The sequence below is a fragment of the Chenopodium album genome, chromosome 1 (assembly GCF_948465745.1).
Source record: "Chenopodium album chromosome 1, dcCheAlbu1.1, whole genome shotgun sequence".
NCBI classification, from domain to species: domain Eukaryota; kingdom Viridiplantae; phylum Streptophyta; class Magnoliopsida; order Caryophyllales; family Amaranthaceae; genus Chenopodium; species Chenopodium album.
Genome location: NC_137834.1, coordinates 11,633,801 through 11,705,889, shown reverse-complemented (window position 1 = coordinate 11,705,889; position 72,089 = coordinate 11,633,801). Strand labels below are relative to the sequence as shown.

The 72,089-nt window shown below is 34.3% G+C and overlaps 2 protein-coding genes and 1 pseudogene across 3 annotated transcripts; 2 read left to right on the top strand and 1 right to left on the bottom strand.

Moving 5' to 3' along the window:
- The first annotated feature begins 16,973 nt into the window (after positions 1 to 16,973).
- LOC145642047 (glycosyltransferase family 92 protein At1g27200 pseudogene) lies at positions 16,974 to 19,596 on the top strand (annotated as a pseudogene).
- A 230-nt stretch (positions 19,597 to 19,826) lies between these two features.
- LOC145563010 (protein COFACTOR ASSEMBLY OF COMPLEX C SUBUNIT B CCB4, chloroplastic-like) lies at positions 19,827 to 41,460 on the bottom strand. Of its 2 annotated transcripts, XM_081623447.1 has the most exons (9): positions 41,267 to 41,459; positions 41,009 to 41,178; positions 39,854 to 39,953; positions 39,652 to 39,725; positions 39,121 to 39,302; positions 38,931 to 39,001; positions 32,997 to 33,080; positions 20,721 to 20,882; positions 19,828 to 20,183 (listed from the first exon to the last, which is right to left on the bottom strand). In XM_081623447.1, the coding sequence occupies exons 1-8, from the start codon at positions 41,387 to 41,389 to the stop codon at positions 20,790 to 20,792; spliced, it is 897 nt and encodes a 298-aa protein (XP_081479573.1). In that variant the 5' UTR covers positions 41,390 to 41,459; the 3' UTR covers positions 19,828 to 20,183; positions 20,721 to 20,789. The 2 variants fall into 2 exon arrangements, with proteins under 2 accessions (XP_081479639.1, XP_081479573.1); XM_081623513.1 differs by lacking the exons at positions 39,652 to 39,725; positions 39,854 to 39,953 and having other exon boundaries at positions 19,827 to 20,183; positions 41,267 to 41,460.
- Positions 41,461 to 49,851: 8,391 nt separating this feature from the next.
- Positions 49,852 to 57,160, top strand: LOC145628330 (uncharacterized). The gene is made up of 6 exons (XM_081680614.1): positions 49,852 to 50,012; positions 50,130 to 50,716; positions 51,785 to 52,004; positions 52,230 to 52,481; positions 56,896 to 57,001; positions 57,155 to 57,160. The coding sequence occupies exons 1-6, from the start codon at positions 49,852 to 49,854 to the stop codon at positions 57,158 to 57,160; spliced, it is 1,332 nt and encodes a 443-aa protein (XP_081536740.1).
- Positions 57,161 to 72,089: the final 14,929 nt, after the last annotated feature.

Below are 72,089 nucleotides of genomic sequence, written 5' to 3'. Positions count from 1 at the left end.
TGTGCACCAGATCTATTTAAGATTTGTAATGTACGTATACACCTAATTCCCAAATTTTCCTGTTCATAATACAATTACGTTTTTTCAATAAATTTGGGCTTACAAATCTAATGTTGGGACTTAATCTTAACCCATTTTAATATGTCAATTTTTCTTGAGAACTTCCAAGTTCCAACTAATTGATGACGAGATGGCCCAGATGGGGTGTTAAAATCAGCCCTTTACGTTTGAAAAAAATGGATCATAGAAATCTACTTTTTGGGCTGGCCTTTTGTACTGTAAAAGATACTGGACTTAGTGGGCCGATACTTTCATTGAACTTTAACCCATTTAGAGCCGTTAAAGGCATTTCACTAGTTATTCAACTTCTTTCTCCTTTTTTTTTTTCCCCTTAAAAAATTAATTATTTAACTTCTGTTATTACATCAAAAATAGTAAGCACAATGAGATAGTAATACTAATACCCCATCTTCTCCCTCCCATCTGCCCTGAATCCTCTCCTTTCTTTCCCGTCTTTGGTGCATAATACACTCTCCGATTTAGCACACGGTTTTAACAATCGTCGCATACACTGTTTTAACATTTGGCGCGTACAACTCTCTACGATTCAGCGCAAAAGCAATGTAATCATCTTTTTAAGATATGCCATCATGTAAGTTTTCACTGAATGCATATCAGTTTCACCACAACACTGTTTTTATACAGCCTCCAAATCCAAAGGACTTTAAACAACGTAGCACAATGTAACAACATATGGGCCCATTGCACCATCCTCTCAAGCGACTAAGCGAGGACACTCAGTAGGGCCCACTTCCAAATGGGCTAATGCTATCCAATAGAATGGACCTAAACTCAGGACTACCAGTTAGGCCCGTCTTCAATTGGGCCATTTTGCCATATAGGGCCTACTCCATTTAGGCCTTGTTTGGCTGACTAACAAGTTCATGGAAAATTCAATTTTTAAGAAAATGAATATATGCATAATTGTTTGATTGACAATAATGTAGAAATTGGGATTTTGGAATTGGTATTTCTTAAGAAGTTCTACTTCCCACAAAATGGAGGAATTAACTTACCTAGTCCCCCCTAAGTAAGTGGAATTTCCCATGGGAAGTAGAAATTCCTACATCTGACCAAATAATTTTTGGAAATTCTTAGCAATTACAATTTCATAAGAATTGAGATTATTTCATGGAATTTCTGCCTCCTTCATTCAACCAAACAAGGCCTTAGTTAGCAACTCCCAACAAGCCAAATTTCTAATTCGTATTACGGAATAAATGGTTGATTTGCCTAACAATTCCAACATGTACAATTAAAAATCTAATCATGTGCGATTTTGTTGGATACTTTATCACATACAATTTAAAAATATCTTAGAAGTTATTAATGGTCAGAATTGTATATTAAAAAGTATGAAAATGGCAAAGGTACTCGTATGCCTAATTACAACTTTACAAGTGTGAAAATGACAAAGGTACAATTACAATTATGCCATCATTCTCTTAAATAAACAGAAGGATGATTTTAAAATATACAATGAATACAATGTATGTTGAAGCTTAACTGAAAACAAAGATAAATTAATATTAACTTCTAACCTACTAAAATTATTAAGATGATGTAAATGCAATTTGTATTATTACTCATCATAAGAGACACATTGAGAGAACTTATAATTACAAGACCTTATTTTAATTGTAAATTGAATTTGACTATTTTTTTTACGGAGTATTAATCAACTCTTATTATATCATATCTATTCGACAAAAATTCTACTATGGTCCCTTTTATTTGGACCACCACTATTCTTAATTATCATTGGTTGATTTTTTATTTATTTTTTTTACCTTGGCCAAACCTTAAATTTGGTACTTTCCTTTTTTAATTCATTTTTTATTTTACAAAATATAATTACAAAATTTAGAAAAATCATTTTATTATATTTTCGAAATTTATTTTTTAAAATCAGATTTTAATTAAATAAAAAAATAAGATCAAATAAAAAAAATGATTAAATTAAAAAAAATTCAAAATAAAAAAAATTGTTCATCATGTTCTTCATAGTTCATGAATGTTCTTCAACTTTTTTCATCCATGGAGAGATTAAAAATGAACACATGATCTATGTCCATTATCATTCACTCGCGCATCGAAAGCGATTTACAATATGGCTCGATGTAAAAGGAAAATCCGAAATTTTAATTTACAAAAAATTTGGGATTGTTGCGATTTTGGGCAGCGATTGAAATCCCTAAATAATAGGTTTGGATTATACAATATCAATCAAAGTTTGCCAAAACGATGACTTTATGTAATCGAAATCATAATTTTTAAGTTTTACGGTAATCGGGGTTTATCATGATTATCTGGAAAAAAAAATACCGCATCATTCTTTGGTCGAAACCTTGTTTTATCCAAAAAAACACGGAAAACGAATTTAAAATCTTGTTTGTGTAAATGTTTAACCCAAAAAAGGATAGGACATTACCTGTTTTTAAAATTGTAATTATTAACAACATATGACATTAGGTTGTTTTGGACATTACCAATTACTGATTTATAATTCACTAACATTTTGTTATGTTCTTTATTGGTACGGAGTAGTAAATATGAATGTGGTCTTCACTGGACAACCACGATATCATGTTAACTAGGTTTGGTATAAATGATAATTAGGGCCTGTTCATATTTACTGAACTGAGCTGAACTGAACTGAACTGAACTGATTGGAGCTGAACTGAACTAAACTGAACTGAACTGAAATGATTGGAGCTGAACTGAACTGAACTGAACTAAGCTGAAATGAATATTTTATGAGAGAGGGAAATTAAGAGCTGAACTGAACTGAACTGATTGGAGCTGAACTGAACTGAACTGAAAATAAGTAAATATGAACAGGCTCTTAATATATATTTACTATTGTAGTTTACTTTATGTATGCATATACTTCAATATTAGATTAAATACTTTTAGAGAGACTAACTAACAATTTTTTATTTTATTTTTTTATTGTACTCCCTTGTTTGATCCCAAAAAACGTAGATTGAAATTTAAACCTTATTATTTAACTTACCGTGCATGGCACGAGCCTAAGCTATTATCTTATTATCCTCGTGTATTATTTGGTATATATATTTATAGCTTAACAAATATGATATATACACTCTAATAAAATATATTTTCAAAATATATTCTAATCAATAATCTTATGATCATAACATATGAGTAAAAGTGAAGGAATTTACTTTTCGAGTCTTTTCATGAAACTTTGCTGCTGTCTATTATCATAACAAAATACAAGCTAATAGTCAGCCAAAGATTTTGCTAATCATATGCGTGAGTGTAACAACTGAATGCTAGGAATTAGTAGATCAGTTACACAAAGATTGAAACTAAACTAAAAGCTTACAAAAAGGAGCCTAAATATATACTAGCTATAAATACAAAGATACAATATAAAATAGAATATATATTCAAAATATATTATTTAAGGCAAAATATAACATATTCTAACATTAAGTGTATTCATATCAAACAAATCTAAGCAATACAAAGAGGAAGATGTTCACGCATAAAATTTTTTTAACATTTGAATATAATCTTTTCAAATTTAAAAATATACTGATTTAAAAATCTTTTATACAATAATAATAAGATAAGAATTTAGGAAATTATCCTTATTATAATTGGTGATTTAAAATGTTTCTTAAATAATATTTAATTTCTAAAGGTAAAAGATATCCTAAAAGATATTGATTCCATACTTTTTTATATATATATATATAGTTAAATTAGATTCATTTATATCTTTGTACATATTTAGCATAAAATATTTTGCAATGGTTGTACAATGCATTAAAGTAAATGTCCAACATAACGTATGTTCATAAGCATTTAATAATTAAGATGTTTCCAATAGGTAATGTCTTATCCGTATTTTGGTAAATTCCTTAAAAACAAACAAGATCTGTATTCCGATTTCTATTTTTTTGGGTCAAACAAGGTTTCGAAGAAACAATGACACAGTTTCTTATCAAATCTAATGTTAAAAGATATCTTAAAAGATATTGATTCCATTTTTTTTATACTTAATAATTAAATTAGATTGAATTTAATTTTTGTACATGTTTAACTAAAATTATTTTGTATTGGTCGCACATTAATTTTAATTAATTAGTAATGTCCAACATAACGTTAGGGGATAATTAGCCGTTTAATATTTAAGCCCTATATAATAGGTAATGTCTTATACGTAAGTAGGTAAATTCCTTACTCATAAACACGATTTGTAATTCGGTCTCCAAATTTTTTGGATCAAACGGCGTTTCAAAGAAAAACGATATGGTTTCTTAACTGGTTTTCTTGAATAACCTAGATCACCGAAATAAATCAAATTTTTTTATGTGATTGAGTACATAAATTCGATGTTTTTGCATTCACTGATTGATATTGTACAAGTGAAATATAATTTTCTACAATTAACGCCGATATGAATCGGGACTGTAGATCTTATTTCGTTTTCTCCATCCACGCACGAATATAGATCTTCCTTATCGGTTACTTCATCGATGCACGACTGTAGATCTTAATTTATAGAGAAATCCATCGATTGTTGAACAAATTTGAAGGACGTTGAAGATTGTCGATGATGAACAATGATGAACTTCGAAGAACGTTTATGAAATTTTTTTTGATTTTGTTTTTTTAATTTAATCTTATTTTTTGATTTAATTAAAAGCTGATTATAATAAATAAATTTCAAAAATTATAAAATGTTTTTTGGAAATACAATAATTAAATTTTGGAAAATATAAAAAAGAATTAAAAAAGGAAAAATACTAAAATTAAGGTTTGACCAAGCTTTAAAAAAAAATAAAAAATCATCCAATAATAATTAAGTATAGTGGTAGTCCAAATAAAAGGGACCATTGTAGAAACATCCATCTATTCCAACTTATATATATTTTTTTTTAAAAAAAAAAAAAAAAACCCTTACTTTTCTTGAATTTATATAATGAGATTTTTTTTTTTTTAACTCTTGTCAAAATTATTTTTCTTAGAAGAGATACAACTCCATCTTTGAGTTTAGTTACCCTAGTGCTATCACAATTCACATGTAAGGACTATTAAAGAAAGAAGAAGAAGATGCCAGCGAAGAATTGGAGGTGAAGAGTAAAAGAAACACGTGTTTCTAACTTTCAATGTTTTGACCATGTCATAATATTGTGTATGTGCTAGCCATCAAGCTACTAGTAATAATCATTTTGTTAGATAATTATACTTCATGTTATCAACAAAAAAAAAAAAAAAAAAAAAAAAAAAAAAAAAAAAAAAAAAAAAAAGTTGTTTATAGTTTTATACCTTTTATTTTATCACTTTATCTCTTTATTCATTATAAATGGTAGCTCCAACAAACATAAAAACTTTGGAAGAAAATTAAGAAACATTAGCAAAACAACATAGCCATTCTTCCCTTGCCTTTCAAGCAACTCCTCATTTACCTCAGACGACCCTCGAAAAAAAAGGTATTATTTGTCGGCAACTGTTTTTATCTTTTAATTTTAACTAATAAATTGAAGTAAAAAATAAATAATAGTCGTATTTTTATACTACATAATTCCGTATAATATACGCTTCAATTTATATTGGAGCATCGATGTTTGGAGCTCATCATTAGCAATCAATCACATATGTGACAGCAAATAACATGAACTATATAGCATATACGAAATTCTTCAATTTGAGTACTACTAAAGCTAATAAAATATTCTCTTTTATATTTTAAATAGTTGGCAAATTTATTTATTGATGAGTAATTTTTTTATACAACTATGTACTATGATTTGGTATTGACTTCTATAGTTTTTATTTGGTTTTGGTGTGCATGTAGTGGGACATGTTATTCAATTGAGTAAATGGTTCTCCAACAAGGAAACAATTATAAGTTTGATGTAAACGAAGACTAGTTCATTTTGCCTTAGTTTTTTAAACAAAAATTAATTCGTTGATGAAAGTCATTAGATAACAAATGAATCATGTTATGTGACACATCTTACGCACATATATCATATGTACGACTATTCAAAATGACAGATAAGGACATTTTAGAGCCACAATTAAGATATTTATCATCTGATTCTTTTGATTGTATTAGAAAATTTGATGGTTGTTGTGATCATGTTACCAACAAATAAATTTTAGGCTAATTAATTAGATTTGTTATCCTAGAAATTCTTTTAAACAAGTCTCTCACAAAGAGATAGAGAAGGACACATTACTCTTTCTTTTAAGGCAGAAGTACCTTACAAAAATATGAAAGAAGTGTGGCTTTCAATAGATCACAATCAATAATGAAAACCAAATTATTAAAATTCACTAAATAAAGAGAGGCTAAGGTTTGAAACAAAAGAGGGAGGGAGGAAAGGACAACAGAATACAATACAAATCAATTACAAAGAACAATTAAACATATGTATTTTATAGTTCAACTCATTTTCTATTTTAAAAAAATAGAGGAAGTATTTACGTCGAAAGTAACCATCACATTGAGATCGATAACAATGTCTTTATCTTCGTGACCATCACATTAAGATTGACAACAATGTCCGATTGGTACTATTCATCCTTTGTCAATAACAATTTCATTTGCTTTACGGTATTGAAATAATAGTAGCAAATATTAGACGAACATTCAAGAACGTTAATGACAAAACGATAAAAATTAATAAAAATGATCGACCCCTCGAATATTAATGTAACTAGAAAGGACGTAATTGCATAAAAAATTGACAGATAGAGCACAATTATTAATCAAGTTGTCACAAAAGGCCGCCACATTATAAGCAAAGGAGGCTACTTTACAAGTTAGTCTCTAAATTGTGGGTTCCATTTTGTCCATTCAATAGATACCAATAATTTCAAACGTGTCCTAATCTTCTAGTAATCACAACCTAATAATTTTATTTTTATTTTAGGAAATTTATTCCTTTTTCTTTTAGTGTTTTTTTTTTTTTTTTTTTTTTTTTTTTTTTTTTTTTCATGTATTATTATATCAAGAAGTTTGTACGGAATCGTATTATTCTAGTATGAAAATAAGGTTTCTAGAACAATGCAAGTGTGAGAATTGAGAAAGGTTAAATTAGGATCTGTTCGCTTCAGCTTCATTTTATTTCAGTTCAGCTCTCGGTTTCTTTCTCTCATAAAATATTCATTTCAGCTCTATTCAGTTCAGTTCAGTTCAGTTCAGCTCCAATCAGTTCAGTTTAGTAAATGTGAACAAACCCTTATACTCCATATATTTCTAGATTTTTGTCATTGTTATCACATTAGTTTTTTTGGGGGGAGATGTAGGGTTAAAAGGTACTCCATTCGTCCTTTTTTTAAAAATCTCATTTGACCTTTTACGGTCTCCAAAATGCGATTTAAAACGTATATAACCATATGCGTAAAAATTATAAATACTAGAAATTATTAATATATGAAATGGGACGAAACTAAGACCTCACATGACTACATTATCTCTTTATTGATTAAAAGAATTTATAGTCAAAGTTCTTAAAGTTTAACCCATTTATTTACAATGAAAAAAAAAAAAAAAACTCTAGTAAGAACAAAGGGAGTAGTTTTTTTTTTTTTGAATAGACAAAGGGAGTAGTTTATCTATTCACAATTCAACCAAAAAAAAAAAGGTTATCCATAGAAGTATTTGACATTTTTGTCCGTACATAAAAATTTTGTTCTTAATTTTTTGGTAAGATTAGCAAGTACTTAGGAATAACAATTTTCTTTAAAAAAAAAAAAAAAGGAATAAAAGTTTGTATGGAGCACAATAGCTCATATGCAATTTTAATGTCTGTCAATATATAACTATAAAGAATAATATGGAATTACAGAGTACATAAATAAGATTCGAGTAGTACTTATGTTTGTTGTAGAAATTTCGTATATTGAAACGCATTTGACAAAATTATACATTCTTATTTATTTATTTATTTTTTGTATAATTCACCAAAAATGATCAAACTAATTAGTATATGAAGGAATTTTTTTTTTTATTTTTTTTTTGTATATGAAGGAATTATAATAGTCATCAATACAGTCATAATAGTGCAATGTAAAAAGCAAAGAAAGAATAAGGCCCTGTTCTTTTCACCTTTAAAACATAATATTAAGTAAAAATAATTTCAATTCAGTAAAAATAAGTTCAGTTCAGTAAAATTAATTTCAGTTCAGTAAAAATAATTTCAGTTCAGTAAAAATAAGTTCAGTTCAGTAAAATTCAGTTTTCTTAAAGAAGAATTATAATAGAAAATCAGTAAAAATAATTTCAGTTCAGTAAAAATAATTTAAGTTTAGTAAAAATAATTTCAGTTCAGTAAAATTAAGTTCAGTTCATTAAAAATAAGTTCAGTTCAGTAAAAATAATTTCAATTCAACAAAATTAAGGTGAATCAAACAGGGCCTAATATAAGAATTTGTCAATAATTAACCTACTTATTATTAGGAGTATTATTTTGCTTGGTCAATGTTAGCAGGTTTAGTGGACAGTAATACATACCAATATTCCATGTTATTATTAAGTTAAGAATAATTCCAAGCAAATCCCACGTATGTCTGCTTAATTAGAGCCAAAATAAAAGGTAATTTCATTGATATAATAATAATCTCATATTCTAATCCATACAAAGATATTAGGTATTTTTTACGGTGTTGTTACGCTTTTAAAGAAAAATACAATTCATGTGATATTTTGCGTTGTAATATACATGCAAAATGCAATTATGCTAGCAATTGAAGCAAGTTTGTTTCGTACCGTTTTACGCATCAATAATTATTTTGTGATAATGTAATTTAATTCGATGTATTGTATAGCTTAAGATGACCACTTATCATATCTTTAATATTTCAGGCCTACATTGTAAGAAATTGGCCAAAAAATTAGGTATGAGAGGGACTAGTTTACCAATAGGAAATCTTTATAATGTTTACAAAAATAACTAAATAATTAGATGCATAAACATACTTATTTTAGCACATAAAATCAGCATAGTCAATTAGAATCTCTTTAAATGTTGTAAATTGGCTTTAGTTTGACGTTGTTAAAGACTTTTTTTTTTGGCAAGAAGTTGTTAAAGACTTAAACATGGGTAAAGATTAAAGAGTGGATTAGTTTAAAACGTATAACTTATTTTCTTCTCAAATGACAAATCAATTTTTTGGGTGATATTCTTTAATTTTGTTTTTTGTCTTATTGTAAATGAGAGTTTTCTTCCATCCACTTTCTTCATTTAATTGATTTAATGAGTTGAAATTATTATTTTTATTTAAATATGAATAATGATTAAATTTTATGGTGACAAGGTGAATAAGGAAATGAGCAAAGAAATTGATTTAATTTTGTTTTTTGTCTTATTGTAAATGAGCAAAGAAATACTTGTCAAAAAAAAAAAATGAGCAAAGAAATACGGAGTAAATAAAGACAAAGGAGACAAGTAGACAACATGTGTATTAAATAATTGTATTTCATTTGCACACAAAAAAAAAAAAAAAAAAAAAAAAAAAAAAGTACTGTAATTGTATTTCAAAATGTTAGGTATAAATTAATAGATATACTTACTTATTTAGGATCTTTTCACTTCACCTTCAAATAGTAATATTTAGTAAAAATAATTTCAGCTCAATAAAAATCAGCAACTCTACAGAAGAAATATAATAGAGAATCGGTATAAATAATTTCATTTTAGAAAAATAATTCCATTTTGATAAATTTAATTTCAGTTCATTAAAATTAATTTCATTTTAGTAAAAATCAGTAACAAAGGTGAAGTAGTGAATGAGGCCTTAGTTTAATAGGTAGGAGTATTTTATTGTCTAATATGCCCGTGAGCACAGGTTAAGTAATAGAATAAATATTTTTTTTACCACCAAATTAAATGGAAAATATTATAAAAAAGGAGAAAATACTTCATATGAGAATGCTAAACTCTAAATGAAAATTTACAAACTTCTTCTGATCCTTTTTTTTTAAAAAAATAAATAAAATTATCTAAGAATGAAATTGTTTTCATTTTAATGTATTTGTAGAATAATTTTTTACAATAATGTCTTGTTCTTCTCATCTTAGTTTTTTACTAAACTAGAATATTCTTACTATGATTGAAATTTTTATTCTTGAGCTTTAATTATTTTTATAAAATTTTGAAAATATTTTTACTTATTCTCAATTATATATATTTGTTCTTTGAAGTTTCTTAATTTTACTGAATAAAAACTATTTTAGTTTCACTAGTTGTAATTATTTTTGCTGAACTTGATCTATTTGTATATATATAACATAAATTATATTTACTGAATTAAATTTATTATTATGAAATATAATTATTTTAACAACAAATAGCCTAATATCGATATTAGTTATCTACTTTAACGAAATTCTCGCAGCTTGGTTTCAAAAAAAATAAAAAAAGCCCAATATCGATATTAGTTATCTAATACTCCGTATATTAATTTAGTAGTCATTTTTATGACTTTCCACCATAAAATCCGAAATTTTCAATCCTCATATTTTGGGCACTTTTTTTTTTTTTTTTTTTACTTAAATCAGTATTTTCTCACACAAACTAACTTTTGACATTGTTGTCTCTCTAAAATCATTTCAGATGCTACTCCCTCCGTTTTTTTATATGCATCACTTCCCTTTTATGGGTGTTTTTTTAAATGCATCACTTCCTTATTTGGAAACTTTATACTATATTTTATCATTTCTCTCTCTTACTTTAAACTCCACTTAAACTATTTTATCATTTCTCTCTCTTCTGTGGTCTCCACTTATATAATAAAAATATCTACTCTCCCTCACATTCTTTCTCTTTCATGGTCCCCATCTTACTTATAGTATAATAAATTATTCATCCACTCACAATATTATATTACCCTTCTAGAACTCCGCGAATCACCAAGTGATGCATATAAAAAAAAATGGAGGGAGTATATTCTTATGTATTTTCTTGCACGAATACACTCTAGTTACGGATAATTTTTTTTTTTTAAAAAAAAAAAAAAAATCCATTTTGAGGCTAATCATGTACCGGCGTACCGCAAATCAAAGTTACGACCATAACTACAATTTCCGTTGATCTCTCCCACACCATAGGGCTGTATCTAATTATCCACCAATTTATATAGATAAAAATAATTGAACTCCAATTTTTGAGGCTTGTCAGATGGCCAAGACGATGCACATGTCTTTTTTAGAACGTTGTTCAACAAAGATTTTTTTGAACTTTTTTTTTTTTTTTTTTTTGGGAAACCTAATACAGTTATATAAATAAGAGTATATAATACAAAGCAATGCTTAACTTTTTTTTTTTTTTTTTTTTTTGGTTACTAATTTTTTTTATAATTATATACTTCGTATTTGTTGAAAGGTGTAAGTGAATTCCCCTAAAATCTAGAAAATAAAATTGTAGCATTGAAAATGGGAATTGGGATGTAGCTTGTGAACTAGACATACCATAAGATCGAGTTGACAATTAGCATAGACCCATACTTAATTGGTCGAGTATTTGAGATGAATGGTTGCTCAAAAAAAAAAAAAAAAAAAAAAAGAAAGAAATCACGTTATTTTTTTTCGTGTCGTGTAGGATTAATTTTTTAGTTTCTAAATTTTTTTTTGTGCCCCATTGCAAGTGCTGTATTTAATTATGCTAAGCTAGATATTAACAACTCTACCTAACTATAAAATGACTCCTACTATTTATTGGCTAGACTTTTGAAGTACAACTCAATTAGCTAATGTCATTTTAATTGATATATGATCAAAATGGTTCTTGTATATTGAGTTATTGACAGACTAGAAATATGAGCAGTAGTGAGCAACTCTGTGCACCTATATATATACACATACACCAAGCATACTATGGGCAATCGATGGTATGCTCAATAAAGTCAAATTGAATACAAAGTTGGCAAATTATTTAAGAATGAAAATTTTGTTTTAATTAATGTTGGTTAGTTATCTAGTCGTTGTATTCGAGAGATCCCGTTAGAATGAATAATTAATCCTAATGAACATTTGTTTTCTGAATTGAGCTACGCTTGTTGGTGACTCTCAACTTCATTCTCAAGGTTGGTGTTGAAAAAGTATATTTGTAACTAATTAGTCAAATCCCACAAATCACAATACATTGCTACGTGCATCAAATCCCCACAATCGCAACTTCATCGTTGATAATCAAATTGAATACTTCGCATAATTAATAGGCGCATGGCTCTTAGGTAAACATTTAATACATAATTTAATTTGGTTTAATTTAGTAGTGTACAACAAAATCACACATAAATTAAATTAGCATAAATTATTGATATATATTTTTTATTTGGTTTGGTATTGAGTAACATTTTCTACACCGCATTTTATTTTAATTCGGACAAGATAATTATGTTAAAAAAATTCATAAAATATCAAGTAATGTCAATCAATTTTTACTACAGTAAAAAATAAGCTTAAATTATTTCTAATAAACGGAAAAAGATATTTGCATCCCTAAGGGTTGCATATAAGAAGCTAAAAATGAAAAGAATAAACAATAAATAAACATTTATTACACCGATTTATTCGTGAATTGCCGATAAATTTCCAACTTAAAACTAAAAAAAGAAGTATATTAAATGTTTATATGCAGTCCTAAGGGCTGCATATAGCATCACCCTAAATTTTACTACGTAATACTATTATTTAGTTAAGCCAAAATAAGTTCATAGATAATATATATACGCGTAGTTAGAAAAGTTTATACAATATAATTAAATGAAACAAGCCCTTAAAATGTGTATATCATTTTCCAATTATTAAATGAAACTTTGGTTAACTTGATCAATATAACTCTCAATTTTTACGCAATTTGTCCAAATTTCAACATAGAAGAGTATGAAAGGTAGATGAAACCCATGAAAGCACGTGTAGTTGGAAACTTCCTTTATCTATGTGTTTTGGTAATGTTGACTTATGCCTCAATTATTATTGAATTTATTAATAATTCAATGTCATTATTCAAGGATCGTGATGCCTCTTTCATGCAATGCCAGTTTTATCAAAGTATTACATGTATTAACATGTCCTACTATACTTGTTGGGCATTTCTAATATTTACTCAAATTGTTAGGTTGGTAGTCTTCTACAATGTGGTGTAGTGAAATGATGACAAAAATTGCTAAATGTAAAACTTTAAAATTAAGAAAGGAAAAAAAAAAAAAAAAAAAAAAAAAAAGAGTACACTTTTATAAGTTTATTATAACATTTCTTCAAAAAAAAAAAAAAAAAAAAAAGTTATTATAACATCAATATCATTGACCAATGATTTCATCATTATAATTTAAATATGTAAGTGGTCTATACTGCGGCGTATTATAATACGGAGTACAATACATTCCAAATTATTTTCCTTAAGTTTTGTCTTTTAAATTTTTACTATATTATTCCCACTATCAAAAAATCAATCATATTGGTGGCTAGAAGACGTGCAATGTACAATGCCCAATTATCAAGAAACTCATACTTGTATTTAAAATTACTTTCCAAAAAAAATAAAAAATAAACTCCATGTCAATTTATTTATTTCTTTTAGTAAAATATAAGAAGTAAAAAGACATTCCAAAAGTCAATGAAACTTGACATTAAGATATAAGCCAAAGAAAAGAACTCTATGAAATGGATGGAGTTTTACTCTCTTTTGGTCTATGTATAATTTTTGCATTTTAATTTTTTATTTTTTTTACGAGTTAAATTAAAGGTGTGTTTATTTCACCTCATTTCATTTAATTACAAAAATATTAATCATTACAAACCAATTTCGAGCCAATTAAAAAAAAAAAAAAAACAATTTTGATAAGATCAGCCATTATAATTGAAAAATATACTCTAGATTGCATACCAAAAACAAAATTAAATCAATATTAACAATTGCAAAACAAATCGCAAATTTGCAACCAACAATCAACCAATGTAATTTACCGACTAGCACTTTATTGTCTGGACCAAAATTGGTCATAATTAGCTAGCCAAAAAAAATTCCTACAAGCTTTAACTTTTTCTAAAACAATTATTTTAAATATTAAACTAGAACTCATATTTTTGTAGTACAATATAAATCAGCTTGATTAGTAAAAATAATTTTTATACCCCCTTCATCCAACAATACATGAGACGTTAGACTTTTTCCACTATTTATGCATTAGGTTTGACCATAATTTTTTACTTATATAATAAAAATATATCTTATCACAAAATATGATGTTAGATAGGTTTTAGTATAAAGTTTCATAATATAATTTTAAAAATAATTTCCATTAATATTAAATTATATAAAAATAAAGTCAAACTAATGCATTGACATGTGTGCACAATATTGACCGTGTCATATATTATGAAATAGAGTAAGTAATCAATATCGATCGGCCAGGTGGGGAGTGACATGTTCTTAGTCCTTAGTCATCATAAATGAGTAAAAGAACAATCTTCAAACTTGTAAAATCATGCATGCAAATGCAATAGCATATATATAGTACGTAGTACCTCAAGTCCTCAACCACCTACATGAATGTTTTAATAGTAACACCAACTAATATACGTTGCTTCTACTTTTAACATTGTTGTATGTTTAAAGGTGACAATAACACCTCTTTCCTTTTAGCTAATCAGAATCCTACAAAACTAAGGCGGCCTAAATAATATTAATATTAATAATATAATCACATGGGACAAATAATTTTATTATTCCACCTATAAGTTCCAACTCATGTGGAGGTCAATTTTGAATTTTAATCTAATCCAACGGTTGAAAATGATTGTTGGTTTTTAAATCGGACAAGATTAGGCAGTGGTTGCCAATATTACATCATATGATTCATATCCTATCTCTAAACGACGAGAAGCTACGGTAATTATTGTCGTTTAATTGTTTATTGCAATTTGTATTATTATTCTCTGGATTATTTTTGACATTGATATGGTATTACAAAATAGTTATAGTTTTTTTTTTTTTTTTTCTTTTTATCTATATCTAGTAGAGTGTAAATTTGCTAATATAAAAGTGTATAATTTGCGGGGATTCCTGGTAAAGTGATAGGGATGTTTTAACGGATTAGTGACAAGCACGATACCTTTTTTTTTTTTTTTTTTTTTTTTTTTTGTTTTTTTAATTACATGTAAATTTTAGACTTTTTAAAAGGCTATGATAGCCAGTAGGTTATTTTCTTAAAATAAATAAATAAATACTCGTAATAATCCAATAAAATAAAGCCAATAGGTTGAATACGACAGAAGCTCTAGTACAATTTTATAGTAAGACTAGTAGTTTAGGAGAAAATGACCACTTTCGACCTTTCGTTTGTTATTTGAAAATTGTTTTTTTTCCCTACCACTTCATTCATTCTTCCATAGTTGAGCTGAATTTTAGATTTTTAAAGAAAAGATGTACGGAGTAAAAGTTATGTAAGTCCCTTAAAAAAAAATTGTACCCTAATATATGTAAAGAATTTAATTAATGGGTCAATGTTTAGATAATTTTTAATATAGTCTGTATAATCCGCTGCTATTCAAAAAAAAAAAAAAAAAAAAAAAAGGGTATAATTCGCTAATTACTTGGCTTCCAAATACACTATACATAAGGTGGGGAAAAGAACCTTAAAAGCGCCAATAACTTCTTAATGCCATTTATTAGTAATTGAATTTTCCGTGGAGGGAGAAGCATTTTTTTTTAATAGAAATATCTATATAAAATAATTTACATTAAAATTAACTTTAAAAAAAATTATCAATTTCAAATCATACTTGTATTAGAATCATCGTGATTTGGGTATGGCACCGCACAATGGAAAAAAAAAAAAAAGTGTGCACATGTTGTGCTTGCTGAAATCTAAATCATGACCAATCCCGTCCATCAAAACAAATTTTTGGTTGTGTTTCTTAAGTCTACACTTATTTCATCTAAGATTATACCTTGACGTACTTGGATAACTAATTACACCAGATATCCAAATTGATAAATACATACACTTTTGTGCTCATCAGAATCTTAGGCTTAATTTAGAATACTTCTATTTGTTATGCTGAACCTCTTACTTTTGCTCCGCAAAAATTAAAATGTTTAGTTGCAACTTAAACATATATATCATTTCACAAATTGATATATAGAACACTACTAGATATAATTAATCATATTCTTTCATTAAAAAGCAAATAATATATTGTTGATTTTTTTTCCAGCAACACATTTTCCATGTGTCATTCCGAGTAGTGCACCTAGGTATACAATAAACGCTTGAAAGCATATGCTCCATAAATTAGTAAAGATGAAACAAAATAGACAAACTTTTGGGTTCATCAATCATGGTGGAAGAATAGAAGATATTGACAAGATCACCACTAATGTACCATACTAGCATCAAAATAATTTATTATCAAAATATTGACAAAGTAAGAGAATCCCTCCCGTCAAAAAAAAAAAAAAAAAGAATCCCTGTAAAAAAAAAAGTCTTAAGACTTGAAATTGTAAAACTTGTATAAGTAAACCCACAAAGAAACTTTCAAATTACCAAACCACCTATGAAAAAACTTGTAAAATAGTTTTCCACGAAAAATGCAAGAAGGCAATAAATTATATAAAAATACCCTTGACTCACACCATAATATCTACATGACATAAGCATAAGAAACAACACAACTAATACCTTGCTCATCACATGAACTTGTTCATACCCAAAACCCAATTTTAATCATTTCTTTTAACAAATCAACTTACCCCTTAAAAGAATATTACAAGTCACCATCAATTTTATAATACCAACTAGTAAACCCCAAAAAATTAAATAATAATCCATTACCATATCATTAAAATTATCAGGACTTGGTAATAAATGCACTTATTAAAATATTTTTTTTTAATATAAATAAAATAAAATCGGGTTTTAAATCCTCAAAACCACGAGGCCACGATGTTTTTCCCATGCTAAACATAAAGCTTAACCAAATAAAATTCTCTCAATCAAACAACTTTACTCACTAATCAAACTCTCAAAGAATAGTAGCCAACATATTACATTGGACCACCAATGATTCCCGTTTATGTACCAATTCCGCCACCAAAAAAACCCAGAACACAAACTCAGTCTTTTTACTGAGTAGCAGTTTCGAAGTCGCCTCCTATAATTAGCCTAAACCCGCAGCCTTAAACGCGTGTTTTTCTCTCTCCTCTCTCCGACACAAAACACAACGAAACTCACCCGACCCACTGTCGGTCCAATATACCCAGATCCACATAAACTTTTTTTTTTTTTTTTTTTTTTCTTTCACCATTAATCTTCAGATCTTCTTCTTTTGTCTCACTTCTTAAATTGTGTGTTCTTTGGAAGAATTTTACACTAATTGAACTAACCAAAAAAAATGGATGTTAGGAAGAGAAAACGGATACTTAAAACACCATTATCTTTAACACAGAATTTCTCAACAAGGTATATAATGGCGTGTTTTTGTTGCTTCTTGTTTCTTGTTTTTATTACTCGGGGTTATAATTTTGGATCCGGGACGTTTCGGCCTGCGCCGATCGTCCCGAAACTAGCCATAATTTCTTCATCTTCAATCAGTAGTAACTCAGTGCAGGATCTTTCTACCCAGAGAAAAGTTGAGATTGGTAGCAGTGAGAGTAAAAGTAATACTAGTAAGATTAAGATTATTAGTAATAGTAACAAGAGTAGTGAAGGTGATGGTTTGTTCATGGCGTTGAGCATTGAGAGCAGAGTATTGTTTAATGATCATGTGTTGGTAATTTTACCAGCTAGTCAGAGTAAATCCTTACATCTGCAACTTCCTGAGAAAATTGACTGTGTTTACCCCCGGAAATCGGGTGTTAGTGTTGGAAAGAAAACTGTCAATCATCCCATGTTGTCAGTGGATGATTATGGGGATGGAAGGTGGTTGGTTCGGTGCCCGGTACCGCCTGCGAATTACACGGCGGCTGTCGGGTTGAAGGGGGAATGGAAGAATGGGAAAGGAATTGAGTGGGAGATGGGGAGGGGGGATAAGAAGAGTGTTCAATTGTGGGATATGGTGGCTTATGAGGCGGTATTCGATGGGGAGGATATGGCTGTTGTTTTTGTTAAGGGTTTGCAGCTGAAGTCAGACAGAGAATCGGAACCAACTCCATTTAGATGTCAATTTTGGAAGGAGGGAGAGGATTATGCGCTTACCACACAGGCTACCACTGCAGCACAGGAGACAATCAGGTGTCCCTTGCCTCCCGAATCGAAGGTGAAACCGTGGGATGGCGAAGAAGTTCGAGTTACAGTCGAGGTGACTTCCAAAGTGCCTGGAAGGTCCCATTTGACAGGTACGAAACGACAACTAGTACCATCAATAGCAAAATTGCATCAGAGCAGTAATAAGAATAATGTGAAGGGTAGGTCTAAACTTAAATATAAGCTCTGTGCTTGTACTATGGTTTGGAATCAAGCTGCATTTATTAGGGAGTGGGTAATGTACCATACTTGGCTTGGGGTTGAGAGGTGGTTTGTTTATGACAATAATAGCGATGACGGCTTAAAGGATGTGATCGATGAGCTGAATGCTGAAAATTATGATGTGAATAGGCACACTTGGCCATGGATTAAGTCTCAGGAGGCAGGGTTTTCACACTGTTTGTTGAGGGCCAGAGATCAGTGTCAATGGGTTGCATTCTTTGATGTGGATGAGTTTTACAATTTCCCACCTCCAAAACCCAGGCAAAACTCAACCATTGTTTACCGGGGACCAAACGCTCTTCAAAAAGTAGTGGAGCATGTTTCAGCACGACAGCGAACAGTAGGTGAAATCAGAACAGATTGTCATAATTTTGGACCCTCAGGGCTAAAGAAAACTCCGGCAGAGGGACTGATGTTAGGGTATACTTGCCGGCTTAAGGGCCTTGAGAGGCATAAGTCAATTGTTAGGCCTGATGCTGTTGATGATAGTCTTCTGAATCAAGTTCATCATTTCAAGCTGAAAAAGGAGTTCAAGAAGCTAAATTTTCATCGGGCTGTGATAAACCACTACAAGTACCAAGTCTGGGACAACTTTAAAGCAAAATTCTATAGAAGGGTTTCAACCTATGTTGTTGACTGGCAAGAGAATCAGAATGAAAATTCAAGAGATAGGGCACCTGGATTGGGGACAGAAGCTATTGAACCGCCCAATTGGCCCCAGAAGTTCTGTGAGGTTTGGGATACCAGGTTAAGGGACTTTGTTCTGTCTAACTTGGCTGATCGGAATACAGGGTTGCTCCCATGGCAGAAATCTGTTCAATGACCAAGGTCGAGATGCCTGCAGTTCATCTACATTTGTAAAACATAAAACGACACACTAATTCTTTTTTCTCCCTTATTTATTGAACCTATTTCTTGTGCATGTTTTGTAGAGAAGCCATAGATTAGTTACAATTTTTACCTAGGCATATTAGAGAGGTATTAAGTACCTCTTATTTGAAAAAAATATTTTTCTGTTTTTCTTCCTCATCTGCTGATGTATGTAATCTTCTGGAAGATTTACTGGATTAATTTGTAATACAGTGCAGAGCTTTTTGAATCCAAAGAATAATCACATACTTGGTAGTAATCTTCTGAACTAAGTCAACTTTACAAACAGTGCATTGTTTGAGCATTTTGTTCAAACTACTGAATGTCAGTTGCAGTCCTGAATTCAATGGCTCAAACAGTGCTTTGTGAATTGTAATTTTGTACAGCAACTACAAGTGTGCATGAAGAAAAAACTGCTTTCTGAAACAGATTAGACATGGAGAGCTCACTTCCTCAAATTTTACAGAGTAATTTCTATCTGATAATATATCTGGGGGCAAAATCAAGTTTAACATTAAGTACTGAATAAATCATTGCAAACATCAAGAGAATAAACAGAAAATAGATAATTAGCACTTCTTGGAAAATGTATCAGCGGCTGTGTATTCTGTTAATCTATTTTAAACTAATTGAGAAATCAACCAGTGTGGAAGCCCATGTACACAAGATTCAGAAACTCACAGTTGATGGTAATGTACAAAGAAAATTGAATGAACTATATACTTCTCCTTTGACGTATTATCTGAGACGGGATATTGATGTTCCCTGCGACACTTATGAGACATTGGGACCAGAATCTGCCAAAAAAAGTTATTTGATTACTGACTCATTTTTGACATTAGAAAATATAAAGTTGAGGTATTTCCATTTCTGGAAGAAGCTAAAGTTACCATCATGGTCAATTAATTATTAGACTTTTAAGTTTTAACAGAAACTTTGAGCTTAGTAAGCAAAAATGACTTAGGGCACTCAGTATAGCTTTTTAAACGATTTGTTAAATAACTCAGATAAGGTAATTAAACTTAATCCACTGAAAAGGCAGACAGTAATCACTTCCCTGCTTGTCAAAAACCAATCCAGACCATATAAAAAACTCCACAACATCCTAAAATTCATCTTACTCAAATCAGGAGCTACATGACAATGACATTTTCCTTTCTGTTATTTTTTCTTATTGCACATTAATAGTCGGCAAAAAAGACAAAAAAGGACCAAAAAAAAAAAAAAAAAAAAGGGAAGGTTCACAGCATTGTCTGCTCAATATCATCTCAATGTTTGGGGGCTATCTATTCCAGTGGCCTGCTTATTTGAGCAGTGGAAAAAAGAAAAAATACCTTGCCTATAGGCTTCAGTAACTAGCATCCGTGCAAATTACTGCGCCACAATGAGAATACACATTATCATTATCGACCTTTATCTGGAGTCATTAGTGCATCCCCAGTCACAGACTTCGTCAATGTAGCATCCAATTTGTCACCGATTAATGATATCCATGCCTATAACCAATAGCAGAGATGTTGACTTAGGAAATTATAAGATCACTGAAACATTAGCTGGAAAGAATATTAAAAAATAATATTAATAATCAATGTCAAATTATCAACAACTGCTAAAAGGGACAAATAAAACATTATTACTAAATAATCCCTTGAGCAAATTGTATACTTGTATGTGAGTTGGATGATGACATGGAGTTGAGGAATCTTAATGATCACAACAATATGTAAGCTAAATGACACATCTTATCAATTAATATAGCCTCCAAAATTTGCAATAACTCAGAAAAATGAAGAAACCAGAACATTCAAGTTAAGCTTTCAAAAAATAAATAAATAAAATAATAAAAATTATGAATCTGCAGAAGTCATTCCCATGAAATGCACATCAGGAGTGATCCTAAAAGGTTTTCCTTATATTATTAATATATGGTTCCATTTCAAAGGTATTTGAAAGAAAATTTCAGTGTCCAATAACTTAGCAGTTAAAAGGAATACTGCCAATACTTGACTCCACAACTTCTTGGGAGTACATTTATCCTTCTACCACTAGGTATGAAACTAGAAGAAAAAGGTAGAAAAAATAAAGAGTTAAAACAAAATACACCAATCCTCTTGAAATTCAAAAGCCATCTTCCCCCATAAGTTCCTAATTCATACTTCACATCGCCATCTCAAATTGATCATCCGCCTCATAACTCATCATGATGTTAATAGACCTCCCTATCAATTCCTCTTAGACACCAAAATCAAAATACAAGCACCATAATGACACATACAAAGGCCAAAAAGTAAAAAAATAAATATTAAAAAAAAATAAATAAATAAAAACCCTCAATATCTAAAAGTATAGTTCCAGGTTTCTACTGTCCATGATTGCTTTCTTGAAAACCTGCTCTCTCTATTTTTTAATCTTTTTGTCTACTTGATAGTATTCAATCAAACTAGTGAGCAGTGTGTGTGTGTTTTTTTTTTTTTTTGGGGGGGGGGGGGGGGGGGGGGGGGGGGTGGGGGGTGAATAGAGGGGAGCTCATGTTGTAGGAGTTAAAGTTACAAATTGCTAACTCAAGTACTCCCTCTTTTTTTTAAAGTGTTACACTTATCAAATGCGACCGTTTTCATACAAGTGTCGCACTTCCTTTAATGGTGAAAAACTACATTTACAATTTTTTTAATACTCCAACTACCCCACTTACCTCTTGTTATATTTTTCCCTCAAAAAAAAAAAAAAACTCTTGTTATATTTAAGTCAATTAAATTGCCTAAAAATATATGCCGGTCTAAGTATAACACTTTTAAAAAAAAATGAAGTAAATTTAAATAGATTATTGTAAACACAAATTTTGAGTCTGCAAAAATAAAGATTCATCTCTAATATGCAACAATGTAATTTTATTAATAAAACAATTTTTTGAGTACAATCTCTAATATAATCCACTGATTCGATCTCCACGCTATCTCGTTTGATGACTCGATTTGTTGTTGTCGAAACTCTAACTTAAACGTCTTGATAGAGGGCCGAAAAGGCTTGATCCCAATCAAGGTTTGTCTTCTAGAATGGAACGGCACGCCTAATCCGGTGCTTGTTGTTTTTCTAGGTTTGAAATGTTTATAGAGAGGTTTAGAGAGGGTGTTTTAGTATAGAGAGGTTTTTTTTTGTAGAGAGACTTTTCTATTTATAGAGTTCTCCCAAACTAGGGATTCAAGATGACCACTAAATGAGCCTCATATCCATTTCCACCTCATTTCATAAATGACCCATTTAATTAAATCAAATCCATTTTGTTGGACTCTATTATTAGTTAAATGAGTCTAACTAAAATAAATAATACGAGCTAATTTAACCCAAATTAACTATTTAGTCAATATATATGAGTCAACCGTTTGACTTTGACCCAAATACTTCATAACGACACTTGATAAAATTTCTGTGTCTACATATTGCCCCCTCGAGATTGGTCACGGACATGATTTTGAAGTGTTTGATCGTGATCGGGCTCGAAATTTGGTTGTCCCGATAATAATTATCGAGTGACCCTGTTTACACAAATTTCGAGTCTAAATAAATAAAGACGGGAAATAAAGTAACAAATGAATTTATATTAATATGTGATTTTTGGGTACAATCTTTGTAAAAAAGTTTATAATAAAATAAACTAAGTCCTCTGATTCTGTTCCGCAGCTTGACGATGACACGTGTGTGACACATGTAGGTTGACGTTTGATGACGTCGACTTGAGTTTGAATGCAAGGTGACGTTTAATGATGTCAACGTGTATTTAAGGGTTTTGTTTGAATACACCTGAACGAGGGCTTTGAAGCTTAGTCCCGTTCAAATGTGTTTGAGTGTATCTGAACAAGTCGGCACGAGTTTGATGTGCTTGTTGACTTACTTCAGAGAGAATTCCGTTTGAGTTTTATGAGTTAATAATGATTTCTGGATCCCTCAATTAATGGAGGAATAGTATATTTATAGGAGATGAGAAACCCTTGAGTGGACTTAGTAGGTTTGGGGCCTGGCCCATTTTATGACTTAGAAGTCTTTTAACCTGGTCCATTTAATTTATTTTATAATCCGAATTGTATTTGATTAATTCGGATTATCTATTTGGGTGGGCCAAAAATAATTAAAATGGATTATTCATATGATTTTAACCCAAATTAATTTATTTAATTTAATGTATGACACTCATAAAATTTCCGTGTCTACAGACCTTTTTTTTTTCTTTCTCTCTCTCTTTTTTTTTTTTTATTATATATATATATATATATATATATTTTCCCATGCATCCACGCTATACAGTCTATCTTCTTGAATTCTATCCTTTCTTGTGGATAATTAACATGAGATTCACTTTTAAAAATATCTTGGATTTGATGTGATTGTCAACTCCATTCATTGCCGATATAATAATACGAAAGACGAATATATCTTTTAATTGAGATATATATTTTGTGAACCACCAAAATCTATCATTTTATGGGAAATCAAGTCAACTTGCCCACTTTATTTACCTCGATTGAAGATAAATACTATGATAAGCGAGCTAACCGTGATATTTGAGCTTTATTGAATAAAAAGAAAAGATAGAATCTTATCTCATGAAATAGAAGTGTATTATCCTGACTACATCTCCCATTTGATTGGCTAGAGATAAATTAGTCGGCTAAGCTTCTAAATCATCTTCTTGGAGACAAGTTAACTTGTAGCTCTATAAATACCAGGTCACCTTCCACTCATTAATGACATCAAATTATTGGCAGTGTTTATTTAGATCGAGGCGCTTCATGTGAGATGGGATAATGCTCCCGACATCATTCTCTAACTCAAATTTCTTCATGTTCCTTTTGTGCTGGTGTCGTGATTTAGAGATGGCTCAAGTGAAGACATTTCTCCTATGCTTCTAGACTTGGATATTTTGTAGGCGATGGTTGATGGGTTTGTTTGTCACTCTTAATCTTTTGAAGACACCCTTAGACTTCTTCATTTGCATGCCTCTCGATTGACCACCCAATCTACTAAATATGGACTATGATGAATCAAGACTTAGACCATCAAGAATGTGGTCTAGTAGATGCAGGCCCGTAGAACACCATGTGCACGGTATTCCCTTGCATTGGCCCCCAATTTAAAGGGGCCCATTTTTTTTTTTTTTTTCCAATTCTTATTAAAAATAATAATAATAATAATAAAAAAAATTAATCTTGTTTATAAAGACAAAGCAGACAGCAAGGAGCAAACAACACTGATAACATTCACGCATTCAATCAATTACCCAATTTCCATTCAATCAATTCAACCTTCTTTATTCAACCTTCCATATTAATTTCTTCAAGTTTCCAAATTCCTCCATAATTACATCAATTAACTTATCAACTATGGAAAATTGAAATGCATATTTTCCTATTCAAGGATTTTCAACGGAAAAAAAAATAAACTCAGTCAAGAAATCAATTTCAATCTTCCGAAATTTTTGTTATCAAACGGTTATTATTTTCCCATATATATGGGCTATCTTCCATTCAATCATCTTCATCTATCTATTCCCAATTGATACAATTATACAAAATAAAAAACGAATTGAAGGTTTGAAGCAATTTTTTTTTTCTTTTTGAAGGGAACAAATTGAAGCAATCGATTTTAGGTAAATTTTTTTATTTTTTTTGTTAATTATTTATGGCTTTGATAGTTTCAATTGAAGCGTTTTATTTTAATTTTTTTTGTTAATTATTTCTGGTTTTGATAGTTTCAATTGAAGCGTTTATTTCATTTTTTTTTGTTAAGTATTTCAGGTTTTGATAGTTTCAATTGAAACGTTTTATTTCATTTTTTTTTTGTCAATTATTTCTGGTTTTGATAGTTTCAATTAAAGCGTTTTAATTCATTTTTTTAAAAAAAAAATTCTGGTTTTGATGATGTCAATTGAATCAGTTATTAATTTTTTATTTTAACACAAATTGATTTGTTTATACTCTTCTGTATCTAAGCAATTTCATTTTTTGAAGGTCGAAATTGATCATATTCTTTTGAACAAAGATTGAGAATCAACGAGATTGAGTAATTCGCCAATTCGTCCAATTGATTGAAACAAACCTTCTGCTTTCCAGGTTTTTTCAATCCATGTATATGATACTTAATTTATTTATTTATTTATTATTATTATTATTATTTTTTATTTTTTTTAGATTATGCCTCCTAGAAAGTATGAATTTTGGTCTGAAAAGCGTAATAAAAAGAGAAAATTAGAAGTGTTAATTAATTCTCAAAACGGTGCTATTGATAAATTCGTTATAAAAAAACCTCACGTTCCTCTTGCTGAGTCCGTTGATGATGTCCCTATTGAGAATAATAATGTTGATGTTGATGATATTAATAATGTTAATGTTGATCTTGTTAGTGATATGCCTATTGCGGAGAATGTTGATGATGTGGATGATATTTTTGATAATGTGCCTAGTGCTAATTGCAATGTTGATGATGTGCCTATTGAGAATGATGATAATGCTGAAAATATTGATGATATGCCTTGTGACAATGACAATGTTGATCACTGTGAAACTAGTTATATGCCTAATATATATGATCCTAGAGTTTGGGATAGTCTTGAACTCTTGATTCTAAAATGATTGATTTATTAGTGAAAAATGGTCCTAAAAGAGATAATTCTATTGTGAAAGGTGCTAAAGATAAATCTTCAAGACGACTTACGGCTAACTTGTATACTAGAGTTTTATCAAACGGTGAGAAATGTGATAGGGATTGACTTGTTTATTCAAAAGAGCTTGATAGAGTCTACAGTTTTTGCTGTAAAATATTTTAAAAAGGGATGGGTAGAGGACATTGACAAATGAAGGATTTTCAGATTGGGGGCATGTAGGCTTTAGACTTTAAAGAACATGAGACAAGCATATATCATGTTTAGAATATGACTACTTGGTATGAGTTGCGTCTTAGGTTTCAAAAGAATCAAACTATTGATAAGACGACTCAAATGTTAATCGAAAAGGAAAAAGACCATTGGACGAAAGTAATGCAAAGAATTATTTCAATTGTCAAATTTCTTGCCAAACATAATCTAGCCTTTCGTGGTTCAAATAGGAAACTATACCAAAAAAGTAATGGTAATTTTTTGGGCTTGATTAAAATGTTGGCCGAGTTTGACCCAATTATTCAAGAACATGTCAACCGTATTACTAATAATGATATTCACTTTCATTATTTAGGTCATACAATTCAAAATGAGTTAGCCATCAAGAGCAAATGTCATTGATATTAAGATATGTGAATGTCTCTACTTTTGATATTTGCATTAAGGAATCCTTCTTAGTATTTTTTTAATGTAAATGATACAACTAGCCAAGGGCTTTTTGATATTTTACAAAATGAATTGAAAAATCTTGATCTTGATATAATGGATGTGCGAGGACAAGGCCATTATAATGGATCTAATATGAAAGGAAAACATCAAGGAGTTCAAAAGAAATTTTTGGATTTAAATTCTAATGCTTTTTATACTCCTTGAGGTTGTCATAGTTTAAACTTGACATTATGTGATATGGCTAATACATGTAGTAAAACTAGAGACTTTTTTAGAGTCATCCAACGTATATAAACAATTTTTACAGCTTCTACTAAGAGATGGCAAATCTTGAAAGACAATGTAAAAGGACTAACCTTTAAATCTTTGTCATCTACTCGTTGGGAAAGTCGTGTTGAAAGTGTTAAGGCTATTAGATTTCAAATGTGAGATATACGAGAAGCTTTACTTCAAGTAGCCGATAGCAATGATAAGGATTAAAATATAAAGAGTGAAGCTAAATCCTTAGCAAATAATGAGCTCGGTGATTTTGAGTTTTTAATTGCAATAGTAATTTGGTACGAAATACTATTTGCAATTAATTTGGTAAGCAAGCTATTACAATCAAAGGATATGCTTATTGATGCGGCTATTAAAAACATAAGAAGGTTGATTTCTTTTTTTGAGGGGTATATAGAAACTGGTTTTATGATGCTTTGAGTAGGGCTAAGGAAATTGCTATTGAAATGGATGTTGATCCTATATTTCCCCAAAAGCACGAAATTAAAAGAAAAAAACATTTTAATGAGAATCCAAGGAAGAATCATTTAGAGTTGATTACTTTCTTTATATTGTTGATCAAGCTATTAGTTCTCTTTATAAAAGAATTGAACAATTTGAGGAATATGAAAGTATTTTTGGTTTCTTATTCACTCCTCAAAAGATGAAGTCATTGGATGATTTAAGTATGAAATCCTCTTGTTTGAAATTTGAAAATGCACTTATGTCTAATGAACAATCAGATATTGATGGGAATGAATTATTTGTGGAGTAGAAGTTGGTTAAAGAAATTCTGCACAATGACATAAAAGGACCTTTGGATATTTTGAGGTTTTTGAATGATGTGGGTTGTTTTCCTAATGCTACTATTGTATATAGAATTTTGTTGACTATTCCTGTGACAGTTGCAATTGCAGAAAGGAGTTTTTCAAAGTTAAAGCTATAGAAGTCATATCTTCGTTCTACGATGCTACAAGAAAGACTTAATGGATTGGCGATGATAGCAATTGAGAATGATCTTCTAGAGAAAGTGGAATATGAAGACTTAATTGTGCCTCAAAGAGCGTTAAGAAGAATATCACTTTTTAAATAAATAGAAGTTAATATAGCTTAAGTTGATATGAGCTTTGAGTTGTATTGAGTTACTATTATCAACATGAATAAAATGTGAATTTAATTTTACGTAATTGAATTTATCATTATTATATGAAAGCATTTTCATTTATGCAATGTATATATAGGAAAATTGTGCATTGCCTAAATTATAAATTTTTTTAAAAAATGTATAAATTTCACATTATTAAGGGCCCCTTTTTTGATTTGGATCAGGGCCCCAAAATCATTGCTACGGCCCTAAGCAGATGATGGTTGAAATTTATCGAAGACAGAGCCCTTTTGTCTTGGTGTAGTGTTTTCACCTATACTCTCCTCGACCTCTTCCACCGCAATATAATGGGATGCTTGTACCGACTTTCTTCGAGTCGAGATCTTCATTACCTGAGGTTCCGTGAAACCCAATCCAACTTTTTTCACCCAAACACTCTCACCTTGTTGCAGCTGCTGTTGAGATTTGTTGAGACCGTAGGAGCCAGCATCGATCGTTCCCATGGGTCGTACCTTGAGCTTTTCATCAATTTATAAGTAACGGGGTCAAATCCTTCTTTCCTAGCGCTAGGCAACTCCGATATATTTTCAAGGCTTGCAGATGGTGGATTCGATATCTTTTGATTGCTTACTCGCTGAACCGACAAGGTCATGCTTTCATTTAATGAAGATAACTTACTTTCAACTTTCTTAGGAGCGACCTGTACTTCACATGTTTTGAATGGAGTTTGACCCTCTTTGCGACGTGACATAGGGATGTAACGTAGCACTTGAACATGCGAGTTAGACTTCACTTCATCACTCATTGATAGAGGTTTTGAAACTTTCTTTTCATTGATTTCCTGAACCTTCTTATTCAAGTCTTCCTTTGAAGGAGTGTCTTCCTTCGTTTGTTGCTTCTTTGGAGCTTGTTTTCCCGTGGAGGCGATCTCTAATAATGTTATCACTTCCACTAGCTCCTCTTAATCGATGTAGAACTTTGCATCAGCGAAATGAGATTAGAAAGGCTTTACGTCTGCGCTTACCCTCCTTTCACCATTCTTGTAATATTTGAAGCATTGATGCAAAGTTCATGCTACTACTCCATTTTCGTGCATCTATGGTCGCCCTAACAACAAGTTGTATGAAGTTTTTGACTCAATGACATGAAATGTTGTTGCAGTCATCTCTCCAATGGTGAGGTTAACTCTTATCATGCCGATGGCTCGTTGCCCCAGGTTGAAACCTTGAATCATGAGGCGGCTTTGAGACAATTCATCGTTGATGATCCCTAACTTCCTCATAACTTCGGCATGATATTCACTGCAGAACCTTTATCTATGAGTATGTGATTAACCTTTTGTTTGCAGATGTATCCACAAACGAAAAGAGGTCTATTGTGAGGTTTCGAACCAAGCATAAGATCTTCAACAGTGAACGCCAAAGATGCACTGTATGCTGCACATCGATCATGATGGTTCTCATAGATGCCCTGTTCGATATTTTCCGTTGATGTGTAATGAGTAGGATTTTCTAAGGCTCGTGCTATAGCAAATCACATTTCTTCTGGAAGAGACAAAGCTTGGCGTCATCCCATACAAGATGGGACTGTATCTAATAACGCAAGAATATTCAAATCTCTTTTGGGATCCCTTGAATGATCGAGACATGTAGATGGTTGGCTTTCTTTACTTTCGTCGTGTAACAAGACACCACACCAACAGAAGCTTCACTGATGTACTTTTGAGGGAAAAACTCATCTAGCGTGATTGGCATCCAGGGCTTTACTTCTTCACGAGGGACACGCAGGGCGCGTCGCTTCCTTGTCCTTTTCATTTCCTCCGCTTTTTTAGGACCTTTCATTTTTTGCAGGTGCTTCTTAGAAGGTTGTGAATTGGATGCGAGCCATATTATTTTCTCCTCGAGAGTGATGCATTTTTCGAGGAGATGACTCACCAATCGATGGTATCGACAACAGTTTAGATCATACGTTCTACCCATTTGCTCGGGGCGTTGAGAGGCAGCTCGATGATCTTTTTCTCGAGCAAGTCGTATAAATCTGAAACGGATACTTTTTTGCCTGCAGTTCCTTTATGGTGGGCCCTTCTCTCTTTGTATCCTTCGAGGATGACTCCATCTTTTGTTCGCTCTTTGGCTTGGCAGAGATCTTCGCTGGAGCAGATGTGGTGGAGACTACCAATGACTCTTTGGTAGATTTTTTGCTGGTCTTTTCGGTCTTCTTAAAATTATTCTTTTCTTTCCTAACAGAATCCGAAGTGCTTGTACCACGGCTTGAGATGCTTATCTCCATGTCGTGGGCTCGAGTTGCTAGTTATTGAAAGGACCTTGATTTTATGCCTTGTAGAATGTACAACAGATCCCACTTCATCCCTTGGATACACATTTCAACAACAGAGGTTTCTGATAGATGGTCTTTGCACTCTAGACTTAAAACTCTCCATCGAATGATGTAGTCCAAAACTGGTTCATCTTCCCATTGTTCAGTCTTGGTTAATTCGGTCATGCTGACTATGTGTCGTGTACAATAGAATCTCTTCTTGAACTCCTCCTCCATGTCATCCCAGCTATCGATGGACTCTTGAGAGGGAGATCAGTGTACCAATCAAACGCAATTCCCAAGGGAACGAACGAATTTTTTGACAAGCAAGTCTCGTGCAGTTCTAGCGTTGTTGCATGTCTCAATAAAATGAGCGATGTGTTGCTTAGGGTTTCCTTTCCCATCAAATTGCTGGAATATTGGGTGTTCATAACCTTTGGGCATCTTCAATTTGCTAATCCTCTTGCTATATGGATTCTTGTACAGCTTCTTGTCACGAGAGCTTTCTCCAAGTTGGTTCTTGATAGCATTTGCTATCATATCCTAGATCTTGTTGATGGTGAATGTAGACTCGCTTTTAGCACTAAATTCAGAACCGTCTGCGTCAGAGTTTTCTTCTTCTCCCGAATCGCTTGTTTCCTTTGAACGTTTTTCAAGCTTTTTGTTTAAAGAAGAGATCTTTTCATTTTGTTGCTTGTCTCCATCCTTCATTAACTTTTGAAGCAGGCCCTTCAATTCAGCGAGTTGTTCCTCGACGGTCTTGGATTCAATCATCATAACTGCAACAATGTTTGTTGGTGATGATTGAGATAACTCTATCATATTAGAAATTCGTCGTGGAGTTGAGGGAGACGAGGCACAACTACTTTCTTGATCTTCTTCGTCGAAGGCATCGAAAAGCGGGCTGGTATGGATAACCAACTTCTCAACAGGTGGAGTCCTCTCCGAGTCATGTGTAGAAGAGGAAGGTTCATGAGGAGGGGATGAGACGAGCACCGGGATCTCATGAGAAGTGCAAAAAAGACTTGGTGGAAGTGACAGAAGAACGTCTACGAAATCTTGTGCTTGCCTTAGTAGGAACAAAGGCAGTTCGAAGTTTCGCGGCAGCTTCCTGAAATCCAGCCCTCTTCATTCCTCTAGTGCGCATGTTGTCGTCCTTGAACAACGTAGCCAACTCCGTAGCCCTTTGTTGAGCGAAGGTGAGATCCTTGGCGGCGGATTGAGAGGTGGTGTTGTTTAAAGCCATTGTTGAAGACTTGACGTGGAAAAGGAGATGAGTGGTAGAGATAGTCCCACCGGGCGTGCCAAAAATTTGTAAACACAAATTTTGAGTCTACAAAAATAAAGATTCAAACTAAATGCAACCAATGTAATTTTATTAATATAACAATTTTTTGAGTACAATCTCTAATATAATCCACATTCGATCTCCACGCTATGTCGTTTGATGACTCGATTTGTTATTGTCGAAACTCTAACTTGAACTTCTTGATAGAGGGCCAAAAAGGCTTGATCCCAATCAAGGTTTGTCTTCTAGAATGGACCGACAAGCTTGATCCGGTGCTTGTTGTTCTTCTAGGTTTGAAATGTTTTTAGAGAGGGTTTTTTTTTTATATATAGAGAGGTTTTTTTGTTGAGAGGATTTTCTGTGTCTGAAAATGAAGGAGGAGAATTTATAAAGTTCTCCCAAGCTAGGGTTTCAAGATGACCACTAAATGAGCCTCATATCCATTTCCACCTTATTTCATAAATGACCCATTTAATTAAATCAAATCCATTTTGTTGGACTCTATTATTAATTAAATGAGTCTAACTAAAATAAATCATACGGGCTAATTTAAGCCAGATAAATTATTTAGTCAATATATATGAGTCAACCGTTTGACTTTGACCCAAATAATACATAACGACACTTGATAAAATCTAGATTTTGGAATGTTTCATTCTTATGGAGATGAAGCAAAATTGTTTGTTTACTCTGATAGTGATTGGGTCGATGATCAATATTAAAGGAAAAGTACAACACGATATTCACCTTATCTAGGTTTAACGGTTAATACTTGGATTTCTAAAAAACTGCCAATGGTGGCATTATCAAGTCGTGAAGCAATATATATAAGTATCAACAGCTTCATTTGGAGTAGTGAAGCATTATGGTTATAAATATCATGCAAGAACTTAGGCCTTACCCAATATATGTTGACAAAGTGTCAGCAACAAAACTTGCTAAAAATCTGGTACAATATAGGAGAAGCAAACACGTTGACACAGTTTCATTTTCTTGGAGACCAAGGAATAATCATTTAAATACGTTGAGATATGGGTGACTAAATTCAAAGAAGGAGATCTCAAGTAAAAATAATACAAGTCTTTCACAGATGTGTGTATCAGCCATAATTTTTATCAAGCTATCTACGAACATCAATCCATCACTAAGAAACGAATTAGTTATTTGTGTCAAGCTGTCCACAACCTCTAATCAGTAATGCTTCTGCCATTTGCAAATTTGTGGAGTTTGAAATGAACGTTGGCATGTATTCTTATTGAACAGTAAAACACATACAAGAACCTCAACATACGGTGAATATGGAGAGCTTATAAAATAGTAAAACACACCTGGTCAGCAGTGGAAAACCCCCTTATTGTATCACCACCTATAACTGCAATTCCTTTGTCCCCCAGTGGCTGCAAAATGACAGCCTGTTCAGCAGAAACAGTTAGAAGGAAATTATTTGATAGGATTTAAAGTGCCAGCTAATATGCAATCAACCCACAACAACACAATGAGCAAGCAAGCAATTAATAGAAAACTAACAATGAAGAAATAAGCAAAAGAAATGGAGACAATGATACTGTGGGAAAACCCAAGAATTGGGAGAAAAGTTCCACCTTACACTATGTAGTATTGATGATGAATGAAAATGAGATTACAAGCATGAATGATATGATATTAAAATGCTCCCACAAAACTTCCCTCAATCCCTCTCTAAGTGTTTGATATATCGTGAATCGCCGTTCAAAATTGTCTAAGGCCGAGACCCACCAAAGTTGTGGCGAATCGGCAACAACCACACTCCGGTGGATACGCTAGAGGAAGGATTGAAGGAAAGGGATTTGTTGTTGGATGAAATGCGAATTACTTTGTTAAAGGCTCAACAGGTGATGAAGGAGCAGGCTGATAAAAAGAGGCGTGATGAGTCCTTTGAGATCGGGCAGCAGGTTTATTTGAAGCTACAACCGTACCGTCAGCAGTCTCTGGCCAAAAGACCCAATGAGAAACTTGCGGCAAGGTTCTATGGTACGTTTTTGATTGTGAAGAAAGTAGGCAAGGTGGCGTACAAGCTGGAATTACCAGCACACTGTCATATTCATCCTGTATTTCATATTTCGCAATTGAAGAAGGCCATTGGAGCAACCCCGGTTAATCCAACAATTCCGGAACAATTGACACCCGAATTGGTGATGGTAGTGGAATCGGAAGAGATATTGGAAGTACGCAAAGAGCAGCCTGGTATTGGGTCTAAAGTGGAAGTCCTAGTCAAATGGAAGGGATTGCCAACGTTTGAAGCAACTTGGGAAGAGGCAACCATCATCAGAGATCGTTTTCCCGCTTTCCACCTTGAGGACAAGGTGAATCTAGAGGCGGCGCCGCGGCGGGTAATGTGATGAACCCAAATAGGACTCAGCCTATACGGGTCTACCACCGTAGGGCCAAGGTTGACAACCGTGGTCAAGGAGCGATTACCGAGAAGCGCAAGGAAGCAGAAGCAGGGGAAGGTTGAACAAGGGTCAAACACAACAAAGAACTAAGGACAAAAGTAATTAAGAGAAGAAGAAGGAAAGAAGAACAAGCAGCTTCAATTATGTTATGTATGGTTTTTCTTAAAGTAGTAATTAAGTCACATGTAACTCTTAAGTAGTAATGAGAGTGATAGCCTCAAGCTATTGTTGTAACCAATTCTCCTGTTTAATTAACCAAGTTTAAGCCTTCCTACTTATTAATTATTACAATTACATTAATATAATTCGGTTGCCGGAAACCAGTCCATAACAGACCGGCCCGGCACGGTACGCCAGGCACGTTGAAAGGCCATGCCGTGGGCTGGGGTGTGCGAAATGGTGGCCCGACAGGGCACGACCTGCCAAAATACAGGCACGGCCCGGCCCGCTGTGGCCCGACACGACACGATGCCCACATCTAGTTGGCGCTAAGAAGCATAATTGTACAGCAGTTATGGGAGTCAGTCATAACCATTCCTTGCTGCCTATAAATAGAAGTGCAAGGGTCAAAAGAGGACATCGGCAAATCAATCAACAACAAGCATTTCAATTCTTTTAATCTTTCTTCTTAGTTTTCGTAGTTTCCCTTGGCTTAGTAACCAAGCGATAGTATAGTTCAGCAAGTAGCATGTATTGAAGTTTGTTCGTCATTTCTATATGTAGGACCATGGAGGTAACCTCTCCTTCAACTTATACAATTGTAAACCCGACTTTATTTTTTAATTAATGGAATGCATTTGTATCTTTTGTCATATGTTTATCTACTCGTTTCTCTGAGCAATCTAACTTGTTTTACTTCTTTTAAAAAAGGTTTCATATTGTTTGTTTCACGTTAGCAAGGTTATCAATATTTGAAACCGGGAACTCAACGGGTAGCCCCTAATACTCTAGAACAAGATAGAGTATTTAACTTGTCGGTAAAGAGCAATATTTACCTCAACAGAACCATATACGACCACTAAGCACTAGTCGATCATATAAAATTGTGTAATAGCCTTGTTTTAACAAAAGGAGTCATGTACATAAACGGGTAAATTGACAATTAAAAAGCAAAGCAGTCACCCAATTAGCCTCCTAGGTTGACGTGGGATCATGGGAAGCATACTAACCCTTTTCCTTTCCAAGATTAGAAAAGTAAAAATATGTCCAAACTCAAGGCATATCCACACTTTCGGACCAATTTTGAAAAAATGTTTACAAAATTGAAGAGAATAAATGGTTGTCGCCTTAGGGTCATATAAGTTTGTTTTGAAATCGTGTTGCATACAATTAGGGTCCTATTGACGTGTCCTTGGGCTATTAATTTTACCCAAACTTATTACTTACCATACCATCAATAATTGACACATTACTTGTTTTGTTAGTGACACTTTTTTTTTTTAAGCAACACACTTTTAATTTTTGGATGTATTATACCATATTTAATCATATGTCTCTCTCCTTTGAACCCCACCACTACATTTAAAATCATTTCTCTATCTTCATAGTCCCAACTTTTACAATCTTTATTGCCTCCTCTGTCCTATATTACTTAGGGACGTTGGGGTAGACACGTAGTTTAAGAAAGCTACAAGTGAGTCCATTTAAAACATTTATTTATATAAATGATTCTCTTTTGTATTTTTATATTGTAGAAAAAGGGGGGGGGGGGGGGGGGGGAGGTGGGGATAGAGGAGAGAGAAAATGTAGGATTTAATTGGATTTTGGGGTTTGTAGTCCCAAAGAGTGTAGGAAAATATTATTTTATTAGTGGTCCCATTCCATATTTAGTAACGTGAAAATGGTAACTGTGTGGGACGGAGGGAGTATTCTCTAATCTCACGTCCTAATAATTAATTCTCCACCAAACCACCCAACTTATATGCTTCTCATAAAACTATGCGCGAAAGCTAATGTGTCACTTTAAAAAAAAAAAAACAAAGGGAGTATTATATTATTATACTATATAATGTATATTGGTGCTGTGTTGTGTTTATTAAAAAATACCACTTAATCATTGTTGATACTATATTGTTGGGTGGTTAGTTGATTACAAGTGTTCTTTCATCCATAATGGAATGAATAGAATGAAGTCTTTTTTTGATGGAAAAGGAATGAGACCCCTAATACAGTTAAGCCGATTCCTTGTCTACGCCACTTTCTTCTTACACGTCTCCATAACAAATGGGAACTTTATTTTATCTCAACTTATAGTTTGTTCACAAGAGTAGTCATTATGGATGGACAAATGGAAAATTAATCACTCTTTTGTTTTCCTTTTCTTTTTTACTTTTCATTAATCTTTCCCCTTTTCATGCAATTTGGTTGATGATAAGCACAAAAGGTTGTAACTTTGGATAACTCTAGACTTGATAACTACAAATACTACAAAATGATGAATCCATGAGTATAACGTTATTTAAGAAAAGTTTTCAGAATAATTAATAACTTGTGAATTTGCTTATAGTACTCTCCAGCTTTTGGAATCAAGTAACCAATTACCGGACCTGACCTTTATTTCATCTGCCCAAAATAACCCCACCTTTCGATTATTTTTTAATAATCCGACCTATATACCTCATCTGCTTTAAATGGTCCCAACCGGTCATCTAACTTGTTAACACTTATCAACCTCTAATTGGTAAAAAAAAAAAAAAAATTTAAAAAAACAGAAATAAAAAAAAAAAAAAAAAAAAAAAAACAGAAAATTTTAAAAATAAATAAGCCCCAAACCCAGATTACCGGCACCATCTCCTTTTCCTACCCCGATTTTGGCCACCAACGCCCTTCCCCTTCCCAAGTCAGGCCAAACCCTACCTCCCCTTCCCCGTTTCCGCCCGACTCGACCAAAGCAGCAGCCCGCAAAACCACAAAAAAAAAGCAGCGCTAACCCACTTCGCAAGTGCACCACCCAGGCACCCACTAACCCGCAACAACATCACAAGCATTCTCACCGCAGCAAACACCAAAAGAACCACCATCACAATCAGTCACGCCACCCACCACTGTTGCACCAACAACTGCCGGCAGACACCACAAAGTACCCGCTTCAAATGCCCACAAATTAGCTTCAAAGTCACAAACCTACAATAGCAGCATAGGGAAGAGGAACGGTTTCGGTGGGCTAAAATTAGGTAGATGTGGTAGTTTCAGTAGGTGGCCAAGTAGGGAAGGTGGTTTCGGTGGTGGGTCTTCTAGAGAGGGTGATCGTGGGGTTTTTTTTAAAAAAAAAATTCAATCATTTTTTATTCATTCATTTTTGGCTAATCACGTGGTGACACGTGCGCAACACAACCCCAAGTCTGGTAACCTGTTTAGCCGGTTTCAAGTCACTTGGGACCCTTAGGAGCAGATTGGGTATAAAGGTCGGATTATTAAAAAATAATTGAAATGTGGATTCTTTTAGGCAGATGAGGCAATGGTCGGATTACTCCGAGCAATTTTTCCATTACTGGATCCTCTGTTACTCGGACACGACATTTTTGCCATCATACCCACGTGGGTATGACCTGACACTAATCTGGGTGTGAAATCCATTCCGAAATCGCCATCTAGCTCTCGGGAATGGCTATTCACAGTAGCCATTGAAGAAAAGAAGCTTCTAGAGAGAGAGGGGGAAGAAAGAAGAACGAAGAAAGCAGCCATTAAAGAAAGATGAAGGGTTTTAAGTATTTCTTTACCTTTATTTTATATTTTTGAGGAATAACTTTATTTGAAAAGGCATTCTGATTTCCCAAGAAAGAGATGTACTGTACATTTATTTAAAAAAAAAAAAGGCTTTGGGTTTCCCAAGAAATTGGTACAGAAAAGCTGTGGTACTCATTTTTTTAATAACAAATCTTTCTTAGTTATTTAAAAGATAGCACTTTGTATGTATCAAAATTTATATTGAATAAATATTGACTCAAAAGCCACAAATATTTTTTATCTGTTCCAAATAAAAAATAAATAAAAACGTTTTTCTTATTAATGTTTTTTTTTGCTTAAATAGTTTATTACCGTATCCATACCCGAGTCCAAAGTTAAGACAGTGTCCCCATGTCCTAAATTTTAAAAAATGACGTATTGGACATTCGGATCCGTACCAATATCGGATACTCATACCCGTGTCAATGTAACATAGAATAGATCACATTTATTCTCCATTTGTCTTTTGTTTCCTAACAGTTAATAAATTGGAGTTTTAAACTTATACTTGCTTGTTAGTTAATTTGGTAGACAACTAGACACTACTCCCTCCGTCACTAAATATAGTTCTCATTTGCCATATTTGGTGATCCATAAATATTGTTTCCATTTGCTTTTTTAACATTTATGGTTCCTTGGAAATGACCAATGAATCCTCTTTTTTATTTTTATTTTTATTTTTGTGCCTTTATTATGTGAATTACCAAAAGTACAATCTAATTTTTCTTATTCTTTGTGCATCATTACTCTTTTTTTGTACTTTATTCTTTTTTGTCATTGAAAATAGTGAAAAAAAATACCTTTTCTCTCTCTTCTTTTTTACAAATGATTGAGTATTTGGGCTTCCCATGTCTTTTTAGTACTTCCTCTTCCCTTTTGAAATTAGTCAAACGGGAACTATGTTTAGGGACGGAGGGAGTATTAATAATTGTAGATACAAAAATTACATGGAAAATTTTTGCTACACGTAAATTAAACGTTCCAGCAAACCTATACAAGAAAGGGCTCTTCCCTAACCATGATAACTACTGACATACACCTATTGATTGCATCCACATAATCGCCCTAAGGTACATTATCATTAGACAATAAGATGGAACATACCTGTGTATTTGATGGCAAAAATGGCAGTTCAGACCTGCCGGGATACAGAGAGAGATTTGCCAAGTAGCTCTCTGCAGACACAAGCAAGAACATTTTTCGTCAAGGCAAGGATAAAATAATGGTTTTTTCCTTGATAAATATTCAAAACTAAAAGAAGCAACAACATTAATAATCAAATTCAACATCATACGAGCTCCAGATTTCATGATGCCTCTGTAAAGTGTGCCCTGAATCAATTTTTTTGCGTCTACATTCTCTGCTTCACCACTAATCAATGATTCAGCTGCCACACCAATTTGACAGATACAACTCTCCTCATAGATAACGACCAAGGATCTGCAGCATGTGGCAGCTGAAAGAGATTGCCAAAACCTGCAAAAAGGAAGAGAATCGTGACTGGACACCAATCCCAAGGCCACCTACATCATCAGAACTTTCATCCGCCATAATAGATTAATAGAGTAATGTAGTTTATACACATCATCTTAGTCTTACTCAATGTGTTAGCAGAGAGAAATGTGTGAAAATTCTTTATAATAACATCTCTGTGGGATAGTAGATAACTAGATACTGTGAGAAGGTTTTTTTTTTGTTTTTTTTTTTTTTGGTGAGTACATTGGAAGGTTTGGAACCATTTATTTGATTACACAAGAAAACCAAAAGCAATCACAAAGAGAAGCAAACACGGAAATGAGCACAAATCATGCATTAGATACAGCACCATTCCAATTCAGAAATAGCAGAATCAGGGAGGCTGGAAGATATCCAGCGACACTCCACACCTTCAGGATCCACCTGAAATGGAAGGAGATCAATGAACACATCGCCATACAAAATCCAGGTAGTAGATATGAATCTTTTGGTCCATGAACAGGGTATGCTAGGAATGATTAAGAATTTATACATGAAATGGAATTCCTAACCTTAGAGATAGCCTTGGGCCTAATTGATAGCCAAACAAGACCAGTTAAGATATTCGTAACAGCCAATCCAAGAGCCAACAGATCTGCCCTTGACTGTGAGCTGCAAAACACAATTAAGTATACAACAAGCTCAAGAAAATAAATCAAACCATTTAAGTTACAATGCAAAATTCATGGTTCTTGCTTTACATGAGACATCATAGATAACAAGCTTGTTGCACTCAGAATGATGCCCCCTTCCTGACTCTACATACCTCTCTCATTAAAGGAAGTGATGTATTATGAAATGGTCAAGGAAGAAGGAAGGCTGTTTCGTGACAAAATTTTATGAGTTGTACAAAAGGAAAAAAGAAATTCAGATATAAAGTCACGGCAGCGGGTAAAAATAAGGCTTCTTCTAAACTTTGATCAATTTGGATTCAAATGTCTAATCTGATACGCATTCAAAACAAAATACACGCAAACTACGCATCAATTTTACCGTATCAGGAAGAATAAATTGACAGTTAGCAAACACGGTTGATGGAAGTTTCTTATTCTTAAGAGCACTGGGTTGTCAATTCCTTACGCCAATGTGCCATCCATCATATGGGAATCCTTCCAAATAACTACTTACTTAATCAATGACTTAATTCACATATATATTTACAAAATTTTCCCAAATCTACCAGTATACTGTCACAGCATATATTCTTTCTAACTCATAACTCTTCATATATCAAACCACCAAAAATTCAAATCTCTCGCTTTCAGTTCCAATTAGGACGCCTGGAAACGATTTTCGACCGCATTTCTAACCCTAGCTACCACCATTTCATAACCTTTACTGCTTTCCATTAAAATACTTTCAATTATCAACTATAATACCAACATCTAGTAATCCTATCAATTCATTCATGCAACTATCAGATGAAGTAATCAAACAACAACGAAAATTCGACATCATCTACAGCAAATTCCAGGCCACATTTACCCTAATTCATCTCAGCTGGAATTTGTAGTAGCAAAAACAACAAAATTCAACATCCAGTTAAAAATTGATCATCTCAATTCGAAAATTAAAGCCACAATCAACCAAAAAAACGTCGAAATTATCAGGCAAAACAATTGAATTAAACAACAAATTGAAAAAATCCGCCAATTCTGAAAACTGACCTACTAGCGTCGGCGACAGGAGCAATGCCGGAAACAGTACGATTAAAGAGAACAGCAAGGAGAGAGAAACCACCGACATAAATAGGCAAGCTACGAGCGACATTGTCGTTGTTAGAGACCCAATCAGCGACCAAATTTCTGCTAGGTTTCGGACCTTTGAAGCCTTCCGACTATACAAAAAGCTCCATTGTTGTTAGCTTGAAGAAAAGCTTGAGGTCCAAAAATGGCGGAAGAGAGGAGAGAGAAAGGGAGTAGTACCTGAAAAGAGCAGGAAATGGAGAAGCGCGGGAAAGTCGGGGAAGATGAACGATGGTATCGGAAAGGTCGTTTAGGTGTGCAATAAATAGAATGGATATGGAGGTTGAGAGTTCCCGCTTCCATTGTTATAATTTGTTGAAGTTGCTACGCATGCTACGGAGTACGGAGTAAATTGCTAGTGTTCTGTTTTTTCAGGTTCTGCCAACAAAAATACTACTACGAACTTACGAAATACGGAGTACTAACTACGAGTATTCCTTTCAATTTACAAGTAATGGGCGGAGTACAAGTCTAAGGTTAGTATTTAGGTCAAGATAATGTCTTAAATAATACTGTATGTGTACGTAATTAGGGCTTGTTCATATATACTGAACTGAGTTGAACTGAACTGATTGAAGCTGAACTGAACTGAACTGAAAAATTAAAATGCATAAAAATATATGAAAATGTTTATGAAAATTAATGATAATATATAGTGGATTGTGAAAAATATAAAAGTGTTTTAAAAATAACTTTGTATTTTAAATTATTATATTTTAAATTATTAAATTTTTGTGTATTATAGTTTGAATATATATATATAAATAAAAAGTATTCTTCAGTATTTTACTGTAGTCAATCGTTGCTTGTTGTACTCTACACAATTTTGTTCGTTTACATAAACTAGGGATTCCATTCACGCACCAAGTTGAAGTCATGAGACCAACAGAAGATCATACTATGTACGGTGATAACAGAAAAGCAGCTATGGATATTGTACGAAACCAAATAACTGATCAGATATGGGAGTCCATTCAAAGGAATGCCGAGATAATGGAGCAACTTAATGAAGAAGAAAAAAACGAAGAACTAACCGATTATGAAAGCTAGTAACTGTTGTGTAGTACTCTCATTTTGTCAATGAGTTCAACTATAAAAAAACATGTGACCATTTTGAACGACGAATATAATAATAATAATAATAATAATAATAATAATAATAATTATTATTATTATTATTATTATTATTATTATTATTATTATTGTCGTTGTTGTAATATGCTAAAACATCTAAAACAAAAAATTAACAACTGAACTGATTAGAGCTGAACTAAACTGAACTGAAAATAAGTAAATATGAACAGACCCTTAATGTTTTCTTTTTAAATATGACAAAGAATTTGACTCTAACAGACCTGACCTGATTCAAACTTCATCCACTGAATTAACATCTTTGTAATTTTAGTATAATCAAAATCTGAGAGACTTGTTACAAGTAATGTAAGCAAACTATAAAGTAACCAAAAAAAAATATGGATTGTACAGTTGTACCTCTTACATACACTACTTTTTTTTTTTTAAAAAAAAAAAAAAAAAAAAAAAACAATCTCACATACACTCTTAATACATGATGATTACAATTATAATTACAAGTAAAATAAAATAACAACGATTATCTTAACATCGGAGTTTACCACAAGTGCGCATCCCATGCATAGCTCCCTTTACTTTTTTTAAAAGGTACTAGTAGAATATGGAAACACCTCAGCTTCAACTTCTTGGTTGACAACAGTCACAAAACTAGTATTACTTCCACCCTTAACACCCTCTTTGCTATCACCTTGTTCCTTTTCCTCCTTTTCACTTACCGTTGTAGTAGAGTTTTCTGCTGACGCTCCATCTTCTAAACTAATGGGCTTTTTCGCTTCCTCGTCGACTTCTTTGGGCTCTTGGCTTGGGCCGCCTTGCTGATTCCCTTGTAAGGCCATATTTCAAACAATCAACCAACTTAAAAGCCTTAAGTAGTAGTAGACAAGTTGTAGTAAGCTAGCCTAGTATGATCCAATTGATTTACTTTCTAGATGATGGCTTGGGGACTTCTCTTATGTCTCTAACTCGATTATATATATATATATATATATATATATATATATATATATATATATACTTAAGTATATGTCGGCTATAGTTTATGTAAGAAGGCTTAAAATGCTCTAGAATTCTCTAGCTTAGTTGTAATTAACACTTGTTAGAAGCACAAATTTCTTATCATATAAAAGTCTCTAGAATGTAAGTTTTTGACCTTTAAAAAGGGAAAGTATGTAGAAGTATCATGTAATAGGATTTCATCATTTAAAGATAAGTACAACTTTTTAAATTAGAAAACATTTTTTGGGATTGCGGATTAGGTTTAGATTCATCTTTGTTGGATCGGTAACAAGGACTCATAGGATTTCATCATTTATAGATAAGTACAACTTTTTAAATTAGAAAACATTTTTTGGGATTGCGGATTAGGTTTAGATTCATCTTTGTTGGATCGGTAACAAGGACTCTTTTTTTTGGAGGCAAAGGAAACGAAACATATTAAGTTGAACAAATCTTTTTTTTACACAATTAGTGAACAAATTAACCATTAGTACATATGGTGAATCGGCGATTCATCACTAAAAGTCTAAGAGCATGTTTAGATTTACTAAACTGAGTTGAGCTGAACTGAATAATTTTATAAGAGAAAAAAATTAAGAACTGAATTGAACTAAACTTATTGAAGCTGATCTGAATAATTATTATTATTTACTTTTTTTTTTTTGAAAGAATTGTTATAATTATTAGAATTTATTAATTAATATTATTATTAAATATTAATTCTTAATAGTTTGAATTATTAAATATTATTATTGATAATTATTAATAACTATTAATTACTATTAATATTAAAAAATATTAATTACTATTAATATTAATCATCATTAAAATTATTTTTAAATTAATAATTATTATAATTATTCAAAATAATAAATTATTATCAGCAATACAATATTAATTATAATTATTGAATATTAACTATTATTATTAATTATTATTTAAAAATATAGCAGAGCAAATTTCTTTTGAGCAGAGTAGTTATGATTTGAGCAGAGCAAAATAGAGCAGCTCTAAAGAACGGGGCCTAAATCTATCTCTAAGATATAATTATACGTATTATACTAGTATTTCCGTAGAGAGAGATTTGAGGGGGTTACATTTGTTTGCACCCAATTTACAATAATATTCACGTAAAAAAAAGTAAATAATTTTACTACTCCCTCCGTGTTTTTTTTACTTCCTTCATTTCTCTAATGCGCAGAGTTTTACTCATTTTAAGAAATGAAAGGAAAGCTATATGGAACAATGTTAGGATACCAATTTGGTTAATCTTAATTGAGGTAACTTTGATATGCTTTTTTTTTTTTTTTTTTAATGTATATAGCTAGACAATGGGATGATTTTAAAGCTAATAATATAGTTACTTTTACACACTAAGATTTGAATTTTACTCATTTAAAGAGGGTAATTTTATCAATAAAGCATAAATTACTTTGATATATATATATTGACTTAAATTTTATTTATACTAGGGAAACTTTTATTTATTTCATGGTAAATTTTGATCATTTTATCACTACTTCATACTTTTTTTTTAAAAAAAAAATTGTAAAATTAATTTTGGTATAATGGTATGACTAAGGGCATGTTCGACAAAATATAGCTGTGAACTGTAGTAGTAGATGTTAGCTGTGTAGGTGGTTGTTAACAAGCTTTTAGTTGTGAAAATAGATAATTTAAATATGAGTATTCGATAAAGTAGTGGTTGACTAGTTATTTACATATAAAAATCAATTTTTTTTCAATTATAGATTAAATTTTCAACAGCTACTTTAATTTTTTTTTTTTTTTTTTTTTATTATTATTATTATTATTATTATTATTATTATTATTATTATTATTATTATTATTATTATTTTTATTATTATTATTATTATTATTTTAGGTCAGTGGTTCTCCACGACGCGGCTATTGTCAGTTTGGTTCACGCATCAAGAGATAAGTTAATTCTGTCTTATTGCTTATTAGTATAACAATCTAAAAGACGAATATGGCTTCCAAGTTTCTGATTCCTGATATGTCTAAGTTAGAACCTCTTAATGGAAAGAATTATAAACGTTGGGCTGTTAGGATGCGTTTTTATTTGGAGCAAATTGATGTTGCATATGTTCTTGATGATATTGTTGAACCTGATGATAAGGATAATTTGTCTGAAAGTGATTTTAAGTTTGCTAAGGATGATAGAACCTGTAAGGGCATGTTGTTGCATTATATGTCGAATAGTTTGTTGGATATTTATATGGGTTTTTATCATGCTAAGGATATTTGGGATGCTTTAGAGAAAAAATATGGAACTGATGATGCTGGTACTAAACGTTATTGTGTTAGTAAGTGGTTAAGTTTTCAAGTTGTTGATGATAAGCCTATTATTGATCAGATTCATGCTTATGAGAGTGTTTGTATTAATATGGCTGCTGAAGGTCTGTCTATTTGTGATACTACCCTTGCTATTGTTCTGATTGAGAAACTCCTCCCTCTTGGAAGGATTTTCGTAACCAACTCATGCACAAAAAGAAAGACCTAACCTTAGAGGAACTTGCTGCCCACCTCAAAATCGAGGAGGAAAACCGTATCAAAGACAAAACCCCTTCTGTTTTTCCTTCCTCTTCTTCTGCCAAAGCCAACCTTGTTGAACCCAAATCAAACAACCAGTCCAAAGCCAAAAACAGTAACCTTAAGCCTAATGGGAAAATTCAGAAGTACAAGTTTAAGGGAATCTGATATGAGTGTGGTTTGACTGGTCACAGGGCTAGAGATTGCAAGAAGAATGGGCAAAGTCAAGCAAATCTTATTGAGGATTCTGACGTTATTGTTGCTGTTGTTTTAGAAGCTAACTTTACAGGTAATGATGCTGAGTGGATTGTTGACACTAGAGCTACCAGGCACATCTGCGCCAACAAGGACATGTTCACTACCTATGACAAGGTTGAAGGTGAAAATGTCTTCATGGGAAACTCAGCTTCTGCTTCTATCCAAGGCAAAGGGAAGATCGTTCTCACTCTCACTTCTGGAAAATTGCTTACTCTCACTAATGTTTTGCATGTTCTAGAAATGCGTAGGAATTTAATTTCTGGCAGTTTGCTCATGAAAGCTGGATTGAAGCTCTCCTTTAATTCTGATAGATTAGTTCTTACTCGCAATGGGGAATTTGTGGGGAAGGGCTTTTGTAATGGGGGGCTTTTTACTCTTGATGTTAAAGTTGACACTATGAATAAGAATGCTAGTACTTCTTCTGCTTATATTGCTGAGTTTATTGATTTATGGAATGCTAGATTAGGTCACGTTAATATTGATTCTGTTAAAAGGCTTAAACACTTAAATTTGATTCCAAGTTTTTCTAACACTGATTTTTCGAAATGTCAAGTTTGTGTTGAAGCCAAATTTACTAAGAAGCCATTTAAATCAGTAGATAGACAGACTGAAGTACTAGAACTTGTTCATAGTGACTTAGGTGATTTTAATAATCACGAAAGTAGAGGGGGTAAAAAGTATTATATTACTTTTGTTGATGATTGTTCACGTTTTTGCATGGTTTATCTTCTCAGGTCTAAGGACGAAGCTGAGGAAATGTTCCTCAAATATAAAGCTGAGGTAGAAAACCAGTTGGACAAAAGGATCAAGAGGGTTAGGAGTGACAGGGGTGGTGAGTACAACCCTGACACTCTTAAGGCATTTTGTGAGCAACTTGGCATTGTTCATGAGACGACGACTCCCTATTCACCCGAACAAAACGGTATAGCTGAAAGGAAAAATAGAACTTTAAAGAATATGATGAATTCTATGCTTATTAGTTTTGGGCTTCCTAATAACATGTGGGGGGAGGCTATTCTTTCTTCTTGTCATGTTTTGAACAGGGTTCCTCACAAGAAGCTTGACAAGACTCCATACGAAATATGGAAGGGTCGAGTGCCAAACCTGAAATATTTGAAAGTGTGGGGGTGCCTAGAAAAAGTAGGCATACCTAGTTTCAAGAGGGATAAAATTGGTCCCAAAACTGTTGATGATATTTTTATTGGCTATGCTTATCAAAGTGCAGCTTATCGTTTCTTTGTTAAAGGTGCTAACAACTCCTATGCAGGTGGTCATATCATTGAAGCAAGAGATCCTGAGTTCTTTGAGAACATTTTTCCTTTGAAAATGTCTCCTTCTAATGATAGTGAATTGCATGCTAGTAGTTCTGTTATTTTACCTATTGCTAATGCTCCTATTACTAACGATGATTCTGTTTTGGAGCCAAGGAGAAGCAAAAGGGCAAGAAAGGAAAACAGTTTTGGTCCTGATTTTATTACTTCCTATTTATCTGAATCTTCCTTAATTGATGATGATTTTGTGCATATTTTTGTTTTGGAAGATGATCCAAGAACCTATGATGAGGCAATGAGGTTAGTTGATGCTGTTTTTTGGAAAGAAGCAATTGATAGTGGGTTACAATCAATTCTCAATAATAACACTTGGGAATTGGTTGAACTTCCTAGAGGTTGTAAGCCCATTACTTGTAAATGGATCTTTCGGAAAAAGTTAAAGGCCGATGGATCCATAGACAAGTATAAGGCAAGGATAGTGGTAAGGGGTTTTACTCAAAAGTTTGGCATTGATTATTTTGATACTTACTCCCCTGTTACTAAAATTGCAACCATTAGGACTTTAATTGCTCTTGCTTGCATTTTTGATCTTGTTGTTCATCAAATGGATGTCAAAACTGCATTTTTGAATGGTGACTTGGATGAGGAGATTTACATGGTCCAACCTGAAGGGTTCGTTGTTCCAAGACAAGAGGAAAAGGTTTGTAAGTTAGTCAAGTCATTGTATGGGCTTAAACAAGCTCCAAAGCAATGGCATGACAAATTCGATAAGACTATGACTGGTAATGGTTTTCATGTTAATGAAGGTGACTCTTGTGTTTATTTTAAGCATGATAGTCATGGTTGTGTAATTATTTGTCTTTATGTGGATGATATGTTGATTTTTGGGACTAACTTGGATCGTGTAAATGAGACAAAACAGTTTTTGAGTTCGAATTTTGAAATGAAAGACATGGGTGAGGCAGATGTGATTTTGGGAGTTAAAATCAAAAGGACTCCAAATGGCATCTGTCTTAATCAGTCACACTATGTTGAAAAACTTCTTAAAAAGTTTGACTCATTTAATGTCGATCCAGTTAAGACTCCCTATGACCCAAGTTTCCACCTAAAGAAAAATAATGGTAATCCAGTTAATCAGTCTGAATATGCTAGAATTATTGGCAGTGTTATGTTTCTTATGAACTACACTAGACCTGACATTGCTTATTCTGTTAGTGACGCGGGTGCAAGGAACTTAGTGGAAGAAGTGGAAGACATGCCACGTGTCATGACATGAAGTAGGGCCAAGCTCCTTGGAGGTCACCTTTCGGGGCTAACCATCATCACACTTGAAGAAAAGAAGCTTATCAATATATGATGCAGCTACTTCATTCAGCCATATCTCCTTCTTTACAAGGAATTTTTAGGTGATTCAAGTTGGAGGTGAAATTAGAGTTCAAGAGCTTTCCAACGACTGGTCACATGCCAAATTTGAGCGAGAAAAGAAGAAGTTATGAACGTTTGAAGTTGAGCTGTCCAGGAGCAGGGGAGTTCGACCGAACCTACACTGTGGTTCGCCCGAACTCCCAGGCAGTTTCAGAGCTGATTTTTGCATCTTTGCAGGAGTGGTCAAACTCAAAAAGTTTGACCGAACCTACCCACAAGTTCGACCGAACTTACCCAGAGTTCGGCCGAACCTTTTCCCGTTTTTCTGCCATTTTGTGCGAACTATTTAAGTTGTTTTAAGACGTTTTTGCATATTAATTTTTGTTGAACTTTGTAATCAAGAGACTTTCACTCTCTACCATAATCTTTGTGATTATCTTGATTTCTTTGTGATTGCATCTCTTGTAATATTTGTGGTTACATCTTAATCTTAGCTTTACTTGGTGTTGGCTTTGATTAAGACCCCTATTTCATCTATCTTTGTGAATTTGAGATAGATTATCTTGGGTTGTTGGTTTGAACTTGTTGTTACTTGATTTCTCCTCCCTTTTAACTTGTCTTTCCTTGGTTATTTCATATCATTTGGTATCAGAGCCTAGGTTATTAGCCTAGAAAGATCCTACCTTTTTTTATTTTCTCTTTCCCCCTCTCAAAAGATCTCATCTTTTCCCACAAAAATTTGAAATTTCCCTCAAAAATACAAGCTTTATATCTTCAAACATGAGTGATAGATACTATTATGAAGATGATGAAGGTTACAATGAAAACTCTAGATTGGATGCTCTAGAAAGGAAGTTTGATAGACTTCTTGAGGTCTTGGAGAATAGAAGAAGTCCTAGAAGGAGGAGGAGCCCTAGTGAAGAAGATGACTCTCACTCTCCTCACCGGAGAAGGGAACACCGCCAACGACACCATGAGGACAACCGTGACCGAGACATCAAGTTGGAATTTCCGGACTTTGAAGGTAATCTTGATCCCAATGAATTTCTTGATTGGGTTAGAAGTATGGAGAATGTGTTTGAATATAAGGGTTATAATGATGAAAAATGTTTCAAATTGGCCATCCTTAAACTCAAAAAACATGCTTCTTTGTGGTATGAGAACTTTAAGAATCGTAGGAAGAAAGATGGAAAATCAAAAATCACTTCTTGGGAGAAATTGAAGAAACATATGAACAAGGCTTTTGTGCCTAGAGATTATTTGCAAGATACTTATCTTAAATTGAACTCTCTTAAGCAAGGAACTATGTCGGTAGAGAAGTATACTAGGGAGTTTGAAAAACTTTCTATCATGAGTGGAGTTGAGGAAGCACCGGAGCATAAGATTGCTAGGTATATTGGTGGTCTTGAAAGAAAGCTTGGGTAAAAGGTTTATGTGCATGCCCATGGAAGTTTTGATCAAGTGGTGCAAGTGGCTTTGAAGTTTGAGAAGTATGACAAGGTGAGTAGTGCTAGTGGGTATCCTAAGCCTACCTTCAAGAATTCTTTTGCTCCAAAGGGTGAGACAAGCAAGCCCATTGTTAAAGATGACAAAGGCAAGGCTCCCATGCATTTTCCTAACAAAGATGATCACAACAAGATGGGAAATCGAAAGACTTGCTACAAGTGTAGAGGCTATGGACATTTTGCTAATGAGTGTCCAAATAGTAGAGCTATGATGATTCGTGAAATGGATGATGATGAGTACGAAGATGAGAAGAGGGATTTTGGTGACCCTATATATGATGAGGAGGATGAAATTGTAGTTGACGCCGATGAGGGTCAAATCCTTGTAGTGAGGAGAGCACTTCACTCCATTTCCACCCCTTTAGCGGAAGAGCAAAGGGAAAACATCTTCCAAACTCGATGCACCATCAAGGATCGGGTTTGCAATCTTATCATCGATAGTGGCTCTTGCACTAATGTGGCTTCAACAACATTGGTGAGCAAGCTCAATCTTGAAACTACCGATCATCCTACTCCCTACAAGCTTCAATGGCTTAACAATCACAATGAGGTGAAGGTAACGAAAAAAACTCTTCTTTCTTTCTCAATTGGCAAGTTATATAAGGATGAGGTGCTTTGTGATGTATTGCCTATGGATGCTTGTCATGTATTGCTTGGTAGACCTTGGCAATTTGATAGAGATGTGATGCATGATGGAAGAAAGAACACTTATTCATTCATGATGGATAAGAAAAATATTGTACTCAACCCCTTGTCCCCCACCATCAAACACAAAGAACCCTTGGGTACGGGAAACACAATCAAAGAGAACCTTCTCATTGGGGAAAATGAGATGGGAAAGGAGATAAATCAAGGACACATTGTCTTTATTTGTCTTCTTAGGGAAACACAAGAGAGTGAGCGAGAGAACCCAATCCACCCCCTTGTCAAGGAAGTATTGGTTGAGTACCATGACGTTTTCCCCGATGATCTCCCACCCGGTTTGCCACCTATTAGGGGAATTGAACATCAAATAGATCTTATTCCCGGATCACAACTCCCTAATAGACCGGCTTATAGGTGTACCCCCGATGAAGCAAGAGAGCTTCAAAGACAAGTTGGTGAGTTGATTGAAAGAGGATTTGTAAGGGAATCCCTTAGCCCTTGTTCGGTTCCGGCTCTTTTGGTTCCGAAAAAGGATGGTACATGGAGGATGTGTGTGGATAGTAGGGCCATCAATAACATCACCATCAAGTATCGCTTCCCTATTCCCCGACTTGATGATATGCTTGATGAGTTACATGGTTCCAAGGTGTTTTCGAAGATTGACTTGAGGATGGGGTACCATCAAATTCGTATGCGTGAAGGAGATGAGTGGAAGACCGCTTTCAAGACAAAGAAAGGCTTGTATGAATGGCTAGTTATGCCATTTGGGCTCTCTAATGTTCCTAGCACTTTCATGAGGCTCATGAATGAGGTACTTCGCCCATTCATTGGTAAATTTGTTGTTGTTTATTTTGATGACATACTTGTTTATAGAAAATGTGAACTTGATCATGCTAAACATTTGAGGCAAGTATTTGAAACATTGAGAAGTAGGCGGCTTTTTGCCAAGTTGGAAAAATGTACTTTTATGGTGGATAGTATTGTTTTTCTTGGTTACGTGATTTCAAATGTAGGGATCTCAATGGACCCTAGTAAAGTGGAGGCCATTCAATATTTGCCTACTCCTACTACTCTCACTCAAGTTAGGAGTTTCCATGGTCTAGCTTCCTTCTATCGAAGGTTTGTGAAGAATTTTAGCACTATTTTGGCCCCGGTGACTGAATGCATGAAGAAGGGTACTTTTGAGTGGAAACCATCGGCTCAAAGGGCTTTTGAGAACCTCAAGAAGAAGTTGTGTGAGGCTCCAATCTTAGCTCTTCCGAATTTTGATCAACCCTTTGAAGTTGAATGTGATGCTAGTGGGGTTGGAGTTGGAGCGGTTCTTGTGCAAGGAGGGAGGCCGGTTTCCTATTTTAGTGAGAAGCTTGGTGGAGCAAGAATGAGATATAGTACCTATGACAAGGAGTTCTATGCTATTGTAAGGGCTCTTGATCATTGGTCACATTACTTGAGGCCTAGACCATTTGTACTACACTCCGATCATGAATCTCTCAAGTACATCAATGGTTCTCATAAACTCAATGCAAGGCATGCCAAATGGGTTGAATTCCTCCAATCATTCAATTTCTCTTCTAAGTACAAGGAAGGGGAGAGCAATGTTGTTGCCGATGCTCTTTCTAGGAGACATTGTATGATCACTATTCTTGATGCGAAGTTTTTAGGGTTTGAGTTGCTTAAAGAGTTGTATCACGATGATGAGGATTTTGGTGGGTTGATGAAGAAGTGTGACGAAGGGGTCGATGGCTCTTTCATGGTGCAAGAGGGTTTCCTTTTCAAGGGAAACAAGCTTTGTGTTCCGAAATGCTCTCATCGACGGTTGCTTGTTAAAGAAGCTCATCAAGGAGGGCTAGCCGGACACTTTGGGGTTGCGAAAACATATGACATTCTTCGAGAGCATTTTTATTGGCCCAAGATGTTTGGTGATGTGCAAGATGTGATAGCTCGTTGTGGGGCTTGTCACAAGGCTAAGAGTCAATTTCGTGAAGGACTCTACTCTCCTCTTCCGGTCCCTAGTCACCCTTGGGATGATCTTAGCATGGATTTTGTGGTTGCTCTCCCTCGCACTCAAAGGCAAAATGATTCCGTGTTTGTTGTGGTTGATCGTTTTAGCAAGATGGCTTACTTCATTCCTTGCCATAAGACCGATGACGCTTCTCATGTGGCTACCTTGTTCTTTAGAGAAGTGGTGAAGCTTCATGGCATTCCAAAAAGTATTGTGTCGGACCGTGATCCTAAGTTCTTGAGCTACTTTTGGAAGACTTTGTGGAAGTTAGTGGGAACCAAGCTCTTGTTTAGTACCTCTAGTCACCCTCAAACCGATGGCCAAACCGAGGTGACTAATCGTACCATGTCCACCGTTCTCTGAGCTATCATTAGCAAACACATGAAAGATTGGGATCTTAAGCTACCTCAAGTTGAATTTGCTTACAACCGCTCTCATTGCATAGCTACCGGGAAAAAACCATTTGAAGTAGTGTATGGTTTTAATCCCCGCCTACCACTTGACTTGTTGCCTAGTATCCTTCAAGAGGAGTTGAGCTTTGAGGCAAAAGATAGAGTTGAAACGATGAAAAGGCTTCATGAAGATGTCAAGAAGAGAATTGAGAAGACAAATGAGAGTTACAAGGCAAGGGCAAACAAATTCAAAAAGCCAAGGGAATTCAATGTAGGTGATCTTGTGTGGCTCCATCTTCGGAAGGAAAGATTCCCGGCTAAGAGAAAGAACAAGCTCATGCCAAGATCCGAAGGCCCCTTTGAAGTTGTGGAAAGAGTTGGACGTAATGCTTATAAGCTCAAACTACCGGGAGACTTTGGTGTTCATGCTACCTTTAATGTTGGTGATCTTGCTCCTTTTCTCTTTGAAGATGATATTGGTGATGATGATCCGGAATTGAGGGCAATTCCTTTTGAAGAGGAGGGGTTTGACGCGGGTGCATGGAACTTAGTGGAAGAAGTGGAAGACATGCCACGTGTCATGACACGAAGTAGGGCCAAGCTCCTTGGAGGTCACCTTTCGGGGCTAACCATCATCACACTTGAAGAAAAGAAGCTTATCAATATATGATGCAGCTACTTCATTCAGTCATATCTCCTTCGTTACAAGGAATTTTTAGGTGATTCAAGTTGGAGGTGAAAGTAGAGTTCAAGAGCTTTCCAACGACTGGTCACATGCCAAATTTGAGCGAGAAACGAAGAAGTTATGAACGTTTGAAGTTGAGCTGTCCAGGAGCAGGGGAGTTCGACCGAACCTACACTGTGGTTCGCCCGAACTCCCAGGCAGTTTCAGAGCTGATTTTTGCATCTTTGTAGGAGTGGTCGAACTCAAAAAGTTCGACCGAACCTACCCACAAGTTCGACCGAACTTACCCAGAGTTCGGCCGAACCTTTTCCCGTTTTTCTGCCAGTTTGTGCGAACTATTTAAGTTGTTTTAAGACGTTTTTGCATATTAATTTTTGTTGAACTTTGTAATCAAGAGACTTTCACTCTCTACCATAATCTTTGTGATTATCTTGCTTTCTTTGTGATTGCATCTCTTATAATCTTTGTGGTTACACCTTAATCTTAGCTTTACTTGGTGTTGGCTTTGATTAAGACCCCTGTTTCATCTATCTTTGTGAATTTGAGATAGGTTATCTTGGGTTGTTGGTTTGAACTTGTTGTTACTTGATTTATCCTCCCTTTTAACTTGTCTTTCCTTGGTTATTTCATATCAGTTAGTAGGTTGAGCAGGTACACTCATAATCCAAGCAGTGATCATTGGATTGCTCTAAGGAGGTTGCTTAGGTACCTTAAGGGTACTATGGATTGGGGTTTGCACTACTTTAAATTTCCTGGAGTTTTGGAGGGTTTTTGTGATGCCAACTGGGTATCCGATAATGATGAAGTTAACTCCACTAGTGGCTATGTCTTCACCCTTGGGGGTGGAGCCGTATCCTGGAAATCTTGTAAGCAATCTTGTACTGCTATGTCTACTATGGAATCTGAGTTTATTGCTCTTGAATTGGCAGGTCATGAGGCAGAATGGTTGAGGAACATGCTTGCAGATATTCCACTGTGGGGGAAGCCAGCTCCTTCAGTTGTACTTCATTGTGATTCGCAAGCTGCTATTGCTGTTGCACACAACCATGCCTATAATGGGAAGACGAGACACATCCGTCTGAGGCATAAAGCCGTCAGAAATTTGTTGTCTGAAGGGGTGATATCACTGGACTATGTTAAGTCCGAAAAGAACATTGCGGATCCGTTAACTAAAGGCCTATGTAAAAAACTAGTTTTGGAAACATCGGAAGAGATGGGGCTAAATCCCGTTGTATGAATTGTGAAATAATGAACTCCTACTCACTATGAGTTCAAAGGGGAACATTATGTAATAATTCGGAAGCACATTTTTATTTTATTTGTCCATCTCTAGATGTTTGTTTTTTGCTTAGCTACATATGAGAAGGAGGTTGAGCATACGGCTCTTAATGAACCCATATCCATATTTTTGGAGGTGTGTTGTAGCTCACACTTGATGGAGTTCACCTACTTAGGTGTGGAAGTGTGGCCGCTTCCTATGAGTATTTCGTGGGCTTATACTCTAGAGCACCTATGAGCATCCAGGCTGGACGTATGGCCAGTATAATGCGTCACCTTTATTCGCGGAATTTCAGAATATTATACATATTCAATTGTGTGGCTCAAAGTGACGGGTCCCTAACTCCCTATTGAGTTCAAGACGAAGGTCACTTGGTAGGTGAGGGATCATAGCTTGATGTCCACTATGTGTTAATTCAAGTCGCGAGATATTGACACTTATGCAATTGTTGTGTTTTGCCCAGAATTCATTTTTCCTTTCTCTCTTTTTCATATCTTCGAACCTGTGGGGGATTGTTGGAAGTTCTTGATATAAAAACAAGAGTGTTGGGGAAAAACAAAGTGAGAGAGAAAAACAATTGAGGAGAAAAAGTCCCACATTGATTGGGGAGTGAGGTGTTTCCTTGTTTTTATATTGTAGTGCTTTATCACTACTTAGTTGAGTGAGTTGGAGGTGTGTGTTACTCCACACACACACGCGCGCGCGCCGAGCCGAGCCGGGTCGGGCTCGGGCCTCGGGACTTGGGGTCTTGGGGAATGCGATGCGCGGGCGTGGGTCCTTGTTATCTTTTTGGAGAAATTTTATTTCCCTTTCTTTGTTAAACAGAATATTCCCTTTTGTCTGTTGGGATTATTCTTTTCTGACTGTTGGGATTACGGAATTAATTAATCTGATCATTTTCTTGGCCAGATTCTTCTCACCTTTTATGCTTCCCGTTTTTCCTCTTCAGTCTATAAATACTCGGTGGTTTTCTCAGTCTAAACACACAACACAATCAGTCTTCTCTCTTCTCTAAAATTATCTAAACACATGTTCTCCTCGTTCTGTTTTCTGGGCAAGTATTCTGAGTTCCAGTCGGGTTTGTGAGTGCACATAAACTCCGGCGCCGTGCTTATCCTGGAGGGCGACCGCAACTGTCTACTGCACCGGGAGGTAGCGCAGAATCGTCTTTTAGGTCAGTGGTTCTCCACGACGCGGCTATTGTCAGTTTGGTTCACGCATCAAGAGATAAGTTAATTCTGTTTTATTGCTTATTAGTATAACAACGAACACCAAATGTATTATGTAACCCCCAACTAAATGAGCTACCCCTCACCTTAATGTAACCCATATAGTAATATAGTGTTATTGGGGGTATAAAGTAATAGAAGTACGTAACTAAATTATTTGCCATATCAAAAATTAGATATTCATATTCAACTTATGGATCTATAGTGATAACATTAGTGTATAATTGTATATATACGAAGTATATAATAATATAGATACTCATATACTTCGTATATAGAAGACATGCTGCAATTACCTGCAAAGAGTGCAAACTCTGCAAGTAGTTTTTATCAATTCTTGGAATTTTCTAATTTAATTATATAATGCATTAATGCATCATTTCATGCATGGCTAATTGGCTATATCAACCTAGTTTGCCGTAAAAAAGATGCTCACTAATGATGAATAAAAGATAAGGAAAAAAGATAAGATGTGTTTCTTATCTACTCCGTACATCTTAAATTCTTAATGATATTACATTGTTACCCCTATGCTAGGAACTTGGCCCTTTTATCATTTTTGGTCATTTTCAAAACTGATCCTACTGCAAATAATTGTTCTCATTTTGCTATGATTGGTGTCGTGAATCACATGATTATTTTGGTATGATTATTGTTTGTCTCAATTATTATATATATCGACACATATATACTTGTATTATGCATTTTGCTCTTCCCATTACGAAATTATTACAGTGTTAGCTTAATAAGATTATATTTTGGATAATGATATTGACACTTTTGTTTTGATTGATAGGCGTGAAACACCCACATGAATACTCCGTCAATTTCTTTGTAAAATTGTGGTAAATCTTGGAGAATATTTGCCAAAATTTACTCTGTAATACAATACAGATTCAAAGAGACTAAATAAAAAGAAAATTGAGACAATTTTTACTTTATACGAGTGAGAGACTAAGGCGGGTCTAACAAAAATCCTGACAATTTATTGAGCTCAGCGGTTTTTTTTTGTTATCTTTTTTTTTTTACAAGAAGTTCTAACAAAGCAAGAATAAACAAACAAGAACTAAAGACTAAAAAGACCATAAAAGCACACGACAACGATGAGCCTGAACCGCCAACCAGTGGGCCAAAGTAATCCACTGATGAGGGACCTTGCGAAGCTCACAAGCAGAAAATCGCGAAAGCGTAGTCCTAATATTTTGAAGGAGCCGCATGCAAAAAATACCTCGATCACTTCTATCCCGAAGAAGATTAAATAAAATCGAGCAGTTGGTGTAGATTAGCCAACGCCTTAAACCCCAACGATTTGCAGCTCGAAGCTTGTAACTCAGAATGGAGAGCTGAAGAACAAATTAAAGCCCGTGAACCACCGCCTATCACAAAGTCCGAACAAACATCTCGAAAAATGCAACCTACCCCATCACTGCCGTCTTGAACATTCTAGGCCCCATCAAAAATTAAGCAGGCGTCGAAAGTAGGCGCGGGAGAACCTTGTAGACAAAAAGACATAGAGTTTACCAAGGATCCATGAGGAGGTCTCCCAGAAGAGTGAACAAGCGAACTAAATTCCCGAGTCAAAGAACTCCTAAAAATCCAATCCTGCATCATGTGAAATTTCACAACTGGAGACAACACAGCTTGGCGAAAGATTTTATGATTACGGTATGTGCCAGCCAAACAGCCCAACAGAAGGAAGCAAACGAGACCAAACCATCCCATTTTTTGGCGCAACGAAAGTCTGAGACATGTCGATAAACCAATCAATAAATGGCTTGTCATACAAAAGTTGAACCAAATACGCAGTCGGAGCAGAAGCCCAGAAATAAAAAGTAAATGAGCAATCCCGGAATAGGTGATCAAGTGTTTCTTGATCCCTGTGGCAAAAACACACAAGTCGAGTCCACTGGAATACCCCGTAGCTGCAAGATTCCAGTAAGAGGTAAAGCATTATTGATAAGCTTCCAACAAAAACACTGTAAATTCAGCAGAAGGGGCAGTCCCTAAAAGTACTTCCACCAAGAGACCGGGATTGTAGAAGCAACTGTAGAGCCAATCGACAGATTGAGCAACATAGCATAAGCTAACTTAGTAGAAAAAGAGTCGTCCCTAGAAAACTTCCAGTATACAAAATCATCCATCGGCTGTGTCGGACGCTCTAAAGCCAGAATACAAAGCGTCGTAGGGGTATCAAACAGCCGATGAACCAAAGTCAAATCCCACGCGTAAGAACGCGGATTGATGATAGAAGAAACATGAGTCAGAAAAACCGTCTCACCAGAAGTTGATCGAAAAACCATGGTTCCCCTATAACCTAATTATCCTCAAGAATCCAAACCTGAGAACCTGAATTGACCTTCCAAGCAATCCCATTGCTAGAGTCGACAATCTTGTCAGCAGACCATGACAACCCAAGAAGAACGCATAATTGTCCGAGCCTTAGAAGAGCGGAGGGAAGGATAATTGGCCGTAAGTAACTTAGAGACCAAAAGCTGAGGGTTATGGTGAATACGCCACCACTAACGAGCTAAAAGAGAAGAATTAAAGCTGTTCAAATTACGAATACCTAAACCCCCCAAACCTTTAGGCAAATGCAAGAGGGATTTCGAGCGTAAAGCAACTCCTCGAGACTGAGAATCAGATTTCCACCAAAACCGAACCAACAGATCATCAATCTTCAAGAAAATTGAGGATGGAACCTTAAACACAGAGAGAATATGATTGAACAACGCAACTAAAGCCGAGTTTATAATAACTAACTTTGCCGCCCACGGAAGAAAAATCCGAAAGACGCTTAACTACCTTATCAATAAGAAACCAAAAGTCAGAAACTTTACTGCGACTTAATTCCACTGGTAAACCTAAGTACAAGCCAAGAGACGGCTTGCACTACAGCTTCAGACTATAAGAAAGGTAATCTTGATAGCCATTCGGAGTATTCGGGCTGAACTAAACAAATGACTTTTGTAAGTTTATAACCTGACCTGTCAGTTTGCAAAATTTCGATAAAAGAGTTGTTAAATTTTCACATATTTCAGGGAGAAACCTGTAGAACACTAGTAGAAAATAATAGAGTTACATGTAGTTTTTGGAATTATAATAATGGCGGCCAAACCACGACCTCCACCCACGACCCTAACCCAAACCAGATCCCCACCCAAACCACGACCTCCACCCACGACCCTAACCCAAACCACGACCCCCACCCACCACGACCCCCACCAAAAATCAAATAAAAATAAAAAGTAAAACTAAAATCAAAATAAAAATAAAAAAACCATCGATCTAACCCACCACGACCATCTAACCCACCGATTTTGGCTTCAAATTATGGTTTTAAAGGTCAAATTCGACCATAAAAACTCTAGATCTAGAGTTTTCATGGTCGAATTTGACCTAAAAAACTTGAACACCTACACGCATGCACGAATTTGCTCGAAATTGTTCGAAATTTGGTTGAAATTATCCTTGAAATTTGCTTGAAATTACCCGGTTATTGTTCGAATTTGATGAGATGAGAAAGAATAAAGAAAAAGAGAAAATGAAAGAAGAAAGGGGCGAATTAGAGGGAAGAGAAGAGGAAAGAGAGGGAAAACGGGAGTAGAAAGAGGAGAGAGAGAGCAGCCAAAATGAAAGAGGAGAGAGAGAGAGATGATCAGTAAAGAAAGAGGAGAAAGAGAAATAAAAGAAGGGGGGCTGGGGGCGCGCGAATTTAGGGTTCTTTTTTAAATGGCAAGCGGTTTGGGGTTGAACCGCTTGGTTGAACCGCTTGCCAATATATCTAATGGCAAGTGGCTCAACCCCAAACCGCTTGTCATTATATATATTGGCAAGCGGTTCGCGCCAAAACCGCTTGCCATTGAATATTACAAGTTTTTTTTAAAAAAATGGGTGAATGGCAAGCGGATTTTTAAAACCGCTTGCCATTTGGGGCTTCCCATCACTTATTTTCTACTAGTGTTCTACCCCCAAAGCACTTTCACTTGATAAGATTCATACCCCAAACTTCTAGAATATGAGGTAAAAAAAACCCACCAAAATAAGCCAACACTTTGTTAGTATAAATAGCTCATAGAATTGGGTGATTGAAAAAATCATGCAATTTGGTATTTGTTCAGGCCCTTTCCGTGGGTCTAACTCTGTAAAAATACTGAAGTTACCAAAATGCCCTTGGAATAAGCCATAGGACAAGAATATTCTAAAACCATGCACAACACGCATCTTAAGAAAGCCTAATCCAGCCCAACAGTGTCTAATACGACCCCATACGGCTAGAAACTATAAGCCGGATACTTAATTTTCTCCAATCTCTCTCGACAAGTTTTCTCTTTATAACCAATTGACCAACTTGACCGTCGGAGGAGCTTTCTTGAGAAAAACCCCTAGGGTAGCTGACTTTCTTTATTTTGCAAGACTCGGTTTGATGAGACGAGTAGGCTACCCCACTCACAAATCTCAAATTTCTTTTGCGGAAACAATAGTAATTGTATTTTTAAATAAATTTATGCACATGTTATATGTAATGTATCGTACAAATTAAATTTACACGACAATTGTGTATTGATGAGTTATATTTATATAGAGTTTATAGGCACGTTTATGCTACTTTTATAGTTGTTTTTTTAGATCTTTTGGTCTCTTTTTAGGTTGCAAATGCATAAGTTGTTTGTTTTGTGCTCTATTACGCTCCGTTTGTATTTTTCTTGATGTTTCAGGTGATTTCATAGTCATTTGGACGCTTTCATAGTGTTTGGAGTTAATTTGGATGATATTTGGATGAAAGTTGATGAATTCAGTTTATTAATCGAAGATATCATGTTTGTGGATGTTGACTCTGAGGAATTTAAGCATGAGAAATGAAAATAGCATCCACAATGATCATTATGCACTTTTTGGACTTGAATTTGAGTTAGAAACGAAGTTAAACGATGGTCTATAAAGTGTCAAAACAGACCTTTGGTCACTCTTTTGATCATAACTTGAGTTCTACAGATCGGAATGAATCGATTCAAATTGCACTAGAAACTAGACTTGAAGATATTTCCATTGATAGGTCCTAGATCTCGAGATACAAGCCTTTGAAGTCGACCCTGCGAAGCTGCCAATACATCGCCCAACCATCGGGAGATGGACGTGCTGTGCGATCGGCCGTGAGCTGCTGGTTGGGGCGATGGAAAACCAGTGGCCGCTGGTCGAACTCCCCTTGTGCAGCTCATCCAACCATCGGCCACCCATCGTCCAATGGGTGGGGTGTGCGTGAAAGCCACGAGGAATCCTACGTTGATTATAACTTTTTCAATCGACCAATCATATCACGACTTATGTAATTGCTATTTTCTGATTTTGATTTATTTATTTATCTTTAGATTAGTTTTAGGATGATATAAATACTCGAAGGGATTTTATTTTCCCCTTATGCCTTTTTATGCCTTTTAGTTTACGTTCATTTTAGTTTTCTCTCTAGCCCTAGTTTTTCATAGACAACTCCATGGATTCCTCCATGGATTTGTCCTTGAATTTGTTACTTTAATTTATAGATGTAATTTTATTTATTTACTTTTAATTATGCTTTCTTTATTATTTCTAGTTTTTATTATTTATTTCATGCTAGAGTAGTTTTGTAACACCCCAATAACTCTCTCTTAAAAACCTGTGAGAAACCTGTATAACATGAACAATTTCAAGAGAATTACTGGCGTGCTACCGCCACGTGTTCAAACGTTAAGGCTATCTCAAAAATTAGCAGTGGAAAATTAAAACAGTTATAAATAAACTTCAAAACAAAAGGATTAAATCAAAATAAGTGTTACAAGTTGGAACCATTAAGGCCCTTATTCAAAGCCCAATAAAAGTAGTAAGTGATTAAATCCAATGTTCAAATAAATTCAAACCAAAAGAAATAGTGTCGAATAAAATCGAATTAAAATAAATTCAAACTTGCAAAAGAAATAAACTGCAAACAACCAACTCTCTACTCAAGATCCCACAACCCTGATGAATGCTGCATGTGTAAGAACCTGTGGTTATTCTGCTCCCCAATATTACAAGTGTAAAAATTGGATCGTCACAGGGTCATTGAAAGGCGAAGGCCATGACCAAAGAAAGACACACACAAAAGCACACAGTCAACAAAGCTGAGTACATACAAGCTGCGAAATAAATTAAGAAAATACCTAACATGCTACTAATAATCAAGCATAAGCATCATTAAATACAGACTCAACTCATGACTCAATTATCAAATTTATTAAGACCCCACTAATTGGTATTAACTAACTCATTTATTTATTTCATTGGATTTAGCAATAGACAAGGTTGTCCAACCCATGTCCCATTTGGAACATCAATAAAAGAAAAACCCCATGCCTTCTTTCGGAAACATCAATAAACATCCAACGACCAAGGGTGTGACTCCGTGACCGTAGTTAGTATGAGATCTCACCTAACTCCTAATTTTAAAAAAAATAATATTTGAAATAGGAGACTCGTAGATCAGACGGCCTCGATAAAAGTACACGGCTAATACCCCATGTACCCCAACCCCTGATTGTCATTACTCCAGATGTGCACCAATCCAGAGTTTTATTGCTCATATAATCAAGCATAAGCATCATTAAATACAGACTCAACTCATGACTCAATTATCAAATTTATTAAGACCTCACTAATTGGTATTAACTAACTCATTTATTTATTTCATTGGATTTAGCAATAGACAAGGTTGTTCAACCCATGTCTCATTTGGAACACCCATGCCTCCTTTCAGAAACATCAATAAACATCCAACGACCACGAGTGCGACTCCGTGACCGTAGTTAGTATGAGATCTCACCTAACTCCTAGTTTTAAAAAAAATAATATTTGAAATAGGAGACTCGTAGATCAGACGGCCTCGATAAAAGTACACGGCTAATACCCCATGTACCCCAACCCCTGATTGTCATTACTCTAGATGTGCACCAATCCAGAGTTTTATTGCTCATCCATCTAGCGTGATTTACAGGTTTAGACTTGGTGATGACTCATATACATTACAATACAAACATTTCAAATACAATTAAACCAAGCATGGTAAATTCCCAATTTATATTCTTGATTTATTAGTGACAAACAACATTTATTAATTATTCCTTTACTACCTCGGTGTATAAACACCTTGAGTGCACCCCAAAACCTTAATCTCGTCTTATACGACTTGAATTCCTCCTTTACTCATCCTGTTTGCATAATCATGAACGAGTATTAATTTAATCTTTACACCAATCACATACCTTTGCCTTTAAGCGCACCTTGCATAATTAGAGCACAAATAATACTTGCATTAAAAACTAGTGCACATCATTTGAAATTCACAATGTATAACCAAACAATTTACCCAGTCAATCCTATACATGATATTAAGTTCTCGATCCGTCCTTAAACATGCACCTACAAGCAAGGTTTCGTAACTTGTACGTACCTTGTGTAGACAATCCGGTTGGCCACTTTAAAACTAGAAGTCGCCTTCTACAAAGTCCTCTCCTAAACCAAACAATGAGAAATAAATCAATACCAAAGCAAATAAATTTACAGCAATACTAAACTACTTTAAAACCTCTTAAATCATCAAAATAAAGCCTTTAAATTGTCCCCAATAGTCAAAGTTAATAATATAGCATCCCAACTATAAGTTTATATGTTAAAATTATGAAAATATAGTGTTTAATATCAAATTACAGCAACTTTAAAGTAAGTAAATAAATCTGAAAATTTGGTTTAAGTATATAAAATAACCCCATAAGCATAATTACTTGAAATAATCATTATATAACAAGTTAGTGTGTTAAAAACCCAAAAATATATCAATTCAATGCAATTAGAGGCTTCAAAATAAAAAGTATGAAATCTGAAAATTATTTTTAAAATTAGAATTTAAAGTTCAAAGCTTTTTTAATCATAAAATACCCACAATAATTATTTTGTAGGTTTAGAAGCATAAATACATGAAACTAACATAACTTGCTCATAAATATTGAAACTTTAATAATCTGAAAATTTATATATGATCAAAATAATTATACTTTAACAAAATTTAAGCATAGTATAATTAGATAACTTGATTAGCACGTTTTCAAGCCCTAAAACATGAAAAATTAAGGTTTAGACCCTAAAATATACAAAATACATAATCTGAAATTTTATTTAATAATTTAGACATACTAAACCCATAAATTTATAATCTTTTGTAACTTAAACATACTATCAAAGCCTAATAACAATAATTTATAATTGAAATCAAACAAAAAGTGAATCTTTTAATCAAAATAACAAAAATAAGGGAAGAGAAAACAAGAGGAAGGAGAAGAGAGGAGGGGCGAACTGGTTGGCTGGCTGGCAGTGCAGGGGCGGCGCGGCGGCAGGGGGCGGTCAGCCGGTGGTGGTGCGGTGGCAGGGAGGCGGCAAGAGCTTGAGAATTTTTTTTTTGTTTACTGTATGCGTGGAGGAGGAGAAGAGAGTGAGGGTTTTTTTTATTTATTTTTATTTTTAATTTCACGTGAAAAGGGGAGAGGGAGAATAGAAGAGGGTTTTATTTTGGGTTTAGGAATTTGTAATTTGGGCTTGAATAAGAGGAATTAAGTGTTTGGGCTAGTGAGTTAGGAGAGACTTAGAATTTAAATTACAACTTAGTAGTTTTAGTTTGAAAATAATTAAAAATCTCATTACTTTACCTCAAAATACTTCATGGTTATAAAATCAAAAATAGAAATATTTGTATAAATAATAAACTAATACATTATAATTATGTTGAAAATATGGGGGATTACAAGTTTATTTCTAGGGTTTGGGAATCCATATTTATATTATGAATCTTGATTGATGTTTTTGATATTTTAATTATTGATTTCTCTAATTGATAGTGTTTTATTGTTAATCTTGCAACCTGATCAATTGTTCGATTAATTATTGTTAATAAGAGTTTGAATCAAAAGATCTTACTTTTAGAGGCTTACCTACAATTAGCAATTCTGATTATGTTAGCGACCGAACTACATATGTTGAATTGAGAGCGTTAAGACCCGACCGTAGGCTTAGCAATTGCTCTAGATAATTGATTGATTGAATTGTTATTGATACTTGTTAGATTTCGAACTATAAACATGGTGAACCATAACCCTAGGTCTTTTTATTAATTGTTTTATTTCTTATTTCAATTAGAATATATATCTATCCCAATTTCGTGACATAGTTTAGTTTCTCCATACCTTGAAAGCTAGATTGAATAGCCATCTCTCTATGGATTCGACCCTACTTACCCTACTACATTGTTAGTTAGTTTTGTTAGGAATTTATTTTTGACAGGTGTACGACAACCTATCATGTATTAATTAATATTTTAGATGTATAAATTAAGATATATTAGTGCATAACTAATTTTTGAAAAAAATATATGTATGTAATGGAATGAAGAAAGTTAGAAAAGGAATAATAGAATAGTATAGGACCTTTGAAAAGTAAGAGAAAACACTTATGAATATAGTGAAGGCAATTATTATATACTTAAAAAGTTTGTTTACCTACACTTCCCTACTAAAATGATGTTAATTGCCTCTGAACTTTTCTTTGTGCAATTTAATGATTTAAATGTTATGAATAGTATTTGGAAAATTATATCCTCTAAAATATCTATTTACTCATTTTCCCTCATTAACGTTTATTGTCTTTTTTCTTTTTTCAAATTCTAAAGAATATTATGTAGACATTTATACCCCCAAAAGTATTTGCTTACATATTTTCCTTTACTATATATGTTACCAACCATTAAAATCCCGATTTAAATCTTAGAATCATATGATTTTACGATTCATTGTAATTCATTGTATGTCATACAATTCGATTTACGATCCTAACCGCAATTTACACAAATCTCTTAACTAATGAAATTCTTACATGTTTAAAACATGCCTATATAGTTATTTATAAATATATATTGTCAATTATTGGTTGATTAATAGATAAACAATTATTTCTTATTAATAATTAAGTTTCAAACACATAATTTAAATGAAAAATTGCCCGCAATAATCCGACCTTTTGCCCGTCCGCTGAAAATAATCCCACCTTTGGATTATTTTTTAATAATCCCACCTTTACCCCCCGATCTTTTTTATTGGTCCCAGTTTACATGAAACCGGTTAAGAAGGTAAAGACTTGTGACGTGGACTAGGGGATTTAATTTTCCCTCTCTTAAACTTGACATGTCATCTCTCCCTCCCAACCACCCTCTGTAATATCTGAACTTTCTCCCTCCCTCATAACTTCTACAGCAGAGCAATTGAATATAGCTTAGAAAGTAGATCGATAGCCATACTTGAAGCTTCAACCACCTTCGTACGTTGCAGTAAATTCCCAAGCTTCCATTTTTGGGGGAATTTCAACGGCTAAACCCTAATTTGCGCCATTTTAGGTAAGTTGCTAACCCTAAATTTCCCCATTAATCCTTCTGTAATTGGATGCGAATTTCGAACCCTAAATCAATTCAACTGGAATTAGATTATTTTGTTTGTGTAATTACTATGTATTTGTTCAGTTTGGTTGTGAATTGTCGTATTTATCTAGTAAAAATTTGCGCTTTATTTTTTGTTTTATGTTAATATGTTAATTGATGTTTGATTATGTTTTCATTGAGTAATTTTGGTTGTTTTATGTTGATTGTAATTTAGTTGTTGTTAATTTAGGTATGGTTAAAATTTCCTTGAAAATGTGGCATGGAGGGGTGTTTGAGACAGTTAACAATGGTGGGTTGTGTTATAGGAATGGGATGGGGAAAACCTTTGATGTAGACCCTGATGAACTGTGTTCTTTTTACTTGGTTGAGTTGGTTATGAAGTGTGCTAGATATGATGGAAGAATAAAGGGGTTTTTATACTTGGTTCCTGGGTTGAGTTTGGTGGATGGTTTGAGGAAGGTGACAAATGATGAAAGTATGAGGGATATGATACAAGTGGCAGAGAAGTACAGGGGGGTGGAGGTATATGCCATACATGATGACAATGACCCAATAGCTTTCCCCTCAGAGCTACAAGCTTCTGCAAAAAAAAAAAAAAAAAAAAAAAAAAAACCAGCCCAAAACAGTGAGACCTAAAATACTTCCAATTCAAAGGGGACCACAGGTTAGATCTAGTCCAAGAAAGAAAAGTCAGCCCTTGAATATTGTTGAACCTTCCCAAAAAACCCATGATAGCTCACTAAAGCCAAAAAAAGATGAGCCAAAAAAAGATGCCCTCACTGATACTTTAAAAAAAGATGCTCCCACTGAATCTGTTTCCACTCAACCCACCACTACCTTATCCAACCAAAGTTCTTTTAGAGTTAAATATGTTATAAACCCCAGCTCAGAAACTGCAAAACCTCTTCCCACTCTCTCTTCCACTATAGCAGCCTCAAACACAGAAGCTGACCCTTTAAACTCTTATGAGTGGGAAGATTCAAGGCAAGATAGCCCCATTCCCATTAATGACCTGATTCTAGATTATAGCACTGACAGTGGCAATGAAGACCCTCCTTACAACCCACTGGTTGACAAGGGCAAGGGAGTGAGTTCTAATCCTTTCTTTGGGGAAGTATATACAGATGAAAGTGATAGGGATGAGGACACAGATGGGGAGCAGGCTGGTGGTGCTGATGTAGAAGGAGAGGTTGAAGCTTTAGAGGAGTTAGAGGAAGAATAAGAGAGGGAACATGAAGAGATATTGGATGAGGACTTGCAGTATCAATCTGATAGTGGAGATGAGGAGTACAACATAGCTAGGCAAAGGGTTAGGGACACAACTGCCCAGCTAGTTGATATTGCAAGGAAAATACAAGTAGAGGCTGCTAGGGGTTTGAGCATACAAGAGAATCAAGGGAACAGGACAGAGGTAGGGGAAAGTGCAGGTTCTGGAGCTCAGAGTGATTATGAAGACAGTGATGAAGAAATTCATACCCCCCCTAATAGTGGTGATGAAGAAGAGTTAATTCCTGGGAGGAAAAAAAGGGTAGGGCTGTTAGTGTTTAAGCATACAGACTTCAGTTCTTTTGTATGGAAGGTTGGCCAGAAGTTTGCCAACAGAGAGGACTTTCAAGGATGCAGTTGCTAAGTATGGTATTCTGCAGGGTAGGGATGTTTCTTTTATTGTGAGCAACAAAAAAAGGTCCCAAAGATTGGGTGTTAGGTGCATAGAGAAGTGTCCTTTTTATGTGTATGCTTCTTGGGACACAAGGAGGGATACAATTGTTGTCAAGACAGTCAAAGGTGAACACAATTGTCATAGAAATATGAAAAGAAACAGGCAGTTGAAATCAAGTTGGGTGGCAAAGCAATTCCCGGATGTCTTCAAATCCAGGCCATATTGGCCTGCAAAAGAGATTCAGGAGTGTATAAGGAAGGCTTATAAGATGTTGGTGACCAGAGACTTTGCTTATAAGGTAAAGTACAATGCTAATAGGCTTTTACATGGGTCAATTCATGACCACTACAACAAGCTTGCAGGGTACTTAAAAGAAATAGAGAATTGCAGCCCTGGGACAGAAATTGAGCTTGTAACTGACTCAGTAAAACAAGCTAACAAACCTGTATTCCAAAGGTTATTCATTTGTTTTGAGGGGTTAAAGAATGGGTGGATGGAAGGTTGTAGGAAGGTCTTGGAAGTAGATGCATGATTCCTAAAGACTTTTTTAGGGGGTCAGCTGTTGGCTGCTGTGGGAAGGGACATCAATGACCAAATGTTCCCTGTCTGTTGGGCAGTTGTTGATGGAGAGAATAACTCCTCTTGGGAATGGTTCTTTAGGAAGCTAGAAAATTGCCTAAGTCTTGGAGAAAGGGAAGGCATCTCAATCATTTCTGATGAGCATGTGGTATGTGCCTTAACTTTAAACAAATTATTTGGCATAGTGTTTATATGGTTTGATTTGTGATGATTTACTTGTTCATGTGTTTTTTTTTGCTTAAATTCAGAGTATTGTGAGTAGTGTCTCAACTGTCCTGCCTAGGGCAGAACATAGACACTGTGCTAGACATATATTTGCTCACTGGCACAAAAAATACAGAGGAGATGAGATGAAATTGTTGTTTTGGAGTATTGCAAAGAGCTACAATGAGGCTGATTATGAAGAGAACCTGGCTAAGCTTGCATCAATCAATGTGGATGCTGCCAATGACTTCAAGTTGCATAGGCAAAGTTTTTTTTGCAGAGCTTTCCTCAGTCTTGCAATAAAAACAGATGCAATAACTTCCAACATTGCAGAAACCTTCAATGGATTCATCATTCAATCAAGGACCAAATACTTGCTATACATGTTGGAAGATATCAGAACTTCTTTGATGCAAAGGTTGGTAGTCAAAAGGCAAGCCATGATGAAAGCTACTGGTGTGCTCTGTCCAAGAATTCAATCCAAGTTGGAATTTGAAAAGACAAAAGCTGCTGAGTGTGAAGTGCATCCTTCTTCTGAATTTCATTTTAATGTTAGTTACATATTGGATCTGTTAGTGGTGAACTTGGATGATAGGAGCTGCACTTGTAGAAAATGGGACATGACTGGCATCCCATGCTGTCATGCAGTTGCCTGCATTTATTTTGTGGGAAAAGAGCCTGAGTTGTATGTAGATTCATCGTATTTCAAGGACACTTACATGTCAGTTTATGCAGGTATAACAACTAATCCATTTCTCCATTTCTCTAGTTAAAACAACCTGTATGCAGACTTGTTACATGTTACTTGTGTTTGGCAGGCTCAATTCCACCATGTCAAGGTGAAAGACACTGGCCAAAAGTGTCCCAATGTATTGCTCCACCACCAATCAAAATTGGTCCAGGGAGGCCAAGAAAAAATCGTATCAAAGACCCTCATGAGAACCCTAAGAAATCTGGTACAATGACAAGAACAGGGATTGAAATGACTTGCTCACTCTGCCAGCTTAAGGGGCATAATAAAAGAAAATGCCCCACAACAATGTGAAGCCAGCTGAACCTGCTCCAAAAAGGGCTAGAGGAAGGCCTCGCAAAGATGCTCAAGCTACACCAGCAACTCAACCCCAAACAGCTAGTCAGGATGTGCCACCTACATAAGATAGTCAGGCTGTGCCATCAGCACCCCAACAGCCAAATACAAGTCACTATAACCAAACTGCTCAACCTACCATACTTGGTAGAGGAGGAAGAATGATAGCAATGGGTAGAGGCTCTATGGGTGGAAGGGGTACAAGAGATGGTGCTAGGAGAGGTTTTGTTGCTACTGGGAGAGGGGCTTCTTCTAGGAGAGGCTTTGCTGCTGGTAGAGGAGCTCCTGCTGAGAGAGGTGTTTCAGGTGCTGCAGGTTCTAGCAGAGGTGGTGCAAGTGGAGTAGGGGTGCTGGAGGTGGCACAAGGGGATCAGGAAGGGCAAGGGGTGGCTCAAGGGGTAGGGGAAGGAACCAGGTCCTTTTTTCTTCTTATAAACACCTCAATTAGACCCTAAACCTGTTTATGTTGTGTGCTTATGTGCCTGAACTGTATGTGTTTGTTGTATGTTCCACAAGGTGTAGGTGTGTACATTGCACCTGATGGATCAGCCCACTCTAATGTGAGTTGATGTTCATTGTCAAAATAACATGGTTCAATGTTAATAAGACTAAAACCTAATGAAGCTCTCTGTTCTCTATGTGTTTGCAGACCCTTGGCAATCAAAGAAGGACAAGATCATCTATGTCCTGGTTTCAGTGCAGTCAATCAAGCCAAACCTCCACTTTACATCAAGTCAATGAATAGTTTCATGTCACTTTTATGGATACTATATTAGACTTAATTATGTTTATGTAAAACTTTTGGATATTGTATTTTCATCATGTTGGTTGTGTGAAGTCCAACAGCAAGTATACATTGTTAAGTCATGAACCTTATCAAGGTTTATTTTCTGTATGGCTGGGAAACAGTTTCACCCTTTTTTGTTAAACTTATTCAGCTATATGATGATGCATTTACTCAGAAATTCAAGTATTGTGCAATTCATTGTCAAAACAACTTTCATTAACTCATCAATGTATAGGTCATTACATAACAACTAGGTCTTTGCTCAATACATGACTCAAATGACCAAAAAGCATTACTTAACCAAACTAAACTAACTTAACTTACTTAAACTACCTACCATCATTAAATACATCATAGTCATGCCTTTAAAATCACTATCATGAAAGCAAAGAAAATCCATGAAACAAACAGAGCAAGTGAAAAATTCTTTTCATTCCTTGTAGCCTTCATCAGTTCGATTCGAGTGTGGAAAAGCTCCATTTTTGTGTCATCCAACTCATCCTCCTTATTTCCCAATTTCTTCTCAACCCTCTTCAATTGTTCTTTAAGTAAATCAATCTCCATTTCTTTTTCAGCTACTTGCGTATCTCTTTTAAACACTAGTAATCGTAGGTCATCAATATCTTTGAGGTTAACATTAACCCACTGAAAGAAGCCACAATCACCCTCCTGAAAAAAATGATAAATCCCCAATTCAATTAGAATAAAAACCCTAGTTTCAAATGCCCAATTTAATTATCTTAATTTATCTTAATTAATCAAATACATATAATTTCTCACAACACATTGAACTTACAGGCCATCTAGGGCATCCATGGAACTTCAACCCCACGTTCTCACCATTCTTAACCGTACGAGTAATTGCTTCCAATCCACACCTGCACTTCAATTTTGGGGAAACCAAGCCAAAATTTCTTGACGACGTAGA

Excerpts from the sequence above, each read along its gene's own strand:
- LOC145563010 (XM_081623447.1), bottom strand. The coding sequence starts at position 41,389 with ATGGAAGCGGGAACTCTCAACCTCCATATCCATTCTATTTATTGCACA. Across the intron at positions 39,303-39,651 it reads GCTATTTCTGAATTGGAATG|GTTTTGGCAATCTCTTTCAG; the intron begins GTGCTGTATCTA and ends TCCTTTTTGCAG. Across the intron at positions 33,081-38,930 it reads TTTTGCCATCAAATACACAG|GCTGTCATTTTGCAGCCACT; the intron begins GTATGTTCCATC and ends TCTGCTGAACAG.
- LOC145628330 (XM_081680614.1), top strand. The coding sequence starts at position 49,852 with ATGAACAAGGCTTTTGTGCCTAGAGATTATTTGCAAGATACTTATCTT. Across the intron at positions 50,013-50,129 it reads CCGGAGCATAAGATTGCTAG|TGCTAGTGGGTATCCTAAGC; the intron begins GTATATTGGTGG and ends CAAGGTGAGTAG. Across the intron at positions 52,005-52,229 it reads GAGAACCTCAAGAAGAAGTT|ACCATTTGTACTACACTCCG; the intron begins GTGTGAGGCTCC and ends CTTGAGGCCTAG.